The sequence below is a fragment of the Camelus ferus genome, chromosome 19, assembly GCF_009834535.1.
Source record: "Camelus ferus isolate YT-003-E chromosome 19, BCGSAC_Cfer_1.0, whole genome shotgun sequence".
Classification (NCBI taxonomy): domain Eukaryota; kingdom Metazoa; phylum Chordata; class Mammalia; order Artiodactyla; family Camelidae; genus Camelus; species Camelus ferus.
Window position 1 is genome coordinate 14,346,730 of NC_045714.1, and position 58,794 is coordinate 14,405,523.

Genomic DNA, 58,794 nt, shown 5'->3' on the forward strand with positions numbered 1-58,794 from the left:
CCCGGCCCATCGGTAACCGGCAGGAAGGGGGACATGAGACATATGGGCCGTGACAGCTTAATGGCCTTTGGTTAAAGCGTCCCCTGAATGTGCTAGCACCAGGAGGCTCTTAGCTGAGGCCACTCATCTGGCCAGGCTGGGCTGGGGCTGCAGGCTCACTTCCCACGTGCAGGTGGCATCTCCTGCTGCAGGATCTGTGGCCTCGGGGGGACGCTGGGTGGGCAGAGGAGGAGGGTGCATCCTGGGGACCTGGACCACCCGGCCACACCTACACGGGGACGATTGTGGGCCAGACCTGGGCCCTACTCTGCCTGTTCACCGTGACACCCACCTCCCCTGAGGGTCCCTCCCAGGACCCACCAGCAGGAGTTGGGCGGCCAGGCATTGTGGCTGGAAGACCCAGAACCACATGCCTGTCCTCTAGGTGCTGAATCCCGGGCCCCACCAGCCCCTCCAGATCTGGTATCCCTTGGTTTGGGGAGAACAGTGAGGTCAGAGGGGACTTGGTCACATTCCCCAAAGAGCCCAGAATAGGACAGGAACACCCAGCTCAGCTCCTCTGGGGGTGGGGAGAAGCAGGGGACCGTCACTCCCTTTCACTCCTGGGGACAAGAGGACCTGGAGTTGTGGCAGCAGGGGCAGGGCCCACGACTCACCTGCGTGCACACCTGGCCCAGCTCAAATGGCCCACTGGGAAGAGGCCTGCCTGCACAGCTGCCCAGGTCACTCCGCCTGATGGGGAGGAATCCCAGTAAGCTAAAGATTCAGGATTTCAGCTAAGGGGTCAACAGTTGATGGAGGGCCTGGCTCTTCTGTCCTATCCATGATGGGGGGGAGGTGATGACAGGTGGGGGTCTCAGCCTGGCTGGGGTCTGAGGACAAGGCCCGTACACCAGCTCCAGGGACACTGTCCCCATTCCCGTCGGGCTGTGCAGGGCAGCAGAGGACCATCCTGGTGGGACAGACAGAGGCCGAGTTGGAGGAGCCCCAAGTGGGGAGACGGGGCCACCTGGACTGGCCCGCGGCCCAGGCCTCCAGAAGCTCCCGCCAGGCCCCCGCCTGTGTCCGCGTGCCGCCCTCCCCAGGCCCCGCAGCACTTCTGCAGGGGTGGCTGGCCGTCCTCCGCCAGAGCCAGCGCCCGCCCAGGGACAGTGGGAGGATGGGTGCTCGGCAGGCCTGTCCTCCTGGGGCCGAGGGGCAGCTCAGAGCAGCTTCACGACCCAGAGGGCCTGCAGTGGCCCGTCACCGGTGGTCACTGTTCCAGGTGCAAGTGTGACGCTGCAGTGAGTGGGCCGCTGGTGGAGACCTGCTCACCGTCCTGAGTCACACCACGTGTGACTTGTCACAGTCGCCTCTCAAATGTCACTCTACAGCTTGATTAACAGCTGGGCTGGGCGTCCCAGAATGTTTAAGCCCTTTCGCCTTCGGGAACTGCAGTGAAGCGCCTTCCTCCGGACGGTCCTTTTTCACACCTGTCCAAACAGCTTCATCCAGTCCAGACAGCGGCTCCAGCCTCCGTGGCACCTTTTCGTTAATCACGAATCGCGCACTTAAGGGCAACCCCTTCATCAGACTTGGCTTTCACGCCCTGAGGAAGACATCCTATGAAATTCCAAAAGGAGAGAAAGACCCCACTGGTCAGAGAGACGGAGACGGAGGGGGAGGGGAGGGCCTGGGGCTGGTGAAGTCTTTGCCATCAAGAAAACCCCTCGTTGGAGAACATGGTGTAAAAATAGCGTCTCAGCTAAATGGACCACGCTCCAAGCTGAGTGGTGCCAGCCCCCGCCCCCCTGACTCTCCGAGGACCCACACGTTGACCCCGCGCTGGGAAGTCCTGGGCTGGGGGCCAGCGAAGCACTCTCGGAGTTGAGAGCAGGCCCAGTCTTAACTGGTGTTATTCATTAGCTGTTTTACTCAGCTGGCTGGCCCAGCCCCAGCTGCCTCCTGGGCTACAGGGATGCAGGCCTCTGGGCTAACGATCCTCAGGGCCAGGCAGGGTGCACCCCACCCCGGCATCCTACTCGCTATGCTCTGGGGGCCACGTCCCGGGGACTCCACACCCCCAGAGCTCACCACCCCTCCCCAGGCCCTGCCCCAGGAAAACCAGCCAGCAGCTCTCGCTTTCTGAGACTTGGGAGCCCCAGACTTGGGAGCCCCAGACGGAGAGATGGGGTTGAGGGGTGGGGAAGCAGTGTTTGCAGCAGCTTTGAAGGTCAAAAGCCACCCTCTCTGCAGCCACTCTCAGGGGAGTCCTGGCACCCCGAGGCCACAGGGAGACAGGGCTGTCGGGCTTCCTTCCCCTTTGTAGGGGATGTTTGGGGGGACCCTCTTCTTGAAGGAGTGGACCTGGTTCTGCTGTGGGGGGTCCTTTGCCACCCTGTTCCAGCCCACATGTCTCAGGTGGGGCTGGCCGGCCAGTCCAGGGCTGAGCACATGACCTTGGTGAAGTCAGGACGCTCAGTCCTGGGAGGAGCAACACAGGGGCAGGCTCTGCCTTTCCCCTGGGCGGCTTCCATGTTGGAACCGTGGGCCTGCGAGGACGAGCCAAGTGGGGCGGGATGGACCTCGTGTTTGTAGACGTGCAGTCAGACCTGAGAGTCGCTGATTTGAGGCCCCGCTGGCCATGATAAAGGTGAAATGTTTAGATTAACGGGGTGCTGTGCAGAGAACAGCCAGTTGGCCAGGTGGAGGCAGCAGGGACAAGCGTGGGAGAAGACACCTGCTGACAGGCTGGGGGTGAGGGAGAGACACGGAGGACCAAGGACCTGGAGTGGAGGGCGCCCCCATTCCCCGGAGCTGTGCCCTGGCTGGTGGCCCGCCCAGGGCAGGGGAGCCACAGGAGCAGGTGGAGTGGAAAGAAGAGGGAAGAGGCCGCACTGGGAACTGCCCAGGGGGCTCCTGGAGCACCGGGTGGAGGGCTCCGCCCCTTGCCGCCCTGGGCCGGGTGATATTGGGAGGCCCTGGCAGGGACCCCGGGGCTGGGCCAGCGTGGACGCCCCCACTGGGCCTCTGAGGACAGGCCCATGTAAACGAGGGCTCCCGCACGGGTCTGTGGACCAGAGCCAGCGCCCCCTCCCCACCGCGGTCAGGCGTCCGGGGAGACCCAGTGGGAGCCGCCAAGCTGTAGGATGAGGAGCCGTGAGGCCCGCCCGCCTGCCTTCCCACCAGGAGAAGCTCCAGGCTGCGCTCAGCCGGCCTGGTCATGCCGCCCGCTGGCCCTGGTAGCCGAGCGGGGGCTTGGCTGCTCCCACACCCTCCTCGGCTGGAGCTGGGGGGGCTGCCAGTGTTGTCGGGGGGGGGCCTGAGTCGGAGGGGGGTTCAGAGTGTTGTATCCTGCAGACCCCCAGAATTGTGGGGGCCCCTCAAACCAGAGGCAGATCAGGGCTCCAGTCCGAGGCCCTCGGGGTGGTGGCAGGACCGTCTCTCTGGCTCCAAGCTGCATCTTCCTACTGCGCAAACATGCCTCCCTTTGACTTTCAGCAAATTCCTGGCTGAATCAAGGGTCACTGCTCTGGAGACTGGCTGGAGGGGGCAGGGCCCGGGAGGAAGCGGGGGTGGGGGGGGTTATGTGTCGGGGACACATGGTGGCTGCTTCCTGGTGGAAGGAGAGAAGCGGGCAGATGTGAAGAGTCTTCAGAAGCTGAGACAGTAGCATGAGCCCCAGTCACGCTCAGCCGAGCCCCTTCCTGCCCTGGTCCATCGTCACCACAAAACCAGCGTCTGTCCTGGGTCTGCGGGCTCGCTGCGGGTGGGCTGACCCAGCCGGCTCCACGCTGCGGAACCACAAGCTCTACTCACTGTGTTTTGTACTCTTCTGGGAGCAGCAGGTACCAGGGCCGGTCCTTCCCCCGGGGATGCAGAAGCCGGAGCCCAGCCCAGCTGCCGATGCAGGGGCCAAGGCTTCGCTGTGTCATGCTCACAGGGTCCCACTGGCCGGTGGAAGTTACGGGACAAGAGGAAAGCTCCCTTGGCGGCGGGGGGGTCCCTCACAGGGGCGTGGGGCCCCAGGGCTGCCCCAGGAACAAAGGGGTCGCTCCCCAAGGGCCCCTGACCAGGAGCATACCCCGGTCTCCCCAGAATCTCAGAGAGCTCTGCCACCAGGAATGGCCAGCAACCTTGTTGCAGGTCAGGGGAGACGTTTCACGAGATGAGGGAGGCATCGGCACTGAGCCGTTTAAGGGGAAATGGTCATTAGGAGCAGAAAGCAGTTTAAGGCCCCTCCCCGGGGTTTGCCCGGTGCCAGCGCAGACCTGGGCCAGAGGATGGAAGACGGGCAGGTGAGGCCGCGGCCCCAGCCCTCCCAGGCTGCTCCCGTGGAGAAGCTGGAAGGCTCAGCGGCCCCCAGCCAAGGGGCTCAGATTTCTCCCCCAGGGTCATCAGAGGACCACGATTCTTAGCGGCAGAGCAAACGCCGGTCCCAGAGCGCCCTCCCTCCGTGTCCCCTGTCTGGCCAGGCGGCAGCATTACAGTAATCGGCCACGATGATGCTAAACATAAAAAGATTGCTTTCCGGGAAAACTGCTGACACGCGGGACTCTGGCAAAGAGAGAGCCGAGGGGGTCGGGCCTCTGGGATCCACACGACACGTGATGGCTCGGACTGCGATCAACTTTCAGCCCTGAAATGAAAACAGCCTTGATTTATGAAATTCCGCAAGTCGGGCTTCTCTATGTTGCCCGGCGTTAGAAGCAGCGACGTCCTGCCAGGCAGCCCCGGCGGGCGCAGGGCTCCCGCCGCGCCCCGGTGCCCTGGCACCTGACCTCCAAGTACGGCAGAAGCAGCGCAGGCGTCCAGTCGCCCTCAGGCACCGGGTGTGTTCAGGGGCACGTTGCTTCTGCGCTCCTCACGGCTGTCACCCGCCCCCTCTCTGAGCCCTTGTGTGCGGGCCTGCGCGCTGGGCTCAGCAGGGGCTCTGAAGCTGAACTTGACCGGGGAGGGTGTGGTCACTGCACAGTAGATGACAGATGGCCTACTAGGGGAAAGCAGCTCTCTCCAACTCCACTGACCTGGGACAAACTTTGTATTCAGGGGGTCTGATGAAGATCTATGGGAAATACCAGCTTCTACCCATTTAAAACCATGTAATTAGATTCCGCCTGCAGTCTCTGGTCACTAATGCAAGACCCTCAGCTAATTATTTAAATAAAGTATTTGAAGCCAAGCCCAGAAGCCTTACATCACCACATACCCAGATCCACCAGACGGAGAAAATCATGAGGGTACAGATGAATCCTTTTTTTTCTGGGAGGGTGAGGCCTTTCCAAACACCACAAAGGAAAAGATTGACATGTTTGACTCCAGGAAAATTTAAAACGTCTGTGTGGTTAAAGATACCATAAACCAAAATTAAAAGCAGATGGCAAACCAGGAGTAAGGGTATCAACATATATTGCAGATAAATGGCTCTCTGAAAAAGCAGCACGCGTCTGAAGGACAAGCACACCCCCAGAAAATGGGCAAAAGTCTTGAACAGTCGCCTCCAAACTGCCCATCAGCTCGGGACAAACGCTCAACCTCACCTGAATCAAAGGGACACAGAGAAGCACGGATGACCTTCAGTTTATCTTCTGTCAAACTCACAAATGATGTTTTGAGTTATAAAGCCAGTTCTGGCCAAAGAACCGAGAAAAGACACCCTCGTGCCCTGCCAGTAGGAGGGTAAACTGGCATGTCGTTTGCAGAGGGTGGAGAGATGGACCACAAATCCCAGCAAAATGCATATAAATGTGCCCTAAGGAGATAAATTTCTGCATGAAGAAGTGCCTGCAAGAACGGTCAGTCCACATGAGCCCCAGCGCTGGAGACAGTCTGCGTGGGTTAGAGGCATTACGGCAGAACAGGGTGCAGCCGCGGAAACACCGTAGGAGACTATTTATAGGCACCGAGTGGTGTCTGTTAGACACAGCCAAGTGGAGTAGAGGGCGTTGCAAAGTGCCGTGGACGTCATGTGCGGGCTACTTTGTAAGGAAGGAGCCAGGATGTAAACAGATGGACAAGAGCACCTGGTCACAGGTCACCCCTGCTCTCGGATGACCGAGGGACCTTGGAAAACTCTCTTGCTTCAAATTGGAAGAAATGACATCACAGGTGGGCCGTCTTCTAGCTGCCACGCTGACAAAGCAATTTTCTGTTCCCGCTGATTTCCACTGAGTTATTTGGAATCGTAAAGCAGAGAGGGTCGCACATGTAGGGGACCAGCAAACACAGACGAGGGGGACGGAAGCCATTGTCTCCATCGGCCCTGGACCCCGCCAGTCAACTACTGTAATAACAGAGGGGGAACGGCAGGGCGGCAGGGGCAGGTCTACTGCCATAATATGTTCCTTGCAATTAAAACTGCTTTTTTAAAGGGCAGTGTGAGTGACGTGGCCCAGGCTGCGCCTACCGTGGGAACCAGTGCCCGCCGGCCTCTGAGTTCCAGCTGTCCTCTCACCAGCAGTGGGACCCCGAGCAAGCCACTTAACCTCAGGGTTTTAACCTGCAACACTGGGGAAACGATCGTGTCTGCCCCGTAGATGAGTTGGCACAGGGTTAGAATCCACTTTGGAAGTATCTGATAACTGTTTGTGGCTACTGTCAACTTCGGTACGTTGCTACATGCATGCGAGCACGGCACAGCTCCGGCCCACGGGAATTTTGCTTGGATAAGGCTTATGAAAATCCAGTTAAGGCACATTTGTACCCTGGACCCGGCAGGTCTGCTGCCCCTCCCGCAGCCACGACAAGCGCAAGCAGGTCCCCCTGGGCAGCCCCGCCACGTGCCCGGCAGAACTGTTCGTACCAGCCCCCAACTGGAAGCGGCCCAGTGTCCATGGCCCTCTTGATGGGCAGCGTGTTGTGTGCCGGTTCTGCAGCCGACACTCTGGCAATTTGGAGAAGCACACTCCCACCGTGCGCAGCGGCCAGGACGGAGCTTGTGGGCGCCGTGTGGCTTCTTAGAGCGACCTTGCTATTTATTTGCTTGTTTATTTTTAGCTGAAGCACAGTCAGTGACAATGTGTCTGTTACTGGTGCCCAGCACAGCGTCCCAGGCATGCGTATACACACACGTTACGTGGCTTCTTGGAGGAAGTCAGACACAGCGTGAGTCCTGAGTGATTCCACTTCAAGTTAAAAAAAAGGCCAAAATGGAGAGCAGGATGGCAGCTCCTCAAAACATCAAGCAGAGAATTACCACATGACCATTTCTGGGGATTCGCCCCAAAAGAATGAAAGTCGGGTTGTGAAGACATAGTTGCACACCTGGGTTCATAACAGCATTATTCACAGCTACCAAAAGGTGGAAACAACCCAGACGTTCACGGGTGGGGGAACGGGCAAACCAGATGTGGTCCATGCAGTGGACTGCCACCCAGCCTCAGAGAGGGACAGGCTGCAGCGTGGACGAACCCTGAGGACACCACACTCAGTGACATAGGCCAGTCACAAAAGGAGGAAGAGCGTATGCCTCCACTTACAGGCGGTCCCTAGAGGAGTCAGATCCTTAGACAGGAAGCAGACGGTGGGGCCAGGGGCCGGCGGAGGGAGACTGGGGGCTTCACCAAAGCCTGAGGCTCCAGGGGGCGACCTTAGTGGTGCAGACCCAAACAGCAGGGAAGAGGGAGGCTCCCGCCCGCGCTGCGCCCTCTGGGCTGTCTCACCGGGAAGAAACAGACAAGGAATCTCCCAGGTGACAGACAACGTGAGACCAGCCCGGGGACGTGATCGACACCACAGCAGCAGGTCCAAGTCAGGACGCAGAGCCGCAGACCCAGGCAGGGGGATGGAGCCCGAGGCGAGGAGAGTGTGGCGAGGTCGTGGAACCCAGGGCGTCCTGAGGGTGCTGCCCTGCCAAGTACAACAAAGAGCAGGTTGTGGGAGGAGCTCTGCACAGAGCGGGAGAGCCTCCCCAGGGAGTTGGCTGACTCGGGCCAAGAGAGAAGGAAAGGGGGCCAGGAGCTGGGGGCTGGCGGTGGGACGTGGCGGCCGGCGGCCCTGAAGAGACAGCCAGGCTTTGCTGCAAATGGCAGGGGGACGTGGAAGCTGTGCCTCCCTGGGCCCGAGCAACCCATCCACCTGCTGTTCCCCCGACTCCGGGCACAGCTGGGGCTGGGGGGCAGTTAATCTGAGAACTCAGCTCCTCCCTGGAGATTCCGGCTGCAGGGGGGCCCCTGAAGGATCCTGCCAGGCACCCAAGAAGTGCACGCAGCAGACATGTGCCGTCTCCTGGGGGTCTGCAGAAGCCAGGGCTCAGCCAGGGCAGCCAGCCCTCTCCGCACCCAGGGCGGCGCTGCCTGCAGGGGCAGCGTAAATGACATAAAAGAAGAACACAGGTAGGAAACACAGTGACCCCATACCTGGCGGGTGCTGAGGGCGGCCTGGGCAGCATCCAGCTCTATGTGCGAGCCTGTCCAGGCCCACTGCCCGTGGGGCACCAGGAGAAGCGGGTGTCCTAGCAGGCCTATTCTCATCTAATTCCTGACCTTCTCTCTCCGTGGCCACGGGAAAGGCGGCCAGGCAAGGGTGACCTTGAGCGGACACAGCACGGAGGACTGAGCATCCCAGGAATAAAGCCACGGCCACCTTGGCAGACCTAGGACAGGAGGACAGACGTCCCCAGTGGACCTGACCCTGGGGGGCTGTCCCTGGTCCCCTCACCACTGAGGCTCCCATGCTTCTTGCTTCAGTCTGGCTTGGCTGCCGGTCACAGGCCCCAGGACCCTCGCTCCAGCCTGTGGGGTCAGGCAAGCTTGCACCCTACCCCCTGCCTGTTCGTGGCCAAGGCAACCAGACCACTGCCCGCTGGGTCCGTCTGGCCACTGACCCCGCAGCCACCCAGGGAGCCGGAGGGGTTGATGGGCCCCCTTCAAGGCCAGCCAAGAAGGTGACCCAGGGCACTTGCTGCAGCCCCAGCCCGGGCCCCCAGCCCGGCCCGCCTGGGGCGCCTGGTGGCCCCACACGAGACTGGAGAGTTTCCCAAAGCAAGAGTTACGACTTGTCAAACGTTTCCACTCCGGCTGCTGATGGCAGGTCCCTGCGCAACCAGGCGACCTGGCGTGACCTCTGCTTCCTGAGAACAGGGTGTGGGCACTGAGTAACTCTGGGATCGTGGTGCCCCAGGAAGTGGCCCTGATGTGAGTGTGCCAAGGCCACTGGTCACGAGCCTAAGTGACAAGTGGAGCCCAGCCCCTCCCTGGAAAGGCCCCCCACCCGGGGAAATGCCCACTCGAGGTCTGCTGGCCTTGCGGGGGAACCCCCGCCACACAGACTGGCCTTCTTGCCCAAGCCGCCCGGAACCCGCCTCCCCTGACGTGCAGGGTGGGGTGTGGGACCTCCCCGTAGGCCCCTAGAGCCTCGGTGTGGTCCAGCCGTGCAGCTCATGGAAGAGGTTTCCAGGCCGGGCCACCCTGCCCGGGAGCCCAAGACAGGGCCCCCACTTCTGGACGGAGACCAGCATCTCCCGGGGCCCCAGCTGGTGAGCTGAGCCCCCCTCTGCCAAGGAGGGGTCAGTGAGGTGTCCACTCTCGGCCCAGTGTGCTGGGGCCCTGGTGGCAAAGGCCACCGGCTTCCCTGGGCTGTGTGGCCGCACCGCACCCATCACGCACACACACAGACACGCACACGCTCCCGCTCACCCACCCTCTGGGGCAGAGATGCTCGCAGCACCAGCCGCCCTTCCGAAGTTGCCGCTAGGTGGTGCATGGACAACTTCAGGCTTTGTTTTTTAAACTTGTGTGTGTCTGGAGGAGCACAGCCCTTCTTGTAATTTTACATGAAGCGAGTGAAATTAATTTAATCTTTTAATTTAACCCCAAATAGCCAAAAATGATCATTTTGACATATAACCCACGTGAGGAATTCTTAATGAGATATTTTGCTTTCCTTTTTCCTTCGGAGTTTTCAAAGTCCCATGTGTTTTATACTCACAGCACATCTAAATTCAGACTTTAAGTTGTTGCTTATACTTAAATTTCATAAAATTTATAGCCAGAAAATGATCCTCATTTACCTAAATTGTTTTAAATACATTTGAAAGTTTGCAGTAACTGCATCATGTATCGAGTTTATATTTTAAAATTTAACTTAGAGGCGGATTAAAGGGCTCTGTGGCTGCTGCAAGGGACTGGGTTTCAGAGGCCTGTCTCCAGCACCCCCACCCACAGGCAGCCCACCTGGATTAACAGCTATGCAATGATGGTGTCAGTGTTCTGAGGAACAAGCAAGGTGGGACAGACTCCCAGCCGACACAGCAGAAAAGCCACAGTGACCAGGAGCCAGTGTCGTGAGCCCTGGGGGCCAGCCCCACCTTGCAGAAGGGCCAGCAGCCGAGACCCGGGTGAGGACAACCAGGCCGAGGGGTTGAAGGCCCCGGAAGCAAGCACAAGGACGGAGGGAGGGCAGGAAGGTGACCAGTGGAGGGAGGGTGCCTGAACAGCAGCTGAGTGGCCGGCAGGAGAGGGGCCCCAACAGTCCCACGGCCTAATCCCGAGATCTGCGAATACGTCACCTCACCTGGCAAAGGGGCGTCAACCATGGGATGGGAGATCCTCCTGGCGGTCTGGGCGGCCCACTAGCCTCCAGGGTCCCAAGAGGAGGGAGGTGGGAGGGTCAGAACCAGAGGAGATGGCGTAGGGGTGACGGAGGAAAGGGCTGTGAGCTGGAACCAGCGAGGAGAGCTCCGCCCCACGGACGCCAGATCCCAGGGAGCCCCGGGACTCTGGCCACAGGACTGAGGGCTGCGTGCTGCCCTGGCCCCGGGCTCGGGGCTGTCATGGCAGCAGGAGACCCACACTGCCTCCCAGGAGAGGAGCAGGTGCCCCCAGCACCGGGGGGCCACCCGGAGCCAAGGAGGCGAGAAAGTGACACCGTCTGATCCATGCTTCTTACATACGAGCGTGGGGTGGGGTGGTGGCCCCAAGGCCAGCCTGGTAGACGGCTTCACACTGCTCTGGGCAACTTGGGGCAGTGCTTCTCCAACAGCCCCACTGGTTCCCCCCACTGCCCAGATGCACGGACCGCCCAGATGGACGGACAGGTCCACAGTGCAGCCTGCACGGCGGCCTCGTGGGCACTGGGTCGCGGAGGAGCCGGATGCCGTCACGTGGGAGGACAGACGTGCCCGACGCACCTTGTCGACAGGCTGACTCCTCGTGTCAGACTTGGCCCCAAGCTCCCTCACTCGGGAAGCCCCGTCGGGCTGGTCCGGTTAACCCTGGGTTCCCCCAGGCAAGCGTCCTGTGGTCCTGGACGGACTGAGCTGTGCCAGGCTTACTCCCAGAGGCTCCTCCTCTGGGCGTTTAGGGGCCTTCCCTGGGACTGGCTGTGTTAAACCGTGTGTGCTGGTGTGACACCCACGCAGGCGTGACAAATGCCCCAACCAGCGACAGAGGGGCTTAGCGGGGAGTCACGTCCCCTCCTCCATCAGACAGGAGAAAGAGGGGAGACAGCAATATTCAGGTCTGGGCATCACGTGTCGGTGGGGGCTCGGCGGGCTCTGAGCTCGCCCCCCCGGGACCTGCAGCTTTACGCATGCTGCTGGGCAATTATGTGTTCTGCTCTAATGATCTAACTGGCGGTGTTTAGCTGACTTCCAGGTGCTTTGGAAGGGAGTTTACCCAGGAAGGGGTGGGGAGGGATGGGGCTCCTGTGCACAAGCCAGTCCTTTCAGGCAGCCTCTGGAGTTTGCCGTGCTTTCTGGAAGCCGTCCATGTAACTCTGAAGTCTTAGATTGGAGTCTGCACCTGTCACCAGGCTGTTTCTCCTCTGACACAACCTGGCTGCATCCGCGAGGACAGCCCGGGGCACAGCCGTCCTGCTGCCAGACGGCCAGACAATCGGGGAAGCTGTTCTAACAAAGGCTGCCAGGAGCCGGTGTTTCTTCTCTCAGGCTGAGACCAGTCGGGAAATTTCTCTCTCAATCTGCCCCAGGGCAGAAACTTCCCTCGCTTCCTGGCCTGGTAATTTTCCAGAGCTAGAAACTTTCCTCTCCAGGGGCAGGAAGGACATTCAGCCACCCACAGCTCAACCAGAAACATTTCTGACCAACCACAAGTCACAACCGCCCGAGCGGGGCTGGGGCGTGACTCAGCAGCACAGAGGAAGCAGGAAGGGGACGGGTGCAGGCCGCCCCGGGGATGGGGGGGGGGGCACCGCTGCCTCGCCGGGGAGCCACCACAGCAGGGTGCCTCTAGAGCTGGGCCGGGGAGGGGCTGGGCGGTCTGGCCATGCCCCACCTTTCAGACCGCGGCGCCCCTGGCCCACGTGAGCAGCACTGATGGGTACGGAACGTTCTGGGGAAGGAGGCTCAAGCGGGCAGACTCAGGATCAGAGCCGAAGGTGGGAGAGGGGGCCACAGAGGTAACTGGCTCCTGTCCCCTTTGGTGGGGCATCAGGGGAAGGCAGGAGTGTCCACGGAGGCAGGCTCCACTCACCCACTGTGCAGGTCGGCAGGGGCTGTGTGGCTGAGCGCTGTTCAGCTCCCCCGTGATGAACCCTGAGCCAGACTGAAACAAAAAAGAAGCCACGTGTTAGGCTGAACCTCTGCCCAGAAGTCCATCTCCACCCCTAGGGCACGTGGCAGGATGTCACCTTCCCACATCAGGGGTGGAGGGCCCCCGGGAAAAGTGAGGTTTGAGTGGGAACCCACAGGACTCAGCAGGTGCGAGGCTCACCTGCTCCCATCCCCCGATGACCTCAGCCCCTGCACTGCACCCAGGGGGCCGGGGGGCAAGGCCCCGGGACCTCGGGCCAGCTTGTTACGGTGGCACAGCAGGGCTCATGTGGACTGACGCAGCCTCAGTCCCAGAAGTGCCAAGAACAGTGCCCTCTCTTCTAAGCAACTTCTGCAATTCTGTATTTGGATATTTTAAAGAAGTTCTTTATTGTTATCTGGTAAGTCACTATCAAAAAAAAGGGGGGATGCCCATCCAGACCACACTTCTACCAGTCTGACCAGAAGGCACAGATGGCCCCGGAACTTGGTGTAAGAAAGGCCGGGGCAAGCCCTGCAGGACGGGCCGGGCAGCGGGGCTGGCTGACGGCAGCAGCATTAGCTAGCTTTTCAACACGAAACTTACAAATATTTTGCATTTTTCCAAATTCAATACATGTAATGCAGACCTCCAGGGGGGCTGCACTGTCTCCAGCCTCCAGTCTCTGCAAGAAACACCAACAGGTGGGGACAACGCAGACCATGTCCCCGCGTCCCAGCATCCCCGCGTCTCTGCCAGCCACTGAAAGTTCCAAGTCGGTCTGCATAGAACCCCATGGGGTCCCTGCAGGTCAGCAGAGCCCGGAACCACCTGTGTAGAGGCCCCCACCCTTGCTCCCTTCCTCAGAAATGAGGGCAAAAAATCTCAATGCAAATCCCCATTTTATGAGCTTGGGTCGCCTTGTATACCATTGCCCAGCTTCCAGGTAACTGCCCGCGAGGCAGAGCAAAAGCTGAGAAAGTGCTTAGGGGTGACCCTGCAGCCCACCCAGCGAGCGCAGCCAGGTCACATCTGGGTGGCGAGAGAGCGTCGCCCCGTGGGCTGAGGCTGGGCCCTGACCATCACTGCTCCACGTGCACAGTGAAGTTCCCGCTGTTTTCCATCGGTTTCCACGGTTTATACACGGTTTATAACTGAATGTGGCCCCGACCAAGACAGAACAAACCAGGACACAGGAAAGCCCTCGGGTCGGCGCCTTCCCTCCCCACCCGCAGGGCCAGGACCGCAGCCCAGGGAATCAGTTTCCGTGTTGGGCCCGTCCTGCCGAGGGCGTGGCCAGCACCGGGAAGCCACGCCGAGGACGAGGACTGGAAGGCCTGCCCGACAAGGTGCGGCCGTGGGCAAGCCAGGCTTGAGCCTCAGGGAAATCAGGAGACAGAGAGGTGGGTCTCCAGGAGATGCGAGCCGCCCGGCCCCCACGCAACCTCACCTGCAGGAGGTGGGCGGAGCTTCGTGGGGCAGGACCCTTGCCGGCCTGGGCCGGTTACCCCCCACCCCACGCCCCTGGGCTCTGCACAGTGAGCAGTGCGGGGCTGCTCAGAGCCAGGTCCAGGCGCTGGGCTCGGGGAGAGGAGCCCCGCCGAGGAAGGGGGACGGGGGTGGGGGGATGCAGCGAGCAGCAGGGGGCCTTCTTCCTGCAGCCTTGCCTTTCCTGGGTGCCCTTCCTTCCATCACCTGACTCCCCTCTCTACTCCGGACAGCTCGGGGCCCACCGAGGCCTCAGGCCAGGGGTGGGGGTCTCCGGTAGAAGGACACCTGAGGAGAGCTCAGCAGCCTTCACTTTGGCTGCTCGGACGCTGCTGGCAGCTCCCAGCATCCCAGGGGACACACTGACACGCCCTCCCTCTCCACGTCCTAGCCACCATCTTCTGCCCTGGCCGCTCCTGCCAGCCTCCGCCTGGAGGGCCCCAGGTCCCAAATAAGTGCCACCTAACTTTCACAGATGGCGCCCTGCTCTTGCCTCCAGACCTGACTGTCCCTGAAACCCAGAGCAGCATGTCCAGCTGCTGACCTCGGTCACTTTGGAGTGTCCAGCAAGCATCTCGGTCTGGCCAAACCCAGAAACTTGGGCCAGCTCAGAGCTGCTCTCCCATCCTGCCCACCGCACGGGTGACCTTTACCTGTTATGTCTGCTCCAAGAGCGCGTCCTGGGTCCTCCTGGGTCCTCCTGGGTCCTACCTACAAAGCATCTCTTGAATCAGCTTCCTTCTCACCACCCCTCCTGCCCCTACCACCTCTTGCCTGACCTCCCTGTGTTCGTTCTGGTCCCCTGCACCCACACCAGTCTGACTCCATGTGGGACATCTCCCGAGAGCACACTTAGAATCATGTCACAAAGCAGTTCAAACATCTCCATGGCTCTCCATTATTCTCCACATAAAGTTCAAGATCTTTGCTGTGTGCTGGGAGGGGCGTTGGCATAAGGAAGACATCCACCCGTCACTGTCGTCACCACCATCGTCGTAATCCTCCACCACCTTCCTCACCACCAGCACCACCACCACCACCAGCATCACCACCACCTTTCTCATCATCATCATCACATCACAACCACCATCGCCACCGTCATGACCATCATCACCGCCACCTTCGTCACCACCGTCGCCACCATCATCACCATCGTCATCATCCTCACAGCTCACTTACAAAGCAAGGGAGAGTCTCCCTAGAAGTGGGACCCAGGAGGCAAGGGCCCCAGACGGTGCTCCTGTCGCCGTGAGCGAGGCCTGGACAGAAGGAAGTTAACACCTCCCAGGCCATTAGAGACATAACTAATGAAGGTTATGAGGAAAATATTTATTAAACACTCTTGGGGTTTTTCCATTTCCCTGATCTGAGGCAACCGGCTGTGAGTCACTTGTCACTGGAAGTTGAGTTATCCAGGCTGGGCAGCCCCCACCTCGCTCGGCCAAGTGTGAAGCCTGCCATCTGGAACCCCACCCCGCACGACTGCCCCACACCGGCTCCCGAAGCCTGAATCACACGCCACCAGGTGGGCACACAGATTGCGTTCGCCCTTCACCCACCGGTGGACGCTTGGGCTGCTCCTACCTTTTGGCAGCTGCGAATAATGTGTCTGTGAACACGGGTGTGCAAAGATCTTTTCGAGTCCTTGCTTTCAGTTCTCATGGGGATGATACGCTCAGGATGGCAGGACTGTATGGTAATTCTGCTTTGGGCTTTTGTTTTGTTTTGTTTTTGTAGAATTGTCAGACGGTATTCCACAGCAGCTGCACCATTTTATATTTCCATCAGCAGTGCATGCAGGTGTACTTTTGAGAAGCCCCCAGAGGACACAGGAGGGGGTGGGTGTGTTCTTGAGAAATACTGGCATAAATTCCCAGGAAACTGAGGTCCTAGCTCCCAGCAGCCTGGGCCCCGCAGCAGCCGGGCTCACTTGCTAACACAGGGAGGGCGTTCCAGAGGGCAGGAAGTAGAACGGGTAGCACCCTGAGGGTGGGCAAGACTGCGGGGGGAGGAGGGGCCGGGGGGCTGCCTCAGGGTGGGGTCGTCAGTGGGGCCGGGGCCCCACAGCCCAGCACACGGGAAGCAGCCAGGAGAAGGGGACCTCCCCATGAACAGCCCGGCCCAGGAGGGCATCCATCTGGGACCCAGGACCCCTGGGGGGCAGGCGGCTGGCCGTTCTGGTCTCTGACCCTGACAGCTGCAGCTCCCAGCCCACCAGCTTGACTGACTCCCGAAAACCATCCTCTGGTCACTTGGCCTGGCCTGCCACGGGCTGCCTGGGGCTGTCCCTCCTGTGTCTCCCCCAGCTCACAGGCCGTGGGTTCAGAGAAGCAGTGAAAAGGGGCTTGTAAGGCCTTGGAGGGCAGGGGCGCAGGTTCCCAGGAGGAGGCTGCTGGACGGTGGGCCTCCACCGGACAAACCTGAGTGGTTTGAAGGATGGGGGCTGATGGGCGGGGCCGGGCAGGGATGGGGCCTCGATGGAGCTGAGGGAGCAGCCTCGGGGCAGGGGTTTTGGCTTCATCTTAAGCGGTAGCAGTGCGGTCCGCACAGGAGGAGGATGTGGGGGACCCGGCTGCAGTCACTGGGATGCCCAGGCTCGGAGCTGGCCCCATGACCTGGTGGGTCCTGGCCCTTCCAGGAGCATCTGGAGGGGGGTTGTGGGAAGCACTTCGGCGGAGACGGTCCAGCCAGCCTGGCCCCCGCCCAGGCGAGAGGAGGAGCCACCAGGAGAAGACGACGGCCAGGAGGCAGGGGAGCCTCTGAAGGCCTTGCTGAGGCCGGGAGGAGGCCCGGCGGGGCCTGCACACACGGGCACCCTCAGGCCCTGTGGAGCCTTGAGTCACCCCACTTCCTGCGAAGAACAGGCCATCTGGGATCCGGAAATTGAGCCGGCTCTTCAAATGCCCTCTGGGTCTCCATGTTCTGGGGTTTAATAGAACATTCAGGCCTCTCAGTGAGCCAGAAAATCGCATTTCTACCTCGGAATGAGAAAATGAAAGTTCTCCCCAGTGGGAAAGGGCCCAGGCCCTCTGCAGGGCGCTGGCCGCCGGCCACGTCCTCAGTGGAGAGCTTGGGCGAGAGTTCCTCACCCCTCAGTGGGCTAGGCTGCGGTTCTCCTTCTCTGAGAACCCACCTGAACCCTCCTCACCCCCTGGACTGGGCCGTTAAGGTCAGAGCAAGTTGGTGGCCGCCAGCTTCCGGGCCCCGCAAAAAGCAGACTCTTCTTGGGAAGAAATCTCAGGGACCAGGAGGCACCCTTCTTTTGTGCCCCTGGGCTCTCTCCTGACGTCCTCCAGGCCCTTGCAGTGGCCTTGGCCAGGCAGCTCTCCACCCGCAAGCCGGGAGCTTGGAGAGGACCGAGCCGGTCACTGTGCCCCCAGGCGAGTTTCCTCTGGGGGACACACCCTTGGGCAAAGCCCTGAAGTCCCAGCTTGTCCCCAGGAGGGCCACCTCATGGTCTTCTGCCCCCTGCATCACTTTCCCTCCCAGACGCAGGCCCCGCAAGCCCCTTCTACCTGCAGACTCCGTGGTTCTGTCTCCTTGCTGACCCCGGCCCCCCCAGGAGACAGACCCCGCATTCCTGGCAGCCCTTCTGTCCACAGCTCCCACTCGGCCCTCCCGCCCACACCCGCAGGCTCGCCCACCACGGTGGGCCCCCCTTTACAGCTGCCCCAGAGCCATTTCACACCACCTTCAACACCAGGACACACAGGACGTGCCGAGACCCCGGGCAGCATACCCCCCCAGAGGTGGCGTGTCCCTCCCAGCACTGACGGAGGCCCGCCTGAGGGCAGCCGGCCGCCACCTCCCTGTCACCAGTTGAAGCCCCCGGAGGTAGGTTTCTCGGTTGGGAACGTGTCTCTCATTTCCCAGGAGAGGGCTCCAGGGCCTGATCAGCCGGGGGAAGCAGGGCTGTCCAGGACGTCTGGCCGCAGCTGTCCCTCTGAAGGCTGAAAAGGTGGGGGAAGAAGGTGGGTCAAGGGTTCGGTCAGCCCTGGTGCCTCGGTGAGTGTGGGCAGCAGGAAGGGGTCATCCCAGGTAGCTGTTCTAGATCCCTGATAAGGCCGTGCTGAGCAGAGGGGACAGTGGGGGTGGCTTTTTATAGCTCTTTACAGAGACACAGAGCTCAGCAATGCTTCGGCTTCCCAGGGGATGAAGGAGACACGGTTCTGGAAGACTTCCTGGAGGAAGCAGGGTAGAGGTTTGCACAGTCAGCAGAGGAGGGAACGTTCAGGAACCCTGCAGTGCAAAGGCCGGGGGTGGGGTGGGGGCACGACCCCGGGTCCTGGCTGGAGTGGGCAAGGCCGGCGGTGGGCTGGGCTGGGCCAGGACCCGAGAGCCCGAGTGGGTGTGAGCTCCAGCACCAGGCCAGTGGGGGACACGGGAGAAGGCCACTGGATAAGGGAAGGACAGGGTGGAAGGGGTGTGGGGGGGTCCAGAGGCTGAGTGCCGGACAAGCCTCCCCAGCTCCCCTGGAAGGCTGGGGCCCCTGCCTTTCGCCCCCCTGGGCCGTCGCTCCTTTTTGCTGGTTGTCACGAGCAGCAGTCGGGGCATTTGCTCCTGGGGGGGCAGCAGCTTGGGGGCGAAGATGCCCCCTGAGGCAGTGTCTCCGCAGCAGGGAAAGGTCGTGTCCACTGAGTTTGCTGAGATTCCCACCCAAATAAACCATGAAGAAACACCGTGCGGCTTTGTGAGTAACTGCTGATAATCCGAGTGTTTGCATTTAATGTTTTTAACACAAAAACACCCTCAGTGCACCACCGCCTTCAGAGTCACACGGCAGTGGCAGGGCCTGCAGACACCACTCTGCCTTACAGGCGGGCGGGCTGGCGCGGGCGCCAGGCGGAAGGCCCGGCGGGCGCCCTGCTGCTTGTCAGTGGAACCCGTGAGGCACAGTTGTGTTTGAAGCTAAGTAATGCTGCCCCTGGCATGAGGCCCTTCCGGAATGTGAGGTCTCTGCCACATGGACCTTCTGACCCCAGCTCCGCCCCAGACTGGCACGGCGGGCCCCGGGCAGGCCTGGGCAGGGCCAATGCCCTCTGCCTGGCAAAGTCATTTGCCTCTTGTGGAAGCGAATGCAGAAGGACCACCCAGGTGGGTCCACGGTGAAATTCAAATGCTTTTTACAGGGAAACACTGGGCAGCTGTGGCCCTGCGTCTGGAAAAGAGCTGGGCTCTGCGGGCACCAGGCCTGGCACGCCTGTACCTGCCGCTCCGGCAGTGTCTGTGCCATGCAGCTGCCAGCACCAAGGGGGGCTGCTCCCCACTCTACCTAGTCCACCTTTCCTGAAACTTAGGGTGCCCCACGTGTCCTTAGGACTCGAGGCTCTAAGGAAGGCCTTGGAGGGCAGGGGCGCAGGTGTCAGTTGACACTGGGTTGAGACAGACGTCTTGTGAAATCAAAAAAGGAAGAGCATCAAACAGTCCAGCTGACACACATGCAAAAGTCACTGACATAGCCGTGACCACGGGCACTGTGTTCACAGGAGGTTTTAAGTATTCCCCAGATAAAGCGTGCTGGCTAAGCGAGGTCATTGCGGGATTGCGTGCCTGATGCCCCGCCCCGCTTTCCAGGCCGACCCCCAGGCGGGGGCGTCAAGCCTTACGGCGGGGATGGTGTTCCTGTCTGGCCGAGAACCTGTCCCACGACCTGGAGAAACTTTCTGCCTCCCTCCCTTCGCTTCTCCTCTGATCTCAGAAGACACACTCTCCCCGAAGTGAGATGTCCAGATGGCAGGCTGAAGGCCATGGAGGGAAGGGGTGTGTTTGTACCAGCTCCGCCACTCCCTCCCTCCCACGTCCTCTCCCAGGATCTCGGCCCCACACGCCCAGGTTCATTTCCTAGTTCTGCGAGGGCCTTCAAACAGGGTGTCAGAGAACAGTCATTGCCCAGAAAAATGTCAAGCACCGTTTCTAGCCTCCTGGAGCTGCCCAGACGGGCAGCAGAGGGGAGCCGGTGAGGCCTGGCTCCATGCTTTCTTTCCCTTTTAATGACTTCCTCTCCAGACAGCCCCAGCGGGACGGAGCTTATCGAGTTCAGAGTGTTCCAGGGCGCACTGTCAGGCTGCCCTGTTCTCAGAGGCTGCTGTGTCTGGGGCTGACCTTCAGGCCTCCTCCCCACCCCCCTAACTCCTCCAGCGCCAGAGGAGGGTGGAGTCGCCCCCCCCACCCCAGGGCACGCCCCGCCTCTGTGGCAGGTTGCATAGCAGGGGGTCCTCGCAAGGGTCCCCCCCAGGGACCTGAGCTCCAGCTTGGCCAGGAGGACCCGAGGCTGCCTTCTGCACGAATATGCCCGAAATGTTTGTTCCCCATTTACTTTTCAAATTGGGCCTGTGGCCAAGCCCTGTGGGAGGGTCCCTGGAGCGGAGACCAGCCAACATGATGAGGCGCCTTGTGGGCCTGGGGGCCATGCTCCCCGGGGGAAGGGGGCCTCCGTGGTGTGTGGGTGAAGCAGGCAGGGCTCCAACAAGGCTGCAGGCAGCAGTGAATCACAGAGCCTGAACTGGCCCTGTCCTCCCACTCGGTCCCCTGTGCCTGTCACATCCAGGATGGAGTCTCCATTAACCACGGCCTGTCCCCAACACCTGTGTGACCTACCCAGTGTCCTTCTCAGACAAGGTCTAAGACTCGGGCCCTCGGTACTGTTTGGCTACAGTCTAATACCACTTTCTCTCTTCTTTCATCTGTTTTTTTTTATGGTAACCTATGGCAATGACACAGATAAACATTTTTCAAAGTAAACTCTTTGAGTAAAATACATGAGTTGCTCAAAGGAAGAAAACGTCTAAATAACGCTTTTAAAGAATAAAATCCAACATGAAGATTGGATACACGAGTCTGGTCCTGCTGCTGACATTTGAAATGCTTTCACCGCACGTGGTCGGAAGACTGACAAGTCCTGCTCACACACCACGAGCTCACCACCCGTCCAAGGGCAGCCTGGGCCACTCCCCTGGGAAGTGCTGGGGCTCCGGGGTTCCCACACAGAGCTCCAGGCCCTCTCCCCTGCCGGGTGGGGTTGGGGGAGCTTTGAGCAGCAGGCAGCCTCCTCTTCCAGGTGGAACGACCAGTTTCCCAGCAGTTCCTCATCCTCTCAGAGGGAACTTCTCCATCCGGGAACAACAGTGGGTTGTTTTTTTCTCTTAAAGGGCAGTGCCAGGAGTGGAGGCCAGTATTCCAGGTGTAGCTGGACCTTGGCCCAGCTTTCGGGAGCCCCAAGGACATCGCCAGGGACTCCCGGGACCAGATGGGAGCAGGCCAAAGCCCAGCTCGGAAGGAAGAGCATTTCATAAATAACTGTGTGAGGGGACACTTCCCCATAAGCACCCCTCCTCTGGCTGTGACTCTCCGCCCCACCCCCCAGGAAGAGGCCAGCCCTGCACCTCCCTGTGTGTCCATGGGCTTTGCTGACCAGCAAGGTCATGCTCTGGCCGCTACTCCCTTAGCCCACTTACCTCAGCACTCAGACGCACACAGCTGATTCTGTAGACCTCTCGACGTACATATGTATGTGTGTGCGCATGTATTTACTGTTGTGCTACTGTACGAAGGCATTTTGGTGGGGGGAAGCCAGGCTTACCTTTAGAGGAGGCGCGGCAGCTGAACCCAGGACCTGGGCCATGCTAAGCATGTGCTCTGCCACTTGGACTATACCTTCCTCCTTCTTTTAAAGTAAGTTCATTGTAAGGAAAATAGAAAGGAAGCACTGCGGACGTTGTTGGGCCCCGCTGTTGAAGTGCCACTGCTTGGCGGCTCTCAGGAGCCCCGATGCCCGCCAAACTCCTCCCTTGTCTTATTCTGTTCAGTTTTTCAACAGCCCTTGAAGGAAGCTCCGTGTCACTCCTGTTCTACACACGAGGGAACTGAGACTCAGAGAGATTAAGCAATGTGTTCAAGGTCACAGAACATGAAAATTGGTGGGATCCAAACAGGGCCTCCTACGGACGGCAGCGTGCCTGGTGCCCCCCCTTCCGCCTGACATCAGCCCTGACGTCAAATAGAGGGTCATTTTACCGAAAAGGCAACAGGCAGAAAGCAGTGGATTCCCCAGGCGAGGGTGCTGGCCTCACCATGCGCCAGGGCACGTCCGCAAACCCACACCACCGACTCCCGTGGGCGCCAGGGGGCCCCCGAGGGGCCGCGCAGAGGTGGGCGTCCCGACCCAGGGCAGCGGCCGCCGCTCTCCGCGCCTTCGCCCCGGCCCCCGCCGTGCCACCGGTGGTCTTTCCGAAGGGGTGAGCCGGGAAACTCCCTCCCTCCCACGTCCTCTCCCAGGATCTCGGCCCCACACGCCCAGGTTCATTTCCTAGTCGGTGCGAAGCTGAGTCGACCAATGGCCTGGGGAGCGGACTTCACCGCTCGGCTCTCGGCTTCCCGGCCTGTAGCTCGGACGTCGGGGTCTCTCGGGGTTGGGGAGGAATTAGTCAGCGGAAGCCACGCGGCCGGCGCGGGGCGCCGAGGGGTCGCTCTGTTCCCGAGCGGCGGCGACCTGGGGGATGGCGAGGAGTCCCGCCCCTCCGCCCCGGCCCCGCGCCCCACGCCCCCTCGCCCCCTCGCCCCAGCGGGTCTCGCGCCCCCTCCTCTTTGCTCCAGCCCGGGGCCCCGCCCCTAGCTCCCGCCCCTGCCGCGCGCTCCGTAGCTGTCAGCTCAGGAGGCGGGCCCGGGGCGCGGGGGCCGGGCCCAGCCCGCTCGGCGCAGCCATTGGCCGGCGCAGGCGAGGCCGGGCGGCCGCCTCCCTGCGGCGGGGCGGGCCCGGGAGGGGATGAATGAAGCGGGAGAGGGCGGCGAGCGGCAGACAGTGTGGCTCGCGGCGCAGCGGCCGGATCCTCGGGACGGTGAGTGCCCCGGACAGCGCGGGCCGGGGAAGGTCAGGGCGCCTTCGTGGGCGCGCTGCCCGGTGCGCCGGGCCCCGACCTGCTGACGTTAGGAGCGCGGCAGGTGCCCGCAGACGCTGGGCAGGGGCCAGCGGGATCGGGGTGGCGCCGGCGCCGGCGCTGGCGCGGCACGTGTGCCGGGAGGGGCAGGACTTTGGGCACCAGCAGTGGGCCCCGAACCCCTCCGCGGCCGGAGGAGCCGGACCCAGCCTGCCTCCGGGGAATTTGCTGCAAAATGCACCCCCTCTCTCTGCGGCTCCCCCCGGGCCAGGAGCCTCTGAGGAGGAGGGTGGAGGGGAAGGGGATGAGCGGTGGTAGAGGCTCGGGTGGGGAGGGAGGGAGCGGCCAGGGCTGGGGGCCGGAGCAGGTGGCCGGGTGCGCAGGCCACGCGGGTCGGCCGGAGTCAGACGCGGTTCTCTGAGCTGCAGGGTTGCGGCGGGCGCCCCACTTGTGGCGGATGCCGCTGCTGCTGAGTCAAGGAGGAAATGGTCATGCACAGAAGTTTCTCGCGGATGGAGGGCTTTGTTCGCGCCAATCGCGCTCCAGACACCTCGGGGAGGGGAGCCAGGCGGAATCGTCCCAGCGGTGCAGCTACGGTGTGGGCGCAAGAGACTGGTTCCAGCCTCTGTGACGCCAGTCGCTCTGCTGTCCCGGCCCCTCCACGCAAGGTCCCCAGGTGCGCAGTGCAGAGCGGTGGCTGGGGGATCGGGTGCCCCGGGATGCAGGCCGAGGGCGAGGCAGGGTGGAAATGAGGCATCTAGTGGGCACACTCGGCCCAAGACGTGGAAACCTGAGGCAGATGGACGTTGAGATTTCCAACCCCGCAGAGCAAGCCTTGGGGGTGTGGAACCTAATGGGAGAAGCCCGCCGGGCAGTGGGATCAGCACCGCGAGGACAAGAGGCTGGCTGGTCCTGTCCCCCAGGCACTGCAACCCCACGTAGAGGGCTAGGGACTCCCTCTGCCAAGGTCAGCGTTGGTAATGGGCCCATTTCTGTCCGGAGCCCCTAGGAACTTCAGGAGTTTTCCACAGTGAAGGAACCAGCTTCCCAGTGGCCATTCCTTGCTTGCTTTGGGGGACTTGGGTTTCCTCTGTCTAATCAGAAGCCAGCTCTGGAGAGCCGGTGGGGCTTGGTGAACTGTGAGCCTGGTGGTGCTGTGAGGTTTTCTCTGAGCAGCTTGGGGCAAGTGGACTTCAGAGGAGAGGGAACACCCGGTTTTAGCCAGGTTTGCAGATAAATCCAACACCAGCAGTAACACTAACGAAACATGTGTCTTTATTGCACACTTAGAATGTGCCTGCCCTCGCTGTGGGCTTTGAGCCTTATCTCACTGAATCCTTGCCACAACCCACGAAGGAGCTACTATCGCTCCCATTCCACAGATTAGTAAACCGAGGCTCTGCATGGTGAAGTGCATGTCCAAGGTCACACAGGCAGCACGTGGTGGAGAGATCTGAATCCAAGTTTGTGTGATTCCAGACACCTTATAGCTCTGTTCCTGGGGAAGAAGGAAACCCGGGAGAGCCAGGTCTGACACAGAACAGGTCCCCAAAGGTGGCTGCACCTAAGAGGACAAAAGCATTTGTCTGGGGTAGTCCGTGCCTGTGGGATGCAGGCAGGATGACTCTGGGTCTGCTCAGCCCAGCCTTTCCCCCTGCTGCGGAGGGATGGAGGGAGAGGCCTCTGGGTCAGACCCCCGTGTTGCTGACTGCCCTGCATCAGGACCTGCTGAGCAGGGCTGGCAGACACTACTTGGAAATCCTTCACAGGTTGCTTCCCTTTTGGGGGGCTATGATCTAATCCATGGCTCTCTGGGCATGCCCCCCCCCCCCGGCAGGTGCTGGGCAGGTCCCAACCCAGTCCCTCCCTGCCACCGTGGTGAGGTGGCTGGGTGCCTGGAGGTCAGGCAGGAGGAGGGCCATGTGGTTGGCGGTCTTGGGGCTGGCGCTCTGTCCTTTTAGCCGGATTCTGAGTGACCCCGCTGGGAGAGCCTGGCTCTCCCTGGGCCCCTGGTGGGGCCTTGATGGACAAACCCACAGTTGCAGTGGGCTCTGGTCTGGCTTCCAAACAGAGAAGGTTCCTCTGCTCACTGTGAAGTCCAAGGCGACTTAGGGAGCTTAGTGTTATCTCCTTGACACCCTCGATCTAGGAGTCTCTGTGAGTGTGAGCCTGTTGCCAGGGCAGCACAAGCTCACAGCTTCGCGCACTCGTGCCCTGGATCGAGTCCTCGCTTCCCGAGGCCTCCCCAAGTGCTACAGGCAGGGAGCGGGACAGAGCCTGGGCCCGGGGGGACCCAGCGGACTCCGCTGGGCTGTGCTCCGCTTCCTCCGTGGCTTTGTCCAGCTGGAGTGTGGGCAGGGACGCCCTCCGGAGCCTCCTGTTGGCAGCCGTGGCAAAGGGCCCGTTGTTTGCTTCTGGAGGGACATAGAGAATAAGCCTCAGGACCTCTGGGCCACTTTTGTTCCTGGACATGTGACCTTGGCGTGGTCATGGTGGGCTTGGTTGTCGACATCAGGGCAGGGCCCCCATCTTCATCATGGCAAGTAATCAGACAGGCCCCCCCAAGATTCCGACCCAAGAGTGGGAGGGAGGCACCAGCTCAGGCCTCAGGTGAGCAGAGTTACTCGTTGGATCCAGGTCCTGCAGGGGGAATGGAAGCCAGCCTGGCTGCTGGCACGCTGGGCCCAGGCCTTTCCCGCCGTAGGCTGGTCCTGGGGACTCTTCCCGCTGGTGCCCTGAGTCAGCCTTCAGCCCTCTGTCCTCACACATCCCTGTTCCCCTTGGTGACCATGCCACAGCCCTCTTTCCACCAGCATGACACAGAATTAGCCTCTTGGACCACATTTCCGGGGGTGGGGAGGCAAGTTCACAAACCACATGTCTTTCACAAAAGGCGCACACTCCCCATGTGGCCAGGTGGGGCTGGCTGCAGGCCAGCACTGGGCGGGGCCTGCTGACCAAGGCCCAGGAGGGTCAGCTTATTGCTGTACAGAGTGTCACAGGCTCCCGGGCTGGGGGCTTCCAGCAGGTTCTCTCATCCCACGCAGCTGGGCGCCCCATGAACACCCTAATCCACGGGGCTGTCTTTCCTCAATGGCTTTTTTATCCAGCAAGTCCTGGGGGTTCCTGAGGCGTGGCCCCTCCACCCTGAGTACCGAGGGCTTGGGCTGGGCTGGGCTGAGAGCGGTGCCCCTGCCCCACCTGGGCTTGCGCCGGACCCTTGCCTTTGGTCTGGGGTCTACCACGTGGCACATAGTGTGCCCTGGTATTTGGACCCATGGGCCTAAGAGGCCACCTGGTAGTGGCGGAGCCCAGCCTGCGCCTGGAGAAGGCCCACCATGTGGACAGAACCCACTCCCTGGTGCCCCCAAGCCCCGGGAGGGCCTCTGCCAGTCTGCTCACCCCGCCCTCCCACACCCTGGGTTCAGCCGTGGAGACAGGGTGGGAACAGGAGCATGCAGACAGCAGGACACTCCCCATTCCCAGGGTAGGGACGGGTCTTTCCAGGTCTTCCTCAGACAATCCTTCATTGTGGGCCTCCATGCAAAGCAGCCAGCTTCCGGCCCATTCACTTGTGTGTGGTCACCAATTATGCAAATTAGGGTGTGCCGGGCCCCCAGGGGCCTACCTCCCAGGTCCCTGTTCTATAAATAGCTTTAAGCCTCATCTGCAAAAAGTGAGAGCCCCTTCACTCACTCACTCACTCACTCGGAGGCCCCAGAGGCCATGCGGGGAGGGGCGGGGCGGGGCGGGGGACGGGGAGGCAGGGAGAGAAGGGCCGAGGGGCTGGCGGTGCCGGAGCCGGTGGGGGTGGTGCTGCCATCAGGGTGTGGGACATGGCACAATGGTGTGTCATTGGCTGGTGGCCTCAGCGCGATCAGGTCAGCGAGGCGGGAGTCTACTGGCTGGAGCCTAAGGAGAGAGGAGAAATGAAACCTGGGTTCTCCCCTGGCTGCCAAGTTCCCAGTGGGGCCAGGAGCGAGCCTGGGAGCACCCCTAGTGCGAGGAAGGGCCCCACCTGCTCCATCCCCAGCCTCAGGCCTCCCTGGGGCGTTTACTGGAGCTGGAGCTGGGACTACCTCTGGGAAGGAGGCCCAGGAGGCCCAGGGGCCACCACTGGAGGCTTAAAATATTACTCTCTACTCTTTGTAACCCTGCATGCCTCCCACCTGCTACGCTTGGCAGACAGCCTTCAACTAGGAGACGAATAAATGCACAGGACCTGTGTCAGCATCTAAGAAGTGGGCAGTGCTAAGCGTACGAATATTAAAATCCTTTCAGTTCCTTGTTGAAACTACGGTCCCGATTCTTGCAGGTGGTGGTGGTGAGCTATCTGCATGGGGCCCCTGATGGCTCCCAGGGCAGCGGTAGTGGGGGACTTGTGAGGATGTGAGGAGGGGGGAGGGGAAAGCCCTGGATTTCTTTGCACAGACACCCAAGGCTCAGCTGATGGGCCAGGCCCCTCGGGAGCTGGAAGAAACCCATGATCTCCTGCTAAGATAGCTTGGCACACACAGAAGTGCACACACACTCTTGCACACGTGCGCACACACGCGAGCCCTCTGGCCTGCCCCGCTGAGGCCCCAGGTGCAGAGCGGCTGGCCGGAGGCCCCAGGGTAAACATTATCCCTTCTGCTAATCACCCTGCCTAAGCCCGCAGGCTCTGACTCTCCCGAGGGGGCGGGGAGGGCCTCTGGCAGTAGGGGTGACTCCCACGGACCCCTCCTCCTGCTGCCATCTGGCCGGGGACAGGTGGGAGGATGGGAATTTTGTCTGTGCTTCTCAGGCCAGGAAAGCCATCTTAGGCTTCATCAGAGCTGCTCCTGGCCTCCAAAGTCCCCCAACGAGGTCAGAGTGGAGCAGCAGGGAGGGCACTGCCCAAGGGCCATCACCCCCCTCTGCCCCCTGCAGGGAGCCCCTTCCTGCTGCCCTCCTCTTAGGGGTCACGGGGCTGGTGCACCTCGAAGACCGTGGGGAGCGTGCCCAAGTCTGTGGTGAAAGTTATGTCTGTAACGTGGGGTTGCCCTCTATGGGGATTTCATGGGTCTGTCATGCACAGAAGGGGCTCAGCGGCAGTGCTGGCGTGTCCTGTCAGGTGCCCCTGCTCTGAAGTCCTGCTCCAAGCTGCATGTCTCTTGCCTCTGGCTCTCTGCCTCCTGCGCTGTTCCGATTTGCAGTCAGGACAGTTTGCTGCTGGCTCTTAAATGACAACCTCCGTGTAGGGGGCAGGGAGCTCCTCGCGGACGGGGTGGAGTCTGGGGGTCCCCAAACCCGCCCAGCACAGGCCTTGCCCAGCAGGTGCTGGCCTTGGACGACCTGCTGCATCGGGCAGGGTTCTCAGGGAAACCCAGCCACAGGAGATCCCTGGATGGACAGCTCAACGAAGAGGCTGATCTAAGGACTCAGCACACATGAGTCTGGAGGCTAGAAGTTGTGAGATTTCCTGCCTGCATCTGGAGACCCAGCAAAGATGAAGTTGTGGTTCGCGTCTGAAAGCCAGCAGCCTTGAGACCCAGGAAGAGTAATGCTTCATTTTGAGTCTAGAGGCAGGAAACGCTGACGTTCAAAGGCAGTCCCGCAGGGAATTCGGGGATGGATCTGCCTTTGGTGCTATTCGGCCCTTCAGCTGATTGGATGAGGCCCACCGGCACTGAGTCTACCAATCCAAAGGCTACTCAAGTCCACACTCCTGGCAGTTTGCCCAATGTCCAGGCACCCTGAGGCCCACCAGACGGACAGGTAGACTCCACCATCACACTGCTCTTGGTTCTGAGGCCGTGGACCCTGCAGAGGGAGGGAGGAGACGCCAGGAGATAGATGCCAACGGGGCTTTCGGGTGAGGATGCCTATGGACTGGACCTGGAATGCTGGCTGGAGCCGCCCGTCCCTTCTGCAGTGCGGTCCCCACCCTAGGGCTCCCCAATCCCCCACCTCCCGTCTCCTGTACACACCCTTCATCCACCATCTGGCTGAGGTCACCCGGCTCCTCCACCATCAGCCAAGCCTGAGAATTCAGGTCCCCAGGAGAGAAGCCCGCACCTTGGATCAGGCCTCATGAGCAGGTGGGAAGCAGATACACCTTCTTGCCAAAACCACTTCCAAGTGGGGGGAAACCGTGGGCCATGGGGGCAGGCTCACCGGGCCCCCGGAAGAGGAGTTGGAAGGGTGGGCCCGACTCCCTCCCCGGGCCCAGCTGCGGGGTCCTGTCCTCATCCTCATCAGAGGAGCCAGGTGGCTTCTGTGTGCTGCTGCCGCTGGACTCTCCAGCCCCGTCACCCATGTCTTGGCGGTGGGGGCCTGAGACAGATGAACAAAGGGCAGTGGCCACAGGGCTGCCAGCCCAGCCTTAACAGGGATCAGCTGTCATAAGCCAGGCCACCCACAGGGAAGATAGCCATCAAGTCACCCTCTCCCAGCTGAACCACATGGAGGCCAGCTCTGGCCACCTCAGAAGTGGGTCCAGGATAGGGTTACAGCCCCAGGCCCAGCAGCATCGTCCGGAGGGAGCTGATGACCAGGAGACCCAAACAGAGCGGCTGGCTGCGCCCGCCCAGCCCACACCCGGTGTCTGCATCGCCGGACTCGGCCGCTGCACCGAAATGCCCTCCGCGGGTGTCAGGGGCTCTTCTGCGGGCCTGTTTCTGCACAAACCTTTGCCTCGAGATGAAGTCCTTGAGCCACACACGCAGCAAGCTGTCCTTTAAGTCCAGGGCAGGCGTCGACATGACCATCTGTGCGTTCACTTCCAGAGCAGTCTCCTAACACAGTGCACGCCCAGCACACGTTGCCCAGATGCGGCCACATAAGATCTTGATACAAACTCAAGAACTTCCTCCTGAAGACCCATGAACATGGGACGGTCCTCGTGGTTAAGATGCCAAGTGTCCCACAGCCCCAGACCCAGGATTCGCCACTGCCTGTGGACGGAGGGGACGTTCCAGGCACCCCTGGCTCCACGTGGCAAGTGTTTCCGCTCACCCTTCCTAGCACCTTGGGGCCTGCATCACCGGGAGGGCCCAGCCTTCCACTTTCCAATCAAGACGCCGCTGATAAGGGCGAAAGCCCTCCAGAGACAGAGTTCCAGCCTTCCCCCCGGAACACAGTCCGTGGAGCAGAATCTGGGCTTATAGGAGGTTGGACAGGCGCCGCCCCCCACGCTGTGGTGATGGAGGGTTGGGGCTGGGTCCACACTCAGGCTGCTGTGTCCTGGCTGTCAGAACCACTCCTGACAGACCCAGGGAGGCGGACGCAGGGCTGGCGGGCCCGAGTTGCACCATTTACCTCCTGTCCTGTGGGGGCTGTGACCACCCGTCGCCTGGCTGATGTCTAAATAGGACTTTCAGTCTGCAAGTCGACCGGCACATGGGGTGTGTGACTGCAGGCTGCGCTCCCCGTGTTTCTGTCGGGGAGCAGAGCCCTCAGTTCTCGTGCACCTGCCCCCGACGTGGAGCTGTGGGACCGCCCACCGCCAGGCGTTCGTGTCTTGAGGGATTTATTTTCAAATAGGAAGGACTCTGTTTCTTCGCGGCCATCCGAGCCACGGGAGCTCAGTGGTCTGGCCGCCTCGTGGTCCCTGACGTGGACCTGGTCCTTCCCGTCCCGTTGTAACCCCGCATCTCTCCTGCTCAGGGTTCGCCGGGGAGTTAAGCCCAGAGCTGGGGGCGGGCTGAGCAGGTGTTCAGGTCTGCAGCTTGCTGCCTGGGCTGGCTCCCACCACCAATAACAATCCAGGCTGGTGCTGACCCTCCGCCCCGACAGGCCACTGGACGGCCTCTCTGAGCCCCCGCTGCCACGCAACCTGGTTTGGGGCGCCCTCCCTTTGAGGGGTCGACCTCAGCCCCGGAGTGGGATCCCTGCTGCTTTTGTGTGTGCACATCAACCCGGGCGGCCCCCGGGCCAACTTAAGCCTTTTCCATGTGTCTCCGTGCTTCTGTGTCAGGAGTCCGTCGGAGCTGCGGGCAGGTGGGAGGCAGCTGGCATTCCTGACCCAAGGCCCACGCTTGGCGCCCTCCTCTCCGCTGCTCCCCGCGGCCTGCATTAAATGTGTGCGCGGGCGCCATCTGGGCGGCAGCTGCCTCAGTCACTGGTCTGCGTGTGCGGGCGCAACGCTTCTTGTTCCTCGGGGAAGCCTTGGCACTTCCTCTTGGCTCCTCCCTGGGCACCTTCCTTTTGCCTCCCTCGCTCCCGGGCCTGGCGTGCCAGGGTGCACGGGGGCGGGGGCGCTGCAGTGCAGCTCTGGGCGTGGTCACAGGCCCCGGGAGGGGGCCCGGGTGGAATTTTTGCTGTCCAGGCTCGGCCTCCAGATATGGTCTCTGATAGTCTGCCAGTGCAGTTTCCAAAGTAAACAGTCGGCCCCGGGTGTAAATGCCACACAACTGGTCACGGTTCTTTGAATAAAATGTTGGCAAGGACAGCCATGACTCGCACACTTGACTCTGAAGCCAGACCGTGTGGTCTCGGCCTCCCTGGCCCTGGCTGGCTGTGTGGCCTTGGGGAGATTGCTGCCCCACTGGGCCCACTTCCCTGGCCTGTAAGATGGGCTGTGGCACCTGCAGCATGCACACGGCCTGGGCATACGTGATGTCGGAGCTGACAGGGCCGGGAAGTGGGAAGTGGGATGCTTTGAAGCCTGTTGTGGCATTCATGCCCACGGCCTGGCCCCGGGGGAGGCCAGGGAGGCAGCCCAAGTGAGGCTGAAAGGAGCTAAGAGCGCGTGACCTTCAAGTGCACGCAGGAGACAGTGCCAACTGCCTCAGCGAGACGGCTGCGCCGAGGACTGGAGAGCAGGCAGAGGTCTGGCAGAAGGACCGGAGCCCCAGCCTCTGAGGCTCAACCCACAGAGAGCCACAAGCTGGGGGCTTAAAACCACAGAACTTTATCCCCCCCATTCTGGAGGCCAGAGTCTGGAATCAGGGTGTCAGCAGGGCTGCCCTCCCCCTGGAGGCTCTGGGGTGGGTCCTTCCTGCCTCCCCCAGCCCCTGGTGGCCCCAAGCACCCTTGGCTTGTGGCCGCGTTACCCCAGTCTCCTTCTCCATCGTCACGTGGCTTCTCTTCTAAGGACACGGTCACGGGACTTGGGTCACATCCCAAGTCAGCATATCCGTATCTCAGATCACTGACCACATCTGCAAAGCCGCTTTTTCCAAAGAAGGTGATGCTCAGTGTCACGTGCACATGTCTTTGTGAGGGGCCCACCGTTCTCCCCCTCGGGTCCCCAGCGCAGGGCCCAGCAGAGCAGGGCTCTGTTACTGGCCGCCTGAAGGACTCAGGCCCACCCTCGTGACCTCATTTTACATTAGTCACCTCTTCAGAGACCCTGCCTCCGAATGCCTCACATTCTGAGGAGCTGGGGGTTGGGCTTCCAACGGGGGGGGGGGGGCACACGGCTCAGCCCTTAGCGAGAGGCGACCTGAGAAGTGTGCCGAGGTCTGCAGAAGGCCCTCACAGAGGGCCTGTGGCTGCAGGTCCAACCAGACCAGGTGTCTCCTATCACAGCGACTGGTGTATTTCTGGTGGGAAAACCCGTGTTCTTCCTCTTAAGATGCAGAGTGTTTGTTGCCACCTGGGTTCCCAGGCAGCCATGGAACCTGTTTACCTGGGAAAAGGCACGGCCCTTTCTAAAAGGTGAGGGGTGCTGAGGACACATCGGAGCCCCGGGAGCCTCGGGACGTGGTGACTTCTCAGCCCGCCCCAGCTGCTTTGGTCGACGGGACGGGAGTGGGAAGTGATGGCCCAGGCAGGGCAACAGAACAGGCTGGGCGGGGAGGCTGCGGGAAGTTGGAGTGTTGGCGCAACTTTCCGTTAACCTGTCCAGGGGGCTGCAGACCGCGGCTGTTTTAACATCTTCAAAGACCCGCCACGGGTGAGGCCCAGCGCCGACCAACACTTCCACCCGTGCCGACCAGCGCTGCTGCAACCCCAGGGACCCGTTCCCCGCTCCCTCCACACTCTGCACTAGGACGGGTTTCCCTTAAAGCTAAAGAGCCCAGAAGCCAGCAGGCTGTGAGTTTGAGAGAGAATCGAGGCCGGGCCAGTGCTCAGGGCAGAGAGCTGCCCACTCGGGGAGGTCCCTTAGGTGCCGTCAGCTCACGGGCTGCAGGGGCAGTGCAGGTTGGGAGGTCCAGGGGCTCGCACGGCGTCCAGCCAGGCCCTGCTCATCTCTCCGCGTGTGGTCCTCGCTCAGGCAGGCTCTGCCCTCCGACCAGGCCGGGCTGCCCTGAGTATGCAGCTCTGGGTTCAGGGAGGGGGCTGGTCAGGAGTCCGTCCTCTGCAGGCTGGGCCCCAGGCAGGCAGAGCCATCGGCAGCCAGCTGGAGCCCAGGTGGAAATGCTCACAGGACTTCCTCCCACAGATCGAGCCAGCTGCTGGGATCCTGGGCGTGGCCGTCGTGGTCTCACCCTCAGTGGAAATGGGGGACAAGCCCTTCGTCTCGATGCCGAAGCTGGTCTTTCCCGGCTCACCCTCGGCCACCAATGGCAGGTGTGACCGCTTGCCTTCCAGCAGGCGGGCGTCCCTCGGCTCGCCCCTGGGCCACGGTGCCCTGTGCCCCGCCGCCCACAGCCCCCTGGACTCCAGCAGCCAGCCACTGTGCCAGCCGCGGGCCGAGAAGTGCGGGCCCCGGGCGGCCCAGGAGGTGCGCTACGTGGCGGCAGGGCAGCCCGGCGAGGCGTGTGGCTGGCGGGCCTTCGCCCCCGCGTGCCTGCAGGCCTTCAACACGCCCCGGGGCTTCCTGCTGTTCCTGTGCGCGGCCTCCTTCCTGCAGGGCATGACGGTCAACGGCTTCATCAACACCGTCATCACCTCCATCGAGCGGCGCTATGACCTGCGCAGCTACCAGAGCGGCCTCGTCGCCAGCTCCTACGACGTGGCCACCTGCCTCTGCCTCACCTTCGTCAGCTACTTTGGGGGCAACGGTCACAAGCCCCGCTGGCTGGGCTGGGGCGTGCTGGTCATGGGAGCCGGCTCGCTGGTGTTCGCGCTGCCCCACTTCACCGCAGGCCCCTATGAGGCGGAGGTGGACGAGGCCGTCGGGACATGCGGGGCCAACCGCAGCGTGGCGTGCGGGGACCGCGCCTCCAGCCTGTCCCGCTACCGGCTGGTCTTCATGCTGGGCCAGTTCCTGCACGGCATAGGCGCCACGCCCCTCTACACGCTGGGAGTCACCTACCTGGACGAGAACGTCAAGTCCAGCTACTCGCCCGTCTACCTCGGTGAGTGGGTGGGTGTGATGGTGGTGACACTGGCAGGGCACCTGCACAGAGTCTGGCCCCGTCCAAGCCCCTTACATGCATTTCCCCGTGGGCCACATGTGGCCAGATGTGGCCCCGGCACTCCTGGGTGAGGTGGCAGGTGAGCACTGGTCTGCGTATCACCTGGACGCCTCGGATGATGGGGGGGGGTTGCTGACCGTTGTGATCCCTGGGCGCGTCCTGCAGGGTCCGGGGCGCAGGGAGCAATTGGGCACAGGGTCGGCTGGTGACTGGGCTGCAGAGCTGGGCTGCTGCCACGCCACCCGCAGGGGCTGGGCTCAAGCCTCACGCCGCCCCAGACCCTCATGTTTATCCGGGGTGCGATTTCTGAGTTTCCAGCCTCGTGCCGGCCACTCCCTGAGCCCCTCCTGCGAGGGCAGCTCTCCCGAGGCAGGCACCAGGGCCGGTCAGGAGCCTTGGCCGACGCTCCAGCCCAGCCGGACTTTGCCAGCGGCCCCTGCTTCCTCGTGTCCACCTGATCTCCGCTCACCTGAGTCACTTAGTGGTTGCCGTCCCGGGGACTTGGGGGCACTGCACTGGGGTCGCAGGGAGCCCGTGGTGCTGCCCGGTGCTGCCCTCAACCTGCAGAGCAAGGCTCTCTGGAGCTTTGCTCTTTCGAGGAGGGAAGAATCCAAATGATGCCTGCGGTGGCTTTGAGGGAAGTGTTTTAAAAACACCTTGAAGGGTTGGCAGCAGCCAGGTGGCAGATGCAGCAGAGGCTGCCCAGGGAGAACCCCGACGTGCAGGGTCTGTGCCGGGAGCAGGCCTGGAGGCGCAGAGTACGGGGGCTTCTCTGAGGTGGGCCGGTGCGGCTGCTGCGTGCCAGACGCCTGTGAGCCCCCGGGCAGCGGCACAGGGCGCAGCTGGTTCTCACCGACTCCGCTTCCCTTCCAGGCATCTTCTACACCGCAGCCATCCTCGGCCCGGCGGCTGGCTACCTGGTTGGAGGAGCCCTGCTGAACATTTACACTGACATTGGCCAACGGTGAGCACCCTGGGCTCTAGAGCAGCCTTCTCGCCCCGTAGAGAACACGCCCCACTGTTGGTGCAGAAGGACCGTGGCCCAAGCAGGGGGCGGTCCTAGTGGCCTCGCTCCGGTGAACCTGGGAGGCCCTGGGCTGCCTGGGGGAGGGGACAGCATAGATGGACGTCCTCTCCCAGCTGGTGAGACCAGGCCACGACCTCTCTAAAGCCCTTTGCAGAACCAGGAGAGGATTTTCCTGTTGCCCATGTGAGATTCTTCTGTCAGGTTTTGCCACACCACGCAATTCCCCAGTTCTCTCTGGACACTGGCTGAGTGTCTCCAACTCAACTCAACCTGACACTGAAATCCTGGAGTCCGCTCAGACCCCCGAAGTGAAGGGCAGTCCCACAAGACCACCCCCACTTCAGACGCCAGCCACAGTGGTGGGTCACAGCGACCCACACTTCCGTCCAACGTGGCTGCAAATCAGAGGTTCCCACAACCCCTCTTTGGGTTCGGAAATTTGCAGGAACGGCTCTCAGAACCCAGGAAAGCACAGGACCCCCTCGACCACCAGTTTATGAGACAGAACAGAACTCAGGAGCAGCAGGTGGGGGGGGCGGGGTGGGAAGGGGCCAGAGCTCCCACGCCCTCTCCAGGCGCTCCGCCCCCCTCACCTCCGTGTGCTCCCCCTTGGAAGCTCTCCGAACCCTGTCACCTTGTGTTTGTGGCAGTGTCACTTGGGCTTGAGTAACTGACTTACTGGCCGTTAGCGGTCAGCAGCCTCCCTGGAAGCAGGGCTGGGAAGTCCAAGCTTCTCGCCAGGCCCATGGCTGGCCTTTCTGGTGGCCAGGCCCCTCTGAGCTCCCTAGGGGCCTGCCAAGAGGGCCGCATCAAGCAAAGGACCCCCTATCACCCAGGGGACTCCAAGGGAGTTAGTGTGCAGGTCAGGGTCGCAGGGGCCCTCTGTCCCCTGAGCTTCATGAGGCCAGGGCTGCAGCTCTGCTTTGGGGTGCGCTCCTCGCCTGCTCTTGCTGGGAAAGCCTGCCCCTTCAAGGCCCCAGCCCCCCGGGGCCTCATCTCACTGGGGGGCAGCCTCTGGGGCCCCAGAGGACGGGGTGGACCTGGGAGTGCGGCACTCTGCCCTCCGGTCACTGGGGCGCATCCCCCTCCACGGCTGTCCCAGTGCCCTGCCCCGCCACTCCCAGACCTGGCAGGGCAGGCACCTTGAGCAGAGCCTTTGGGCTCTGCCTCTTCCTGACCAGCAAGCGGAGGGGCATGCAGTGTGTGTGTCCTGGTGCTGTGAGTGAGTCGCTGACCCCAAGTGCCTCTCCCGCAGGACAGAGCTCACCACCGAGAGCCCGCTGTGGGTTGGCGCCTGGTGGGTCGGCTTCCTGGGCACCGGAGCTGCCGCCTTCCTCACCGCCGTCCCCATCCTCGGTTACCCGCGGCAGCTGCCAGGTGGGTGCCTCCCGCCCACGGTGTGTGGAAGGCAGGACTCTGTTCCCGGCTCCTCCCCCCTCCGCCTCCACCAGCAGAGGGTCCGGGGTCTTTGTCTTCTGGGCGGGGGTCGCTGCCTTCCTGCAGGGTGACCTGACCCCCGGGCTCCCTCCACCCCTGCGGCCTCTCCCTGCTCAGGGGCCCACAGAGAGAGCTGGTTTCGGGGGAGGGGGTGGGGGCCCCTTTCAGTTCCTCCCATTTCCCTCTGGTCCCAGATTGAGCCCGTCAGGGTCCCTCCCACCTCCCCATCCTTGCCAGCCCCTCGCTGGCTGGTGCCACGCCCAGCAGGGGGCTTTGGCCCCTGCCCCTCACTGACGTCCGTGTCCTCCCAGGCTCCCAGCGATATGTGGTCATGAGAGCATCTGAAACACACCAGGTGAAGGACAGTGGCCACAAGGCGACCAGCAACCCTGACTTCGGGAAAACCATCAGAGACCTGCCTCTGTAAGGACCTGGTGGGGCCCTCTCATCTGCGCCCGTGTGATTTGAAGACTCTGGGGCCCCCACGTGTGCTGGGTCTGAACCCCAAGTTAGGAGAGTCCCTGTGACCCTCCAGGGCCACGTGGGGGGCACAGCCCCTAAACCTCCTCATGACCCAACAATCTTCGGGTCTTGGCGCCAAAACTTGGGCGGGAGAGTAAGGAGCATCAGACAGAGCCTCCCGACTTGGAGCCGCTGAGAGCTGGTTCCGACGGAAGGGCCAGGGCCTCAGCCCTGTGGCACCGGCCCCGCATGGCGGGCTCGGGGGCTGCACCTGGAGCCACCTGGTCACAGAGCAAGCCCCTGCGGCTCGGGCTAGTGGCCCCACAGCCAGCGGGTCCTGGACCCCCAGGGAGGTGACTGACCCCAGATCGTTCCCCGGGAGTGGCCCCTGCACCACGTCCTCCGGCCGGTTCATTCCAAAGAGGGGCCCCCAGCCCCCCGCCCCGCCTCCCAGGGCAGCAACACCTTGTTTGTCTTGTGCGTGGCCCGGTCTTACTTTGCCGTCTTCACGCACCGTCAGGACACACAGAGCCCTGGGCTCCCGGGGCCTCAGAGGCACAGTGTGGCACCTGGGGCTCCTGGCAGCCAGCGCCGCTCTTGGCAGGGGCCTCCCGAGTCCTCGGCCTCACTGAGCACCCACCGCCCTCCACTTCCTGAGCCCATCTGTGGCCACGAGGGCAGTGGGCCGTTAGGGGAGGGAACGAGCCTGCGGGCTCTCTTCAACACGGGAAGGGCGGCCTGCGGTCAGGGCAGCCCCTGGGCTGCCTGCTGCCTGGCTAGACCGCCCTGAAGAGCCACCCGCTCAGGAGCCTGCCCTCAAGGCCGGCAGAGCTGGCCCAGGCCACGCTGGCCGGGGTGCGGGGCCATCGGCGCAGGGGCAGGCTCGCCCGGTCCTGGACACCCACAGGGGAGCTGCTCCAGCCGGGGCAGGGCCACTTGTCCCATCTGAGCAGCACTGGCACCGAGGGCGTCAACAGCCTGGTCCCTAGTGGACCCAGGACAAAGGTCCGAGATAAGGATGTTTATTCCTAGATTCGGTTCCCCAAACCAGTTGCTAGTGATAAAAAAATCCCAGAATATGGGCCCTCTGTCAAGGTCATGATTAATTCTCTGAGCAAATTCAACACGTGAGTTTCAGCCGAGCAACCTGCAGGCTGGGGTTAAGAAAGTAGGAAGTTTGCGTACTTCCGGGGAGACTCAACTCCCTCCGCACCTGGCCAGCGTCCCCGAAGCCTGGGCAGGGCTGGGCAGGGCTGGGAAGGCATCCATGCGACACACACAGAGCAGGACTGAGAGCCCGCCCGGCCACAGCAGCCACACGGGACGGCATTTCCTCTGTGTCCTCTTCGCCCCACGGACGTGGGACGCAGGCCATTGACCAGAAAGAAGCCTTTTCAGTCCTCAAGTTCAGAAGTCAGTTTTGAAGGAATCAAGTCCCCATTTGGGTCAGGACAGGGAGCGAGGCTGCTCTGAGGTCACCCTGGGAAGTGGTGGGTGAGGGCGGGGCGGCTCTCCTAGCATCAGCGCCCCCCTCCCCGGGGCACAAAGGCTAATTGTGGCTACACTGTATGTTCCTACTTGCAGAATCCAATTTGCTGTTGGCCTGCGTCCTCGAAACAAAGAGCTTTTGCGTGTCAAGCTGTCTGAGCTGCTTTGACACGTGCGGGGAGGTGTCCACACTGGCCTGTGGACAGGGCGGGAAGGTCCCTCCTGGTGGAGGAGGACTGGGGGGTCATGGGAGCTGGTTCCCCGGGTGGGAGGCTCATGAGGCCTTAGCTGCAGACACGGAGAATGAACAAAGGCAGCACTTGTCAGAGCCCCGGGGACAGCGGTTGGACCACAGTCCCTTGTTACCGGTGCCCTTTCTCACGGTGCCGGAGAGGGAGCCCATCCTGCCAGGACACCGCCCACATCACTCACGAGCCCTGGACCTGCCGTCTGGGGCTGAGGGGCCGGGCCCGGGAATGGCAGGTGTCACGTCTAGCTGTGTGCACCGGCGGATGGCTGCCTGGGGACACTGAGCCTCTGTTCCCAGACCCCTGTGGTTGGGGTCTCTGCCCACGTCCTGTTCTAGGCCTGGCACCTTCACTGCCCAGTGAGGAGCTTTGTTTTGTTCTGTGCTACCCTTGACATTTTACGAGTCGCTCAGTGTCTGACCCATTCACACTGAGAACTCAGGCATCGCCGCTGCTCAGGCCTCCAGCCCCGACAGGATGCAGGACCCCGTTCACCCAGAGCACGTGGCCCTTGCAGCCTTTGTGCTCCTCCTACAGGTAGACTGCGCAGGACCTGCGCAGGGGGGCAGCGAGCTGGGGGATGCGGGCACCTCCCGGTCTCAGCCACGCCCAGTGCTCCTGGGTCCTACAGAGTCAGCTGTGACCTAAAGTGAGCACAGTCTCCCCCTGACCTGACGGAGAGCCCATGAGGGGCCCAGTCCCCCGCAGGGCCGTGTCCTCAGAAGGGTGTCCAGGATGGTTCGCTGGGGAACTCGCAGGCCAGGTCCTAGGGGCTAATGGCAAGACCCTTTCTCAGGCTCCTGACTTCACCCCACTGGCCGAGCCCCACAAGCACACCAAGAGAAGCTGGGAAGCCAGCAAGCCCCCCAGGGGCTCCTTGGAGGGGCCTCTTGGTCAGAATCTCCTGTCCCCCTGGCCAGCTGCTGATTGAGAAGGGGTCCCACCCCTTCAGGCCCAGATTCCCTTTCCTGGGGGGCCACAAGTCCTCTACTTGCTGACAGCCACCTCCCCCCAGCTCCCTCCTGGCTCAGGCCCCTCTGCTGGTCCTCACAGCTGCCCCCGGGGTGATTCAACAGCGTCACAGTCACCAGGGGTCTCACCCCTCGCGGGAGCCAGAGCTCTGTGACAGCGGCTTTCACAACAGCGTGGGCTCTAGATCCTGGCGCCAGCTCGCCGCCTACCACGGCCCAGGAGCGAGTGTGAGGGGCCCTGCCGCTTGCCTGCTCCCCACTCGCCTCCCCTCTCAGAACCAGGGCTCCTTGTGCTCAGGTGGGACAGGCCATGGCTCTGGCCCCCCCTGACCCTCTGTCTTTTCTCTCTGGCTTTCATCCCCCTCCCCCATTCAGCTCCACCTGGCTCCTCCTGAAGAACCCCACGTTTGTCCTGCTCTGCCTGGCCGGGGCCACCGAGGCCACACTCATCGCTGGCATGTCCACGTTTGGCCCCAAGTTCCTCGAGTCCCAGTTCAGCCTGAGCGCCTCGGAAGCTGCCAGCTTGTTTGGTGAGAACACCCCCGAGTCTTGGCAGGGCCTCTGCTTCTTCCCCCGTTCGCAAAGGCTCAGCTAGGAAGTCCCAGGCAGTGCTGCTCACTTGGGGCGCACGTCCTGGCCTGTGGTCCAGCCCAGGCAGGGGCCCCAGAGCAGGGTCCTGGGCTCCTGCACAACAGCTCTGTTCCCACTTACGAAGACCGCCCCCGGACGGGCAGAGCGGTCCTTCCTGAGGGCAGTTTGGGAAGCGCTGGTCACAGCGTGCTGACCGGCTCTCTCCACCCCCACCTCGCCACCTGGGGCCTTAGCCTTCGTCTTCCCTGGCTCGTGGCAGAAAGGGTTTGGGTGGCCGATTCCCCTGGGCTCCCTTGGACCTGGCTGTCCCCGTGAGCCCGGTGGCCGGTGTCCTGGAGTCTTCCTAAGGCTGGAGCCCGGGACCTGCCTGGCCGGAGGCGCTCTGTGGCCAGAGGCAGGCTTGTCCTACCAAGAGAACAAGGGTCCTCCTCGAACGCCCTCTTCCGGCCCCTGGTCACAGGGTAGCCCCTTGCTATGGGGGCGGCCACGGCCTCGTTGTGCAGGAGGTGTCGGGGGACGATCTTGGACATGAGGGTCGGGGCTACCGGTGCAAGATGGGGCATCTGAGCAGCACAGGGTCAACCCTGGCCATCCCCTCCCCACAGGGCTCCACTCCCTGCTTGGGAGGAGAGCGTCAGGATAGGGAACCCCACCTAGTTCTAATAAATGTCCCCAGACACCCCTCCTGGCCTGGCCTCTCAGCTGAGTGCCCCCGCAGAAGCTGCCCCCTTCCCCACAGCAACCAGCATGCGCCCTGGAACAGCCACGTTCTCTGGGGTCCCCCTTCTCCACTCCTAGAGCTGGTCTCCATCTGGGGCAACAGGGTCACTGAGCCCGGGGGCTTTGAGGTCTGCTCCACTCCTGCTAGAGCCCCCCCCATCTGTACCCCCTCCCCGGGATGGCCTAGGAGCCACACACCGATGAATCGCGACTTTCTACCAAAGGTCGGTGGCCACCGGCTTCTCCACATGTCTCCTTATGGTCGCACTCCGCAGAGGCCACGGTGGGCCCAGGGACCACGATTGTCCTGGGGCCTTCCCAACAGGTGGGCGGGGGCCAATGACGGCTCCTATTCTCTATCCTGTCCACGGCCTCTGAGCAGCTGGCCAGGTGGCCTCCCCAGGCCCAGGGCCAAGGCTCCCCCAGTGCCCTGCCCTGTGCTCTGAGAGCACAGGTCAGGGTCGGCGGAACTGAGTGGGGAACCCAGCACTGCCACGTGGACAGGGACCGATGGCTGTGGCCTCTGTTTCCCCTTCGGTAAAGCGGAAAAGAGACCCAGTGGGTTGAGTTCCCCAGCCCCACAGCTCCCCAGGACACCACTGAGCCCCTCCCTCTCCGCAGGGTACCTGGTGGTGCCTGCGGGTGGTGGAGGCACCCTCCTGGGCGGCTTCCTTGTGAACAAGCTCAAGCTCCGTGGCTCGGGCATCATCAAGTCCTGCCTGCTCTGCACCCTGACCAGCCTGCTGGCCGTCCTCGTCTTCCTTGTGCACTGCCCCAACGTGCCCATGGCCGGCGTGACCGCCAACTACAGCGGGAGGTGAGGGCCAGGTGGCGCCCAGGTGGAGAGACCGCTGCACACCTGTTGGGGCACCTGTGGTCCCTGGGGTGGGGAGATGGGGTCTGGCACTTGGGGTGCAGTCAGTGTTTGGAGATGGTCATAGCAACGGGAGGACGCCCTTGGCGGCGTGTCCGTAGGACAATGGCCGGCCACTCACACACCGCACCTGAGCCTCAGTCCTCTGCCCATACACAGACAGCAGCGGCCCCAGCTCCTCTCTCCACGTGGTGGTGGATGGTGGCCCGGATTGGCCCGTGTGCTGCTGTGTTGGGGACTGAGAGGAGGCACCCGTTGGGTGTGATTTGGGAAATCTGAGCTAGACGCAGGCCACCTGGCCTGGGGCCTACGACTGCCTCCCAGGGATTCCTTGTGGAGGCGGCAGCGTGAGGGCAGAGGGCAGGGAAGCCGCCACACCGCTGTGGAGACAGCCGGACAGCCGGTGGGGAGTGGTGGGCCCTGTGCACCTTGGAGAGAGTGAGGGGGCTGGTCCTCAGGCAGCTCTGAGAGATCGCTGAGCAGAACAGTGTGTACAGCGTGCTCAATCTGAGTGAGAGGAGGGAGAGAGAGTGTGATCGCTGACACGTGTGTGGACAATGATCAGTGCAGACGAGCAGCAGCCTGGGCGGGGAAGCAAGGGGTGGTGCCCAGGGGCTTTGAACCTGGGGCTCGTGTGCTTTCAAGCCCTGGAGTGCGCTGCCTTCCAAAAACGAGCCAGGCAGGGAAGCGCGCTGCACACAGTTGGAGGGTGGTTCAGGCTGGGTTTGCTCCGCTCTGAGAGCTTGCAGATACTACGAGCAGAGGGCGATGTAGGAAGCCCTGGTCCTCAGGGTGGGGGTAGCAAACCCAGCACATATGCAAACCTGCCGTCGTCGTGGGCCGGAGGACACCAGACCCGAGGCTGTCCTTGCGATGGGTGCCCACCTGGCACCAGCCTCTGCCCACCAGCGTCTCATCTCCCACCTGCAGCCCCCTGCCCGACGGCCGCCTGGAGCTGACGGCCACCTGCAACGCCGCCTGCGGCTGCTGGCCCGAACACTACCACCCCGTGTGCGGCTCCAATGGCCTCACGTACTTCTCGCCCTGCCACGCGGGCTGCCCGGAGGCGGCCGTGCCCAGCCCAGGCGGCCAGAAGGTGAGTGCGGCCGCTGCCCGCGTTGTCCGCGCCCGCACCTGGGGGGCCCGGCCCTTCCTCCTGTAATCAGCGTTGTTGTTGCGGTTCCCAGGTGTACCGAGACTGTAGCTGTGTCCCTCAGAATTTTTCCTCTGGTTTTGGCCATGCTACTGCAGGGAAATGCACTTCAACTTGTCAAAGAAAGCCCCTCCTTCTGGGTTTCACATTCGTTGTAATTACCTTTACATTCCTCAGCAGCATTCCTGCACTGACCGCGACTTTACGGTAAGCCTGGGGCCGGGTTCTCTCTGGTCCAGAGCCTCCCCTGTGCAGCTGCAGTGGCGCTCTCCAGACCCCTGCGGGGTACGTGCCCGGCCCCCAAAAGCTGTGGCAGGAAAGAGCTGGCTGCCTCTGTGAGGTGCTTGCCACCTGGGGAGGCGGTGATGCGGGCCCGGGCTCGGCCAGGACTGGGCCGCGGGGGCGTGGCCTGGCGAGCAGCCCCACTTCCCCGACGCTGACGCCTTGGCTTTCCGTTGCAGGTGCGTCCCTGACTGGCAGAGGTCCTTTGCACTGGGGATCCAGTGGATTGTGGTTAGAACTCTAGGTACTGTGCCGTGTGAGGGAGCCACATACCGTTGTGCAGTGACGGGCGTGTGCCAGGAGTCTCCTCACCAAGCTGGTGTGCAGCCCGGCAGGGGGCCACGCCCCCCTCAGGGAAGGGCGCCATCCCCGAACAGTCCACTAGAGGGACCCATGGTGGCTTATTTGCCCAGAGGGCAGCCTTTCCTCGTGGACACGAAGGCTCTGTCAGAGTCCGAGATCGGGGGATTCCACAGGCGTGGGGGCAAGTCCCCCGAGAAAGGACATCCAAGTCCGCTCGGCGCTCCCTGAGCACGCCCGTGCCGATGCCGCCGTCCTGAGAGCCCGTGCGGTCTGGGTCCTGGCGCTGCCCACCCCACCCTGGCCGCCCCGGGCGCGCCCGCATACTGAGTGTGCCTCTCTCCGCAGGGGGCATCCCGGGGCCCATCGCCTTTGGCTGGGTGATCGACAAGGCGTGCCTGCTCTGGCAGGGCCAGTGCGGCCAGCAGGGCTCCTGCTCCGTCTACCGGAACTCGGCCATGAGCCGGTACCTGCTCATCCTGGGGCTGCTATACAAGGTGAGCAGGGCGGCAACTCCCCGAGCGCTGGAGGGCGTCCCGGGGTCCAGCTCGGAGGGCGGCCATTCCCCTGGGGCCTTCCAACAGCTCACACCCCCTGGAGCCCTGGGCCTTAGGCGTCACTCCTGCAGCCCGGCTTCCAGGAGCGGGACCCTCCCCCGGTTCGTGCTGTCACTGTTGGGACCCTGATGATGCGATGCCAGTGGAGGGGACGGTGGGACAGGAGGCCTCGGGTCACAGGGGCTCACTCGCCAGGCCCCAGGCCCCAGGTCCCAGCAGCGGCTCCCCCTCCCGCCTTCCAGGGCCCTCAGCATCCCAGCTGGCTGGTTAGCCTGGGGCTCTGGTCAGATAAGTCACTGGAGAAATATGAACCGCCCGTCCCTGCGAGAGATGCTTCTGGGGGCCCCTCCCTCCGGGCCAGGCCGGCCGGTTGGTCCACAAGCAGCAGAGCTTGCCTGTCCTTAGTTACGGCCCAATGCTCAGCCCGACCCTCTGCTCAAGCCTTTGAGAGGAAATTCTGCTGTACCTCTTAGCATATGCTATCTGAGGAGAAACACAATACTTACATTTCGAATTCCCCCCCGTTGGAGGAAAAGGCACCAAACTTTCCAAATGAAATGAAGTCCTAGGGCCAGTGTGTGAGAGAGTCTGGTGTTCCTCTTTGCGCAGAGGGCGGACTCGGGAATACTCCAGTGGCAGAGCTGCTTTCCTTGAGCCTGTTCGGGAAGGGCCTCAAAAACAAGGATTCTCAGCAACCCTCGGGCTTATCTCCCCGAAGATTAGCTTAAAAATAGCCACGGGTGAGAAGGGATTTGTGAGGCTCTGGGCAAGAGTGAGGGGTCAGTCTGAAGAGGCGTGCCACGTGCGCAGGGAGCTGGCCCTCACATGACTTTTCCCTGAGGCTCCCGGTCCCTCGGCCAGAGCAGCAGGCCAGGACCCGGCAGCCGTGCGCCCAGAGAGCAACCCCTCAGGACTGGCTCCCACAGTCAGCGGGGGCAGAAGGGTCAGAGGCCACAAAGCGCTAAGGGCCTCTTGTTCCTATGGCTTCAGGCCCAACAGCCAGGGGGGTGCCAGGAAACACCGTGGGTGTCCTGGTAAAGCCCGGCGCTTAGGCATCAACCATAGACCCGGACATCGGAGGCCACCACGCGCCCCCACACTGGCGTTTTACAGGCCTCTCGTGGTTCCTGTTACCCAGGGGTCAGTGTGGTGGCTGTAGGTCGGGTAACCTTCAGTGCCGACCAGCTCTGACGTGGGCTTCTGGGACGGCCGTAACAAAGGGCCACACGCCCTGAACAACGGAGAGTCGCTTTGCCTCATGCTGGAGGCCCACGTCCGCTCCCCCGGGGGCTCCGAGGGGTCTCTGCTCCCGGCCTCTCCCTCCCCTGGTCCCCGGCCATCCCTGGAGCTCCTGGGCTTTGAGAAGCGCCTCCAACTCTGCCTCCATCGGCACGCGGCTGCTCCCGGAGTGCCTCCGTGCCGGCCCTGGCGGTAGCTCAGGGGCTCCGGCGGCTCCTCTCTCCCCAGGTCCTGGGCTTCCTCTTCTTCGCTGCCGCCTGCCTCCTGTACAAGCCCCCATCGGGGCCTTCTGACGGCCTGGAAGCATCTCTGCCCAGCCAGTCCTTGGCCTCCGACAACCCCCTGGACCTTCAGGAGGCCCCCTCCACCCTCCAGCTCCAGAGCGACGTCTGACAGCCCCCCGCCCGCCCAGGGGCCCGCCAGCCTCACGGCGCTTCCCAGGAACACCGTCTAAGTTCTCTCCAGGAGGGGTGACCCCTCACCGATTGACCCCCGGCGCTGAGGACCTGTGAGAATCTGCCACTGGATCGGGGAAGGGGGAACTGAGCTGACCGTCCCGCGTCTGAGCCTTAAAGGCACCAAGGAGAAAACTGGAGATGCATGGGAAGGACCGCCCAGCCCCAGCCCCTCAGACCTCAGTGGGGGCAGTGGGGGCTGGGCTCTCAGATCCGGAAGAGCAAGGCCCACAGCTGTGCCCTCCCTTCCGCCCCATCCACCCCCCCCCCTCTTTGCCATGGACTTAGCCTGACTGCGTCCTCTGGGGCGTCAGGACCCCTGGGGCACATTAACAGCCAGGACCCCTGGGGCACATTAACAGCCGTGCTTCCAAAGCGCTGCGTGCAGTTCCCACCTAACCTGGCAGGAGCTGCAGAAAGCGCAGAACCACGTGCGGGCTTGCTGAGGCTCCCCGAGCGGCAACCGACAGGCTCGGGGCGGCGGCCGCCCGGCGGTGTGCAAGTGCTCTCCTCTCCAGCGGAGCCGAGACGCGCTCAGCTGGTCTTTGACGGCCCAGGGCTTGTGCGCCGTTTTCACTGGTGAAGCTGGCACTTCTGGGATCCCCTGACGGGAGGTGCAGACGCCTGCCCCCCGCCCCCCCACCGCCGTCAAGATGCTGCGTGGCCAGTGGTGCTTCTGGGTGGGGCCCCCGCACCTTGCGGCCGCCTGGCCCTGACTTCCTGTGTGTCTCCTGATGAAGAGGTGGCGGGTGTGAGGCTGTCCCCGGGGGCGCCATCCCCATGGACCTTCTCCTTGATGTGTTGTTCAAAACCTGCTGTCACCGCCTGTCCTCGGCGCCACCCGGCCCCGCTGTGGGACGGGAGCCACTTGCATAAGGATGTATTTGTGGACCCATATCTGGCGTGAACATTTATTTATGGAATTTGTTTTTTACCCGATGATGCGATAAGCGTTTGTGAATCTGCCCCGAGGACATCAGGACTCGCATGGAACGCCTGTTGCCGGTGTCCTCAGTGACAGTTGTTTGTACGTAAATATATTTTAATATTTAAAGCCTATGTTTGTTCCCAGTGTGTTTTATTTCTACAAATCTGCGACGTTTGGCAGTCTTACCTGTCCTCCGGGTGGGCTTTTGTGAGTTTGTGCCCCAGTGTCGAAATGGGCAGCCCCAGAGTGAGCCCTCACTTGGCTGGGGTCCTCCCTGGCGGGCGTCCCCCCACCCCCCAGGGTGACCCCTCCCCCATCATGACCTGAGCATCTCCTCCCTTCGGGGTCCAGTACCTGGGTGGGCCTGGGTCCTCAGCAGAGCCTCACTTCCCTCCACTGTCATGGACCCCGGGATGCGGTCGGGATCGCCGGACGCCGCCGTCAGCATGCATATGCGCGCACACATCCAAAAGTGACGGAGCCGCGACCGGTCTGGGCTGTGACCACGTCTGCGTCGTACCCTGAGGGCTGGAAGGCGGCCGTCTGTGCTGGGCAGGTGCTTCCTGGAAGAAGCCATCCAACTTGTGGCTCTGCCCGCCAGCGGCGTGTCAAGGCATTGGTGGGGCGTGACCAACGCTCGATCCCGAGTCGCTGCCCGTTGGCTGGTGCCCTCGAGTCTCATCACGTGGGGCACCTCGGGAACCTCCACTGCCTCCTCTAGGGAGGCCCCTCCCAGGCATCAGGGATGAATTTTGGCCCAGATCTGGATGGGGGTCCCCGGGCACCAACTCTGCGTGAGCTCTGAGCCCGCTCCCCCCCTACCCCGCCCAGGTGGGTGCCTGGGAGCCCAGAGGAGCCACAGCTGCGGCCATGGACCCGGGGGGCAGCACAGACACCTTCTGGGGGCAGGATCCCCTGACTCCAGCCCCAGCTGCCCTCCCGCCCACGTGACCCAAGACCACCCCCCCAGCTGGTGCCCCTCCCCAACAAGTGCAGGCTGGAGCAAACCAGGTCTCTTCCTTCCACTCCCCTGAGACATGAGCTGGACGTGAATCCTTTCTTGAATCCCGACCCGGCCACGTCGATTTGCCGGAACTGAGCAGGGCCTGGGTTTCAGCAAGAGACAAGCAGGCTCCCCACCTGATGCCGACTTCAGAGAATTAACTGAGCACCTGCTCCGCACCAGAGCCTGAGAGCTTGACAGCCGGGCCTGGGGCCATCCCCCCAGGTGGGGCGGGGCCCCGGGGGCCTGGCAAAAGCCGGTGCTTCTGAATGTCTTTGCCCATGAAAGGGGTGTGTCTGTGGTGTGTGCACCCACTGAGCGGGGTGGATATACTTATTAAAAATCACATTTTTAGGAAAAAACAGCTTTATTGAAATACAAATCACACGCATGTAAGTCACCGTCGAAGGCTACAGTTCAGTGGGGCTTAGCATATTCAGATCTGTGCACCCGTCACTGCGGTCAACTGGAACTTTTCGTTACGGCAAAAAGAACCTCCATCAGCCTTCACCCTGGCTCCCCTTCCTGCTGCGGACCGCGGGCCTCGCCCAGTCTCCACCTGCCGGTTCTGGGCGCTTCCTATAAAGGGCTGCTCTCGCTGCATGGCCTTCGTGTCTGCTTCCTTCCCTGAGCATCACGCTTCGAGGTTCCTCCACGTCGTTTGGGTGTCGGCGCTTCAGGCCTTTTCAAGGCCAATTAATATTCCTCTGTACGGATGGACCACGTTTTGCAAATCCCACTATTTAAGGAAGAAACAAAGGTCCCTGGTAATGGGCCCTCTCTGCAAAGACTGGGCACCCCAGTGAGCAGCACCCAAGGAACTGGAGGCTAGAAGACCCCCCTGCCCCCAGAGCCCCCCACCAGCCAAAGAAGCCCCTTTAGTCACGAAATGCCCAGGCAGGTGCAGAATGGACCAAACCCCTGTCTGCAAATATCACTCAGCACATCTGTGTTCTCTGCCTCCCAAAGCGCAGAGCGAGCCACGAGGGGCCTCAGTCTGTGGATGATAGTGAGACTTCAGCAGATCTGGGTGTTTCTCAGGACGCACAAAACAGCCCTTCCTGTCAACAGTGCGCATAAATGTTTAAGTGACACAAACAAGCAGAGATTGAAACGACACGCAGAGAAATCCCAAGAATCTGAATTGGATATTGAAGCGTTAGAACATCACACACATCACACACACCGCAGGGAGCTCGGGAGCCTCACGCAGCCCCAGCGTAATTCAGCGTCTGCAGTGGGCCTGGGGGCTGGGAAGTGGGGCTGGGCGGGCGGGAGATGCAGCCTGTGGGGGGAGGGGGTCGGGCACCGGCAGACACTGAGCCAGGCCCTCGGGGCAGCCGGGCATCTGGGAGCAAGGACTCCACTTGCTGCGGGGACCTCTCTGAAGGGGAGACCACTCCCTGTGACAGGCCAGTCTGGTGACCATCCAAAGAGGTCCGGCTGGGAGCCAAGGCCAGGAGGAGGGAGCGAAGCCTGAGGAGAGAGAGGCAGATTTTCAGGGTGGAAGGAGGATTCACATCACTTCCATCACCTCCGTCTGGGGTGAGAGCCAGCAAGAGGAGCCTCCCACGAAGCTGGTCACACACTTACTCCTGGACGGTAGGGGCTGAGGTTCACCCTCCGGCCACCCCCCGACTCCTGGTCCCCGTCTAATAGGCTCCACACACACCAGGCCTGCTGCTACCCCAGGGCCTTTGCACGGGCAGCGCTGCCTTCCCAGACATCCCCACGGCTCATCCCTCAGTCTTTGACCAAACGTCTCCTTCCCCATGAGGCCTGCCCTGAGGGTCTCAGGTGGAACGGCGGCCCACTCCCCGCCCTGGTGCTCCCGCTCCCGGACCACACGTTGCCCCCCCATCTCCAGGGTGCGCAGCGTGATCAGTAGTGCTTCTGCCTGTCCCGAGGCCGTTAGGTCCACAAGCCTGGGGCCTGGTTTGTTCCCCTAGAACAGAGCCTGGTGTAGAGCCAGTGTTCAGCCATCGGCTGTCACCAGCCAACAGCTGGACTTTGGAGGAGCAGCTGCAGAGGGGGCCATGCCGACCCCCGGCCGGGAGCAGGCACGACACTCGTCAGCTCCTTTCCACCTCGGGCCGGGGGCCTCCCCATCCTTCCCTCCCGCTGCCCTTCCTGGGGGTCCATGGAAGGTCAGGCACATGACGTCCACATCTCTGATGAATGAAAGATCTTTCAGACAAAGAGGGACATCCAGGCCAGCCACCTGGCCATCGTCCAGAGGTGACCTGCCACCCCCACTGTCGGGGGCAGGCCGTCATCGGTGGGCTCTCCCAACGGGGCAGGGGCTCCACGCTCCCACACCGCCGACCAGCGGCTCCTGCCTCAGTCCTGCCCGCCCGTTACAGGAGTGAAACGTGGCAGCTCCCAGGAGGGACGCGGCACAGACGTCAGTTCCTGAAATGCCGCCAGGGGAGGTCGCGGGACCCAGGACGCTGTTTGTAACACTGAAGGCGGAAACCGCGTGGTGAACTTCCACAGGGAACCACCTCACACAGCTACAACCTACAAGGTACACGTGTGAACTGACGCAAACATCAGCCCAGACCCGCGGGAGCGGGCCGCGGGTTGGGGTGGGATTTTGCTGGGGGGTGGGCCCGAGCAGAACAGGAGACACCCAGAGCAGGTGGGCAGGGGCCACACCGCCCCGCCTGAGAGATCGCCCCACCTGTGCGGTCAGGTTTGGCCTGGGGGCGCCCGTGGGAGCTGTGTTCTCACAGGCTATGGCCACATTGCCGGAGCCCCCAGGCAAGAGGGCTTGTCACTGGACACGTCCCCTGTGGGCGGGTTGGGTTTGGACCCCGGCTCTGGCACTTACGGGTGGTTTGACCTTGGGAGAGTCATGGTGACCCTCCTCAGGGTTCCCGCCTGTACAGGGGGCCATGCGGGGACCCACCTCCTAGGGCAAGGGGAGGATGAGCCGATTCACCTGTGCAGAGCCCCGAGGATGCCCCCAGACACAGCGACATGCCGGGCACTCCAGGACCCTCGGTGCCCCTTTAGGTGTGAGTCTGGGGGCTGGTGGTCCTTGAAGGACCGGCCGTGCTGGTGGGTGAGGCTCCTGGCGGCACCAAGATGAACCCAAGAGTAACTGCTCTGAATGAAAACTTGCCCTTAGGTTTATTTTCCTCGGCAGCGCATCAGAAAGGCACAGGCGATAACCGCTTAACGGCTGTTATGTGTATAATCCTTTTCCCTCAGCCGGCTCCCGCAGTGATTACATTCTGCTGCGTTTAATTCAGAACTTGATCCTTTATTCCACGTGGTGCTGGGTCGGGCCTCGGGCCGGAGGGAGGTGCGGCTGGAGGAGGCCAGCCTCCGCTCTGGCCTTGCAGGGAGGTGGCGAGGCCACTCCTGGCGGGCGGCTCCGCTCTGGGCCGGGATGGAGCCGGCAGAGAGGAGCGAGGGTGAGGAGATGAAATCAGCAAAGGCGGGTAAACTGCTTAATTTCATTACTGCGCGTGAGGTGTGCACACCCGCGAGGCGGGGCTGTCATGGGCCTGGCGGACCCCGTGGGTTCAGTACGTGGGTCCTGGGCGTTTGACCGGACCTGGCCGTGCCTCCACTTCCCCACCGCCAAATCAGGGAAGACACCCCGTATCGGTTTCACTGGGGCTCGTGAGGACCCGCGTGACCGGATTAGAGTAAATGCAGCAAAAATGCTTGTTAAACAAAGTGGCCATCACCCTTGCTGGACAGGTGAGGAAACTGAGACACAGAGAACCGATCAGCACGTCAGTGGGTCCCCGAGAAGCAGACCTGACAGGATGTGTAAATATTCATGAACAGGAGGAGGGTCTGGGGAGCTGGCTCCAACCACCCAGACCGGAAGTCCCATGTCCCCGTCTGCAGACCCAGGAGAGCCGGCGGGGAGGGTCAGTCCAACCCCAAGGGCCCGCGCGAGGTCCAGGGAGCTGACCTGTAAGCCCCAGTTCAAGGGCAGGAGAGAGATGTCCCCACTGAGGCGAGGGAGGGGCGGGAAACCAGCCCTCCTTCCCCGCTTTTGTCCTAGCCAGGACACCGCGCGGGGGATGGCCTTCCGCTTTACTGAGTCCACCGATTCCAACACTCGTTTCACCCGGAAACGCCCCCAGACCCCCAACTACGCAACTGCGTTGAGCGTGGGCGCCTGCGGCCCGTCAGGCTGACGCATAACCTGAGCCATCACACACGCCCACACACTCGCTGCATCTTCTAGAAACTCAGGGGCCCCCAGGACATCTGTCCACTGGGCCAGCCTTTCTTGGGGTTGGGAACCCCAACACCTCCTCCAGAACCAGGTGGGACCCTGCTTTTAAAGGCAAAGTCCACCGCCCTCACACCGCAGGTTTGGAATCTCCAGGGAGGATCTTTGCCACTGACATTTAACAGCACCCCAGGCAGCGGGGCCCCCACCCCCGCCCTCAAGCTGCCCGCACAGGAGCAGGAGCACAGGTGGTGAGCATGCAGGTAAATGCAAACCCTGGGCCATCACCCCGCCTGGCGCCTGGTGATCACTAACCAGGCGCCTAATTAGCCCCACCTCCACATCTCGCCCCAGGGGCCCATCTCGAGCTCCTGAGCTCTGTTTGCTGCTAATGACTGTCTTCACAACAACAATCCAATTACTTTGAGCATTTACCTCCCACCTTCCCCAGAAAAACTCTGAGGGCAGCAGGCAGAAGCCACCGGCCCCTTGGCAGCACCACCATCCAGGGAGAGGCCGGAAACGGCCCAGGGCTGGAGGGTGGCCAGGCCGGTGACCACGCTCCTGTCTCAACAGGGATGGGACGGGGGAGGGAGGGGTGAGGAGGGGCGGGAATGGGGCCACTGCGCAGCAGGTGAGACGGGGGAGGGCTGGGGGCCTGGCCGCTCTGCCCTGTGCCTCCCCAGGCTGGCTCCCCAGGGACAGCGGGCGGGGGCAACTTTGTACACAAGCCTGTCCGCACTCTGTCTGCACGGCCTGACCAGGCGGGAAGTCTCGTTTTGTCTTAAGGAGAAGAGAGGGAACTCAGGAAGCAGTGAGACCCAGCGTGCCTCTTCTTGGAGCTTCACGAGGCCGGGGTAGGTCATGTCCCACCACATTCCAACGCCCAGCTTTTCTCTGGAGGATGAACCACCTGCCTCCTCCCCCCGGGAAGTGATGCATTGGTTTCCGACGCCCAGAACACAGAGGCGTGAGATGCAGTGATGGAGGGTGGGGCAGGCGGAGTCCGTGCCCCGGAAACACCAGGTGCAGTCGCTCAAGACGAAGGCTCTACAGTGAACGTGTGGATTCACCTGCTCCCTTGCACGGAAATGACAGAGCTCAGGCTTCCGAAGGAGTCTCGGCAGCTTGGCCCGGTGAGGAGGACTCCTTGCAGGGAGGCGCCTCCAGGCTTCTTCCTCCAAGAAAGCGCTGTCCTCCCCTCCTCCCTCTCCCGTCCCCCCTCCTCCCTCCTCTCCCATCCCCCCTCCTCCCTCTCCCATCCCCCCTCCTCCCTCTCCCGTCTCCCCTCCTCCCTCCTCTCTCCTCTCCCGTCCCCCTCCTCCCTCTCCCGTCCCCCTCCTCCCTCCTCTCCCGTCCCCCCTCCTCCCTCTCTCGTCCTCCCCTCCTCCCTCTCCCGTCTCCCCTCCGCCCTCTCCCGTCCTCCCTCCTCCCTCTCCTGTCTCCCCTCCTCCCTCTCCTGTCCTCCCCTCCTCCCTCTCCCGTCTCCCCTCCTCCCTCTCCTGTCGTCTCCCTCCTCCTCCTCTCCCGTCGTCTCCCCTCCTCCCTCCCTCCCGTCTCCCCTCCTCCCTCTCCCGTCCTCCCCTCCTCCTCTCCTGTCTCCTCCCCTCCTCCCTCTCCCGTCCTCCCTCCTCCTCCCTCTCCCTCCCGTCTCTCCCCTCCTCCCTCTCCCGTCGTCTCCCCTCCTCCCTCCTCTCCTCCCGTCTCCCCTCCTCCCTCCTCCCGTCTCCCTCCTCCCCCCTCTCTCGTCCCCCTCCTCCCTCTCCCGTCCTCCTCCCCCTCCTCCCTCCCTCCCGTCTCCCCTCCTCCCTCCTCTCCCGTCCCCCCTCCTCCTCTCTCGTCCTCCCCTCCTCCCTCTCCCGTCTCCCCTCCTCCTCCTCCCGTCTCTCCCCTCCTCCCTCCCCATCCTCCCTCCTCCCTCTCCTGCTCCCCTCCTCCCTCTCTCGTCCTCCCCCTCCTCCCTCTCCCGTCTCCCCTCCTCCCTCTCTCGTCTCCCCTCCTCCCTCTCCCGTCTCCCCTCCTCCCTCTCCTGCCTCCCCTCCTCCCTCTCCTGTCTCCCCTCCTCCCTCTCCCGTCCTCCCCTCCTCCCTCTTCCCGTCTCCCCTCCTCCCGTCTACCCGTTCGTCTTCCCCTCCTCCCTCTCCCGTCGTCTTCTCCTCTCCCCTCCTCCCTCCTCCCTCTCCACTCCTCCTCCTCCTCTCCCGTCTCCCCTCCTTCCTCTCCCATCCCCCCTCCTCGCCTCTCCTGTCTCCCCCTCCCAACTCCTCTCCTCTCTCTGTCCTCCCCCTCCGTCCCTCTCACCGTCTCTCCCGCCTCCCTCTCCCGTCCTCCCCTCCTCCCTCTCTCGTCTTCCCTCTCCCTCCTCCTCTTCCTGTCCTCCACTCCTCCCTCTCCCGTCCCTGCTCCTTCCGCCCTCTCTCCGTCCTGCCCCTCCTCCCTCTCTCTCCGTCGTCTCCCCTCCTCCTCTCGCCCGTCGTCTCCCTCCTCCCCTCCTCTCCCGTCTCCCCTCCCCTCTCTCTCCCTTCTCCCCTCCCTCCCTCTCCCCATCCTCCCCTCCTCCCGTCTCCCAGTCCTCCCTCCCATCCTTCCTCTCTCCCTCCCTCCCCCTCCTCCCTTGCTCTCTCCCGTCCTCCCCTCCTCCCTCTCACTCCACCTTCGTCTCCCCTCCTCACCTCTCCCTCTTCCCCCCCCCTTCGGTCTCCCGCTCCTCTCCTCCTCTCACCCCTTCTCCCCCCGCTCCTCCTCTCGTCGCCCTCCCCACTCACCTTCCCCCCCCTCCTCCCTCTCGCCTTCCTCGCCCCTCCTCCCTCTCCCGTCTCCCCCCTCCCTCCCTTCAGCTCTTCCCTCCCCCCTCCTCCCTCTGCCCTTCTCCCCTCCTCCCCCTCTCCCGTCCCTTCCCCCTCCCCCCCATCTCCCAGTCCCCCTCCCCCCTCTTCCCTTCCCCCCTCCCCCCTCTCCCTTCCCCCCTCCACGCCGCAGCTGTAGGGCCAGTAAATGGAGCAGCTGGGCCTTCTCATTCCGGCCTTCCTTGATCTCTAACAACAAAGCTTGCCAAGGGTGAGGACTACTGAAATCAGGCCAGAGCTGGTGGGGGACCACCCTTCTGGAGCAGTGGGCTTCCTGGGCCGTATTCTCAGAGCAATCTTCCACTGAGCTGTTTCTGGGAAACTGAGTGTCTCGGGGTGAACCCGGCCCCAGGAGGAGCTTCCCAGGCTCAGGGTGACAAGCAACGTCTAAACAGCTCTGCACGAGGACGGCGGTATCTCCAAGCAGCAGCGTAAACGAGCCTTTTCCCCTTGCAGCAGAGATCTGTGGCGGACGTGCCCTCTGTTTACCAGGGACGACAGGTGACCAAGAGGCTCGGGCTTTGCTGCTGTGTAGCGCCCCGCTGTGACCGAATGGGTGCCCCGCGGCTCCAGAATGAGGAAGACTCGCATCTCCCAAGGACCGGAGACGTGGCGCCCAGCTCACCAGCCGCGGGTATGGGGCGCAGAGCAGTCTGAGGACTACGCCCCACTTCCAAGCCCCTGAACTCTGACACCCACCCCAGCTCCGAGCCTGCACACTCTCCCTACCAGCCGTCACTCTGCAGTCAGGTCTTTGTTTTCTTTTTTAAAAAAATCTTTTGCTGTAAGATAGAAAGAAAAAGGGTACATCTAGCCTTAGCAGTCATTCACCCTTTAGTCTGAATTAGCACCCGCTATTTCACCAAGGGCAGATCTGGATGATGCAAGGGGAGGGAAGAGGCAGGGCACAAAGGGCCACAGAAAAAAGGCAGATGGTGAGGGTACCACCCACAAGAAAAGTCCCCAGAACAGGAGCTGCAGACCTCCGAAGGCAAGTGTCTCCACTTCACTTCCAAATTTGGCCCGGGCCTGGCTCGGCCTCGTGATGGCCCAGAGATCACAGAGATGGCCCAGCAGCCACGTGGGACAGTGTGCCGTAGTGCGCTTGGTCAGTCAACAAACATGCTGAGTGTCTCCTAGATGTCAGGCCCTGAGCTGCTGCTGAGGACACAGCCGTGAGCAACACAGTGAAGCCCCAGGCCTCTCATGCTCCTCCACCTACACAAGGGTGCATGCTGACATCGACCCAGCAGGTGGGGGCCGAGCCCTGGGGAGGAGGCAGCGGGTGTAGGGGAGCAAAGACGGCATAATGGCCGTGCAGGGCCAGGATGCAGCAATGTAGACAGAGGTCCCTCAACATCCACAGAGGGGTCTCACCAAGAGGCAGGCCAGGCAGGTGAGGAGGCAGCACTGAAGCAAGGAGACCCCCCCCAACCATGGCCCTCTGCCACCCCCTCTCTGGGACCCTGGGTGCATGGCCACCTCTCAGCCACCCTCTGCACCCCAAGATTCAGGGCAGGGCTAAGACTAAGCCACACCCCGGGCCGCACACCCCTGGGAGGACACAGAGGGTGACGCCCACCTCCCTGCACCTCCCCTAGGCCCGGCCCACCTGCACAGAATCAATGGAGCTGCTCAGTGGGGCCTGGACTTGGGGGTCGACACATCCCAGAGCCGGAGCAGCCATGTGGAGGGACCTCCCCTCGTGAATCCCCGGCATTCCGAGCGGAAGTGCCAAAGGGAGGGAGAAGTAACTTCCAGGGTCTTGGCGAGGGAGCCAGCGCCAGGCTGGCAGGGAGGGAGGGTTAGCATTTCCTGAGAAACCCATTAATTTCTTCAAATAAGCCGAATGAGCACATATCTCAGCATGAAAGCACATCTGGATAGAGTTTGAGAATCAGATTCATCGTGAAAGCTCACTAAGAGTTCATTTCCATTCCAACTCCTCTTCCCTCTTGCAGTTGGTCCTTCAAGCCAGCAGGTGGGCTGCAGGGCCCCACTCTTCCCATAGGTGCACAGAGCCGGCTGCTCACAGAGCCAAACTCTGGCTCTCCAAACCTCCCGCCCCTTCCTCCCTGAACCATGGACCAGCTTTGATCTGTGCCTCCCACAGGGGTCACCTGGGCGTCAAGGACACATGCCACGTCTTCCTTTTCCTTTCTTCGTTTCATCGCAGGGGGGTTTGTGAAGAAGCTGGAGCAGAGCAGATGCCATCCCAGGCACTGAGGACACCAGCTGTGTAGACAGATGGACAGACACGGCCTCCCAGGGTGGATGAGTGGAGGGTCAGAGCGCAGTATGTGGTGGAGGGGACCAGGCGAGCCAGCTAGTGGTCATTCTCCAGACCCGTCTCCATCCTACACTCTCCCCTCCCAGGGGCCAGGTCCTTTCTAAAGACCCCAAGGGGCTCCAGTGATCCATCTCCAAGCCGTGGGAAGTTGCAGAGGCTGGGGCAGTTACTGAAGTCCCCACTCAACCAGCTGTGGGACCCCCTGTCATGGGGGTCCTGCACCATCGGCCCCTCAGCCTGTGTCCAGCAACCCAGCCCTCACTGGTCCCACCCCTCGCTGGGGGTGATGGCACCTTGCAGGACGCGGAGGGTGGGCTCCTCTGGGTACCAACTGGGGCGTCCTGTCCTGTGGCCGAGGTGGGGTTCACAGGTCCCAGTCCTGCCTGCACTGTGCCCAGATACCAGAGAGGATGCTTGGCTGCCTCTCTGCCCGACCCTGCTCCCCTCCCCCCAGCGCTGCCTCCAGGCCTCCTCCCGGTGAACGGCCTGCACGTGACTCCCTGGCCCACGTCGGTTTGGGGAGACTCCTGGGAGACAGGGGGCATCCACTAGCTCCTGGCCACTCCAGTAACTCACCAGTTCCCACCATGGCCACGTGTAGCTGGCCCACTTTCCGGGGGACCGTGTAACCTGCTGATGGTCTCCACCACCTGGGGACAGCCAGGCACTGATCCCAGGCCATTGACATGGCCACGGCATCTGCTCAGGGAAGGTTTGGAGGGGCAGTGTGGGGGAAATGCCATCCACTCCCTTCCAGATAGGCCCCAGGGCGACCCTGGGGAGCCCTGTCCCCAGCTCCACCTCTAATACACATGCTGTGGATTTACCGCTGGCCTTCCCGTGGGAGGCCCTCCAAGTGCGCGAGGTACGTGGATGGACTCATGCGGAGACCGACTGTTCACAGTGAGGGGAAATGCTTCCTGACCTCAATCAGAGAGCTGAGACCCGATACACACACTTCCACTGAACCCAGGCTTCGTCTTGTTAACTTTGCTGAGAAACTGCCGGACGTGCTGAGCTGGAGGGAGACTGGTGTGCCCTTCTCCCGCTTCTGGCTTTGTCCACCGTCAACCCGGCGTCTCCACCGCAGCATTTCCATTTTAACATTATTTGACAAAGTCAAAACCCCTCAACCATCCACGGGTGAGTGAAGAATGGAGTGAAATGTGGGCGTCAGTGAAATGTCCCTTACTTTAAAGAAAACCCCCAGAAGAGCTGAAGGCACCCGGGGCCCCAAACCCGGATGAGGTGACCGCAGGAGTCCCCCGCCCCGACAATCTGGGGGTCCGGGCGGGACGGCAGCCGACTCCGGCTGCTTGGGGAGGCTCGGACCAGAGAGATGCCGGGTGGAGCTTCTGAGACATTTCAAAAGCAGCATGAAGGCCCTAGAATGATGTTTTCTCAAAAACCTGTTTTTCCTAAGTGACTGTGTGGGCAGATCAGTCTGAGGCAGCGACGTGCTGTCACGAGGCTAATCGTTAGCTGTCACAGGAAGGAGCAAATTGCCTCCCCTCGGTTCCCACCAGACCACAGCGTCTCAGGAATGGCTGTCGTCACGGCCCAGCCCTGAGACTTCAGGGGAAGCTGTTCGTGCGTGCGCCGCCATCATTGTCCAACGGATCACAAGAAAACGGAACCCTGG

At 62.3% G+C, this 58,794-nt stretch overlaps 1 protein-coding gene and 1 long non-coding RNA gene across 9 annotated transcripts; one reads left to right on the forward strand and one right to left on the reverse strand.

Annotated features, from left to right (window-relative positions):
• Positions 1 to 11,966: 11,966 nt before the first annotated feature.
• Positions 11,967 to 15,245, reverse strand: LOC116657877. Its single transcript, XR_004313033.1, has 4 exons — positions 15,117 to 15,245; positions 14,591 to 14,648; positions 13,056 to 13,134; positions 11,967 to 12,482 (listed from the first exon to the last, which is right to left on the reverse strand). It is a non-coding gene; the product is annotated as an uncharacterized LOC116657877 (long non-coding RNA).
• Positions 15,246 to 21,757: 6,512 nt separating this feature from the next.
• On the forward strand, positions 21,758 to 46,943 carry SLCO4A1 (solute carrier organic anion transporter family member 4A1). 8 transcript variants are annotated; one of them, XM_032461534.1, is made up of 13 exons: positions 22,748 to 22,771; positions 32,352 to 32,434; positions 32,625 to 32,812; positions 33,162 to 34,020; positions 34,954 to 35,044; positions 36,363 to 36,484; positions 36,856 to 36,967; positions 40,089 to 40,243; positions 41,646 to 41,841; positions 42,829 to 42,994; positions 43,086 to 43,258; positions 43,513 to 43,577; positions 43,982 to 45,798. In XM_032461534.1, the coding sequence occupies exons 4-13, from the start codon at positions 33,219 to 33,221 to the stop codon at positions 44,317 to 44,319; spliced, it is 2,220 nt and encodes a 739-aa protein (XP_032317425.1). In that variant the 5' UTR covers positions 22,748 to 22,771; positions 32,352 to 32,434; positions 32,625 to 32,812; positions 33,162 to 33,218; the 3' UTR covers positions 44,320 to 45,798. The 8 variants fall into 8 exon arrangements, with proteins under 8 accessions (XP_032317428.1, XP_032317423.1, XP_032317424.1 ...); XM_032461533.1 differs by lacking the exons at positions 32,352 to 32,434; positions 32,625 to 32,812 and having other exon boundaries at positions 22,683 to 22,771; positions 43,982 to 44,130; positions 45,658 to 46,943; XM_032461536.1 differs by lacking the exon at positions 32,352 to 32,434 and having other exon boundaries at positions 22,708 to 22,771.
• The last annotated feature ends 11,851 nt before the right edge of the window (positions 46,944 to 58,794 follow it).

Coding starts and splice junctions, on each gene's coding strand:
- SLCO4A1 (XM_032461532.1), top strand. CDS start 22,703: ATGAAGCGGGAGAGGGCGGCGAGCGGCAGACAGTGTGGCTCGCGGCGC. Junction 34,021..34,953: donor CTACTCGCCCGTCTACCTCG/GTGAGTGGGTGG, acceptor CTTCCCTTCCAG/GCATCTTCTACACCGCAGCC. Junction 36,485..36,855: donor TTACCCGCGGCAGCTGCCAG/GTGGGTGCCTCC, acceptor GTGTCCTCCCAG/GCTCCCAGCGATATGTGGTC.